The sequence below is a fragment of the Marmota flaviventris genome, chromosome 13 (assembly GCF_047511675.1).
Source record: "Marmota flaviventris isolate mMarFla1 chromosome 13, mMarFla1.hap1, whole genome shotgun sequence".
Taxonomy (NCBI): domain Eukaryota; kingdom Metazoa; phylum Chordata; class Mammalia; order Rodentia; family Sciuridae; genus Marmota; species Marmota flaviventris.
The window spans coordinates 15,272,631-15,344,719 of NC_092510.1; the positions used below are offsets into that span (position 1 = coordinate 15,272,631).

At 40.2% G+C, this 72,089-nt stretch overlaps 1 pseudogene; it reads right to left on the minus strand.

The window, feature by feature from the left end:
• Positions 1-4,519: 4,519 nt before the first annotated feature.
• On the minus strand, positions 4,520-58,175 carry LOC114103678 (astrotactin-2-like; annotated as a pseudogene).
• Between the last annotated feature and the right edge of the window lie 13,914 nt (positions 58,176-72,089).

Genomic DNA, 72,089 nt, shown 5'->3' on the forward strand with positions numbered 1-72,089 from the left:
TACAAACATTCATCAATAACCCAATAATTTGCACATTCTATATACTCAGTTTATTCCAGAGCTTCTTCATTCTCAAAGACAGGAAGGACTTCACAAAGTAATCAATTCCTTCCTGATACAATTTTATCTGAGCCTACTTTATTGTTCTTTCTGAAATGACAGGATGATTACCAAAGCTCTTCATATACCAATGACTGTTAAGTTACTCTCTATTCCAAACCCCTTCTAAAGGATAAATAACTCAAATCTTTCACATGGAGTTATAGCTCAACACATACATTTCTGTTCTCTAAAAAAGCACAATCCAACAGAACTTTCTGCAGTAATAGAAATGTTCTATTTCTATTTTATCAAATAGGGTAGCAATGTGACCATTGAGCATTTAAAATATGGCCTGCGAGACTGTAGGACCAAATTTTTAATCTAAATTTAATTTAATAAATTAAATTTTAAATAAATTTAATTTTAATTAATTTACATTCAAATTTAAATAGAAACATATGGCCAGTGGCTACCATATTGGAAAATGTAGGTCTGGACATTATCTATTTCCTAATCATCTTATTTAATTATAGTATCCCTCAAATGAGAAAACAGCCCAATAAAGACCTAATTGATTCCAAAAACTGGATTATTTGATTTTATACATAGCACCATAGTGGCAATGAGGTCAATGATATGAATTTAACTTCTATGTGGAGCATATTAGCTTTATGAAGAAAGATAACTAAAATATAAGCATTAACCTAGTATAATATAAAGACGCCAAAAATAGTATAGCTCAAGAAAAAAATATTTATCCATGTTCTTGGCTCTTAGAAGTAGTACATCCAAAAGCTTCAGAAGTTCCCCTTATATGCAAAGACCTATTAAGAGTTACATAAAAGAAATAAGTATTTTCAAGCATAGTAAGGATGACTGTAGTTAAAAATAATTGATTCTCTATTTCAAAATAGTTAGAAGAGAGGATTTTGAATGTTCTCACCACAAGAAATGATAAAATGTGTAAAGCAATAGATGTGCTCATTACCTTGATTTTATCATCACACATTGAAATATCACATTTAACTTATAAATATGTACACTTATTATGTTTTGTTTTGTTTTTTGTTTTGTTTTGTTTTGTTAGTACTTGCAATTGAACCCAAGGACACTTTGCCACTGAGTCACACCCCCAGCTCTTTTTATTTTTTTTTATTTTGAGAAAGGGTCTTGTTAAGTTGCTTAAGGCCTTGCTAAATTGCTGAGGCGGGCTTTGAACTTGTAATCTCCTGCCTCAGCCTCCTGAGCCAAGGAGTGTGTTACAGTACTCAGCCAAGGAGTGCATTATAGGGCTCAGAATATTTTTTAAACACCTGCATTTTGAGAATAAATAAATAAATAAATAAAGACAGCATTTTGAGAATAAGGAAAAAGTTGTATTGCTTTACCAGCAAAGGAGGAACACAGGGGACTCCTGTTTCAGAGTCTGTAATTCAACCATCAGGGTTTTTGAAGAGGTGATTCAAAGGCTAAATTCCAGGTGTGATGTGGGTCATAATTCATTGGTTAATTTAGGAGATTTCTTAGATCTTCTGGTGCCATCTCTAAAATATTAATTACTTCATTCCTGTGGTAAATATATGCTCAAATACAGATAAATTGGCCTTGAATGGGAAAGAAAGGTAATCCTGTTTTCACAAGATTAGGAAGGGGGAGGAATTAGGGAGGATCAGGGAGAAAGGACATCTATGCCTGCCTTCGTTGTCTTTCTCATTCAGTGGCCTTGCCACAGCTTATATCATCACATTTGTTAGAGAATACCAAAAGACCTTTGAGGTCAGTGCATACCCATGTCCTAATTCCTTACTATTTCTAAACAAAGAGAAGGGAAGAAAGCATCTGTTAACCCTTCTTTCACATTCCATTTTCTGGGAGAAGTAAGAGTAGTTTAGGGTTCCAGGTATCATAAGTTATCTCTTCAGTGAGGCCCCTACCATCTTCTCATTTTCCCCTTTGACAGGGACAATCTGACACCCAAATAGCAGTAATAAATTCAGGTGACCTCAGTGCCATCTGGAAAGAAGGTCTTCAGGGAGTAGAAAGCAAAAACAGCCTGAGAGGGAGTGAGGTTGATTTAGTTCTCAAAAAGCACCTACCCACAAGTTCACTTCCTCTCAGATCCCCAGTTCCAATCGCCCTTTTGGCAAAGGTTGGTCCAGTAATACTCTTACACAAAGTTTTATTCCCTTCAATAAGAACCTCTATGAATAGATGTACATGAGAGGCACTCAGAACGGGGCTTGTCACATGGCAAGTTCTCAGTGAATGGTGAATATTACTTCTCATTTTCATTTTCTGGTAAAATGTTAGTTCCTCTTGGAACATACTATCCCTGGGAAGAGAGGAGACATCAACAACATAGAAGGTGTCTAAACTCCAGCTATATATTTGTAGAAACATAAACCCAATAATAATAAGATGACTTAAAAGAGCACCCATAGCTTAGATTGTTGTAGATGAGGCAGCTCTGCAGGCACCTGAGTTGTCTGGAAGAATGAATCTCTGCTTTCTTTTCATTAAGATTCCTCATTTGCCTCTTGTGGATCAGATTACTGCAGAAACAAACCTCAGCATGTAGGTTTTCAGGAAAGAGATAGCGGATCTCATCTACACTTATTAACACTCAGCAGTAGGCCCTTTTGACTGTTTGTATTTGACTGATATTCAGTATTCTTTCCTCCTCTGAAACTCCACAGTCTCTACTCTCCTAACAAGTGTCATCCTGGCCTTATACTGTACCTGATCCACATCTCATTTCCTCCAGCCAGGTGGCTCATCTGTGCTAATACCATGGCGTTGAGAATTCAAAATTTCTCCTTGTACCTATTACCCTCCCAGGGAACATGTGGGTGACGGCACAATTGCCATTTAAAAGGAAATTTCAATTATGCCTCAATAAAGCAGTCTAAACACAAATAAATAAAAGGAAATCCCAGTGTTGGAACATCTCCCCCATGACCACAGGGTCCATTCTGCCATCAGAGTGGTCACCCTCTCTTTGGGGCCTTCTCCCATCCATCTTCCACCCTGCAGCTGGAGCAATTTTTCTTAAAGAGCAAGTGGGCTGTTTTACTCTTGTTAAAGTCCTTCAGTGGCTCCAGGTTACTTCAAGATAATGTCAAACTTCTTGTTCAAGAATAGATGCTCTGCTGAGCTCCTAGCTACTCCTCTTGCCATTCCTACTTCAACCCATGTCCTAAATGAAAGTGCTCCAAACCTTCAATGAGTTAGACTTTCTATTTTCTCTCAGCGTGGAGCGAATCCCATCCTTCCCAGCTTTGTCTGGCTTATTCCTCCCCTTCTCCTCGTTCTTTGGGCTTCATTTTCACAGGAAGCATTTCTCAGCATCCCATCATTGGGTCTCATGACCCATCAAGGAGTCCAGAGAACCTCCATTCTTCCCTCTGGTACAGTCTGAAATCACCAGATTGCTTCTCTCTAATAACTACTAGACCCTATGTTCCCTGAGTGCACAGAACTCCTCTGTCTTCAGTTACTTGTCCTATGCCTGGCACATAGTATCTACACAATAAATATCTATTTAGTGAATAAACAGAAGTCCTCCAAACACACTTCATTAGTAGTAAGAAACATCACCCAAGCAGAAAGAGAGACAATAGGAATTTTTAATGCACAGAAAGTCCTGCAGGGACTCTGAGCAGACAGAAAGAAGCAGAGGTCCTGCAAACTCAGGAACGTCCAGAAAAAAAAAAAAAGAGAGAGAGAGAGAGAGAGAGAGAGAGAGAGAGAAGTCCTTAAAGACCCAAGCTTCCTCACTGCAACAATCCTTAGGGTTTCCTTCCTGATGCCGAAGAGGTCAAACTGTCTCTCCATAGGTCTCCTCGAGGGGTCCTGTAAGGGTAAAAGAAATTGAAGTTAAAGCGTAAAAGTTAAAGGGTAAAAGACCGGGTGTTGTAAAGTTTCTAAGCTGCAAGGTCTGAGTTAAATTTCTGTAGCTGTTAAGACAATGCTTGGAACTGCCCAGTAATAAGGGCTCTGTGTGGTCGCACATAGGCATTGCAGGGCCTGGACCAATCAGTTTAAATGTAACCCCCTCCTTAGGAATGACCTATCACTCCAGCCTGACCTGTTCCCGCCAATGAATGAACCAATCATGTTTAGGAGTTGTTATTCAATTTTCCCGCGCCTAATGATGATTTGTTCTGATGTATACAAAGCCCTCGGCCCTCCCCACAAAGTGTACTTAAGCAGTACTCAGCCCCTGCTCGGGGCTCTGGGCTGCTTTCCCTTCTTGAGTGGGCATGGAGCCCCAGCATGCTGGTTCAATAAATTCCCCTTCTGCCAATTGCATGAGTGGTCACTTGGTGGTCTCTTTCTCCGACATTTCGCGGGATCCTTACAGTCCGTGGCAGGAAGGAAGCTGGGCACGGCAGGAAGGAGGAAGAAAAGGAAAGGCCACTTGGTCTCCACCTGAAGGCTCCTGCCACCCGACTGACTTCCATCCATAAAAAAAGTTTTAAAAAGGAGAGATGTTTGATAGAGTCAAATAATATCTTAGAAAAAAAATAAAAGATAGAGAAAATGAATAATTCCATTGGTTACAAAGTTCTCTGTCCACTATCCACAGGAGGAGCAGTTTGCTTTGGCCTTGCTGGCAAGTGTCATCTGCCAGGCCCATCCTCATCTGTCCCCCAGCCCACCCAGGCCCCAGGATCCATCCACAAGAGTACTGCTCCCCCTAGGAGAGTCTCTGTGCTCGTGGAGGGCAGCACCCTCCCTCACTAGCCCTTGGACTCCCCATACGTGTTTCGGGCCATGGACACCATCTTCTCCTCGCAAGTGATTTTGGTGTCCTTGAGGACGCTGTACCTCACCATGCCCGCAGGCCGGACCTCCTCACTTCGGCAGAAAAGGTAGGGCATCGTGTCCATGCGGCTCTGGATGTAGGCGCTTCTCAGGAGGCTGGAGCAGTGGCTGCTCACCCTCTCTAGCCGCCGCAGGATCAGGTGGGCCTTCCTGAAAATTCAAGGAGAGAGCATCGGTTCAGGAAGAAGTCTAGAGCAGGGGCTGTGAGGCTTTTGAAGTGGCAAATAAAGGTCAACAGTCACATGAAGACATCTTACCCTGATGACTTCCTAAGTGTGATATTTTAAACACCTATTAAAAAATTGCCTTACAACATACCCTCCTCAGTTTGCAAGCCTAAAAAATGAAAGTGGTATAACCTTTGAACCGGTGCTTTCAACTCAAGAATATGGGACCCCCTGCCCCCCAGCAATGAGAAGGACACCAGTTTTAGGACTTTAGCCAAAGAGAAATTATTACATTGATGGCAAAACCCCACAATAAATAACTAAACTTTGTCATTTATCATGTGTTGGACACCGAGTCCGTACTTTACATGTGTTTTAAAACTTGTATTTGATCTTCACATCAGTCCTAAACATCTGTTCTCTTTACTCCTATTTAACAGGTGAGGAGAAGTGACTTTATTTGACCAAGGCCAAATATCAAGGGGACAACTGGAGTTGGGTAGTGGAATCTAGGCCTGAATCCATGTGTTCTTTCTCCAACTATTTACTTTATTGCTTCTCTCATTCTCGCGTCACTTTCTTGCAGTCACAAAATTTGGAAATCTTGCCCTCTGTGCTTCTCTCTCATCAGAGGCTAAAGAAATATAAATGTATCCAAATCATAGCTTCTCTGTGCTCCATTTTCCCTATCTCTAAAATATCGATGACAGTCTTACTCTTACAAATTGGCTGGGTGAGATTGCGTAGGAGAAGGGCCCCATGCTTGGGACTCAGCTTCCCTGGGGGCTACCATTATAAAGATGATTATAGATGGATGCCCCAGGATCAAGGACAGACTGAACACTCATCTTAGCAAGAACCATTCTGTACTCTGGTGTCATCATTAGGAACTTTATCTGGAACCTTTTATCATGCACTAGAAAGAGGATCCACAAGATCTCATGGCTGGTGGTCAAAGCAAGGAAGGATCTTTGAGATCACCTGCTCGAGAATTTCTCAACGGTGGCACTGGAAGGCCATTGTGTAGGAGCAATTATGTAGGATATTTAGTAGCGTACTGGGGCCTCAAATGCCAGATAACACCCGCAGTCCCATGCCAGTCAGGAAAATGAAATAGGCTCCAGACATTGCCAAATGTCTTTTGCAGGATGGCATAATCACCCCAGTTGGGGATCATTGACCTCTTCTCATTAAAATATGGGAACTGAGACTTCAAAAGGGAATGGAATGTCCTTTTCCAGGTCACACTACAAGTCAGCTTCACTGTCCAGGTGGGTGCCTCACCTTCTCTGACTTCCAGTATCTTCAAGATGCCCGGGGATCCTGTGAGGCTAAAGGAGAGGCTCTCTCTCCTGCTGCCCTCTGCATGCCCTTCTGGGACCCCAGGAGGGAAGGAGTTTTACGACAACAGACCCCACAAATGGGAGACTGTGTTAGGCACCTATGCGGTGGCTGAAAAAAGCACTGGGCTTATGTGTTATGTTTTGTGGGCACGATTTATGAGGTGCCCTTCAAAAAGTCCTCTTTGTATAGTTCACCACTTGGGTGGAATATTTCCTGAGGTGCCAAGAATTCACCACTTCATAATCACACTCTATCCACATCCCCCCTCCTCTCGGGCAAGCACACCCTGCTCCCCCAGGAGGAGCTGAGGAGTTTGTTTCTCATCTCTCTTTGTTTGAGTTCTTACTCTGTTCTTGGAAATTTTACTGAACATCTCTAAACCTGCCGCTTTGAAAAATGGAGCTCCTGTGAAGTTAAAGGAGACAGTGTAATACCTACTCATTAACTGAGCATGTATTATGCGGTAGAACTTCCATTTGGCAGGATTCGGAAAGACAGATGAGTGGAGACGACAGTATAGGAGACAAGAGTTGTTGACTGGGAAAAAAGTCACAGGAGGCTTCTGAAGACATGGGATTGGGGATACTGAAGAAAACTTCCTAATTGAAGGGGAAGTTGTGCTGAACCTCATAAATGAATAGGAGTTAGATAGAGAAAAAGGTCAAAGACCTAGCAGGCAGCACTGGCAAAGGCATAGAGCTAAGAGACTGCTCAGAAGTTCTGAGACTCTGTGGCTGGGATACAGTGCACAAGCAGGGACCGCATGAAAAATGGCAGGAGGAGGAGCCAGGCTGTTGGTGTTCCCTCACGTGCCAATATTATCTCTGATGTAGCAGGTAGTGAGTGGTGCACCTTTAGGCTCAAGTTCAAATCCCAGCTCAGCCACTTGCCAGCTATGTTATTATGTTGAGTGAACTGCTTCACCACTTGTGCCTCTGTACCTTGCTTTCTTTAAAATGAGAATAATAACTTCCCTTAGGGGTGTGGGTTACATTTTTTCTCCATGTTAGTAAAAAGCTTCTTATGTGTTTTCACATCTATGAAAAGAGAATAGCATAGTACTCACCTCAGAGGGTTATGGAGAGGGTTAGGCAAGTTAACAGATGTAAACTCTTAAAAAATTGTCCCATGGTATACTCAGAAAAGCTTACATGGTAAGCACTAGTAACTATCATCCCCAGAGTCCTCACTACGTAGCCCCCTTGTGTTACTTGGTGCTCTTTGTATACCAGGCATTGGGACAGAGATGAACTGGTTTATGCCTTATGTGTCTGAATAAGGCAGTGGCAGGAGCCTGGGTTGGAAAACAGGTGAGGTACCACTGGAGTATATAAGATGGATACCTAGTTATCAATTCAGGGTATCAGAAAAGTCTTCCAAAATAGTGTAAAGGCTCAGCTAGGTCTTCAATAATGAACAAATGTTACAGATAGATAAAAATGCAGAAGAAATAGATCATTCCAATTTATACCAGAAAGAGCATAAGCCATCAGTTGATAGAAATGGCTGGGGCAGTGAACAGGTAGGAGGCCAGTGAGCTTGGCAGAGATTAAACCATCCAGACCTTTCAATGCTATGCTGAAGGATTTGGATTTTCTCCTTTGGGCAGCAGGGAGCCATGGGCTGGCATTCACAAAAATAATCAACAAGTACAACGTGAGATTGGAAAGGGCATTCTTCCAACATGGTTTACCTCCAAAGGCCCAGCCATTTCCTCAGAAAGAATTTTAGGGGGGCTGGGTTTGTGGCTCAATGGTAGAGCACTTGCCTAGCATGTGTGAGGTACTGGGTTCGATTCTCAGCACCGCATATAAATAAATAAAATAAAGGTCCATCAACATCTAATAAAAAAAGAGAATCTTGGAACACAGCTAGGCAAAGCCTCCTTTCATAAGGATGGGGAAACTGAGGTCTGGAATGAGAAAACTAATTGCCTCAAAGGAACGCCTCAGTTTAATAACAGACAAATCTAGAACCACGGTTTCTGATTGCATAGAGTCAACATGGAGTGTTTAGCTCTGGGGTCCCTAATTCAAATCCTCACTCTCTAACTTAACAGCTAAGTAGAACATGATCAAGTTCTTCAATGCCACTAACCAAGTTCCCACATCATTAAAATGTGTTATTAGCAAGAAAACATGGATAATAGATTAGCTCTAACTAAATGTTAGCCATGATTCAAAGAAGCATTGAGAGTAGGAAAGATACAGACTTTGCAGCCCAGTCTGTCACTTCTTCTCCTTGAGCCTCAGTTTCCTAACTTGTAAAACATAAATAGGGACTGTGAGGCTGTAATAGAACAATTATCAGAGGCATCCACAAGTACTGTAAACCAACATTTGCATTTAGACAAGGAAGACAGGATGATTCAGAAGGGAAAGGTATGAAGAGATGGGCTGGAAATGCTCTAGGGTGGGAGAGGAGGAGGGGTGAGCGAGACCAAAGGCAAGAGTACTGGGCAATAAATCGTAGGGAGTGGAGACGCATAAATCAAAAGCCAGGCATGCTTCAAGCTTTCCCTAGAGGGGAAATCATAGGTCAGACAGAGTGATCACTTTTCTCAAATACCGGAAATGAAGTCTTCCTCATTGGAGTCAGGACTCAGGCCACTGGGATAGGAGGCAAGAGGTGAAGAAGGGACACCATATATGAATTTATCATGTATTAGCAGGCAAGAATGAGACAGTGATGGCTTGTGGAGGAGTAAGGGGTTGGACCCGAGGCCACTTCTCCGGGAATTGTAGAACCTTTGACCCACCATTCTGTTCCCAGCATCATTACCCAATAAGCTGTTGACAGGGTTATCGGACAGAGACCTAACTTCTAAGGGTGCCCTGAAATGGAGAAAAAGAAGAGTGGCAGTACAGGAATGTTCCCATTGGCTGCTTTTCCTCCTCTCTGCCTCCTGGAGTTGAGCTGAAATGTCTCTGTGTGAGCTGACCCTAAGCTTAATGAGAGTCAAGGGCATGACGTGGTTATGAAAATTTGGAACACAACCTCTCTATGTGGAGGGGTAGTCTAAAGGAAGTAATGACTTCATTCATGCTGTTCTGGCCAGGCCACAGCTGGAGAATCCCAGTCTCTTCTGGTAAAACGGACGTTTACAAACTGTAGCTGGATTATGATGCTCAAGGGGGACTCAAAAGCAAGCCCGCTAAGCAGGAATGGAGGAGAAGACTGGACATAGGCAAACGGTTATGTTGTTCTAACAACTGAAGACACATAGGGAAAATCTGAGGGTCAGGGATGACGAGAGCTAGAACTGAGCACACACTAGGTGGGTACCCATGCAATATCATCTAAATCCAACCCTCACAATTCTCATGTGTACACTTTCTTCCTAGTCTTTAGCCGATAAAAGTGAGCCTGTGGCTCATCATGTGACTTGGCCAGAGTGACAGAGTGAAGAATAGGGTCTCAAGTCCCTGCTGCAAGATGTTTCAGTGTTTTTGACAAAACCACCCTAAAATTAACAGACATCAATTTTGGTTCAATATTATCACTTATTGAAAAACTGTTAAAACTAGAATCATCTAAATATAGAATGGATCTTTCAATATGGTGGTGGATTCTCTGTCACTGGAGGTGAGCAAATGAAGCATGTTTTAGAAAGGAGTTTTCTGATAGTGGGAGTTGGAGTATGAGTCTCTTGTGCTGGTGTGTGTGTGTGTGGGCGTGGGGGGAGTGCAGCTGTGGGGAAGGTTGGCACCAAAGCATGGAGTTATTGAGATGAGAGGGTCATAGTTACTGGGATTCCATCCATACTTCAAAGTCATGCTGAAATTTCATCTTCAGGGAATCTTCCAGATCTTCCCAGTCAACGTAACTCATGCTTCCTCCTTTATTGCTGAAGCATTATATTTCTGTTGAGAATCATAATGTATTATCTAGCTGTGTAGTCCTCTTAGGGTACAATGTGTTATACTGAACAGGCAGCTGGTTTGACATCAGAAGACAATTTTTTTGGATTTGGATTTCAACTCTTATAGCTGTGTAATCTCGAGCAATTTATATAACCCACTGATTTTTTTTCCATTGCTTAATCTTCAAAATCTATTGTTCAGGATATGAAATAATACTTAAATGACCGGTCCATAATAGCTGCTTCTTGGACCATGTATGGTACTCTGGTGTCTAGAACCTGATTCCACCAGAAGGAGGATTAATATAGGTGAACTTGAACTGAGGACATTAATTTTCAAAATCCAGCAATTCTCTAGCAGGGGTTGATAAAGGGAATGAAATTGCACAAGAGCTTCATGTGGACCTAAGAAAATAATTAGGCAGGTGGGCAAAAGGCTTATGCAAGTTTGTTGATAATAGTAAAGAAATGGAAAGAAATCCAGTTGAGAATAGAGAACTATACTAATATGTGATATAGTCACATAATTACCTGAATAAAAGGCCCTTCAAAAGACAACACATTTCTATGGGGGAAAACACTTGACCAGTATATTGTTAAGTGCAAACAGGCACATAACAGAACATAGTATATATATATTTAGTATATATATTTGCTAAACACAGTGGAGATCATGGAGATGTCGGTATGGTTATTGATAAAGACATTAGCACTAAGCTCCTATATGTTTAATGTAAATATCCATGCCTATATCTATATCTATACCTGAAAAGGTATTGTACCCTGTTAACAATTTTATCTTTGAAATAGGGTTGGGATTATAAGATTCAGACATCAAACTTTTTTCATTTTGTATAATTCTGTACCATTTATATGCTACAGACTGGGAAAGAATCATTTCGGAGTGTAATAAAATAAATATATTTCCATTTTGAAAACATGAATATACCCATGTATATTCAAAGATGTTCTAATGAATTTATTTAATAAAGCCATGGTTTCATGGCTTCTCAGTGGTTTACAAGGATCATTTCCCCAAATATCCTCAATAAAAAAATTAAGCTTCAGTCATCTCCCTTCTCAAGCCGAAGGATCGGGTACTGCCTGTGGACATAGATCCTCAACATCAGATTTGAAATAGGATTTGTAATGTTACTAGTAAAAACATTTACATTTGAATTCCTCTCCTAATCATTGAAAAATCATGAGGCCTTTTTAAGAATTAATTTCTTGACTGACAGCAAGAATTACTGACTCAAAACCATTTCATTTGGAACTGATATGGACTTCAAGATGATAACCAACCTTGCTATACTATCAGCAAGGAAATGGGTCTTTTTGACACTATTGTTCCAAGTAATAGTGTGTTTTGCTAGTATTTCTCTATTCCAAGATGTAAGAGATGTGATTGCTTTCACAAACCCACCATAAGATCCAACAATCCTACTCCTTGGTGTTTATCCAATAGAACTAAAAGAGCATACTATAGTGATACATGCATACTAATGTTTATAGCAGCACAATTCACAATAGTTAAGTTATAGAACTAGCCTAGGTGTGCCACAATAGATGAGATGAATGGATACAAAAATGTGGCATGCATACACTATGGAGTTTTATTCAGCCATAAAGAAGAATGAAATTATGTCATTTGCTGGTAAGTGGATGGAATGAGAACATCCTGCTAAGTAAATAAGCCAGACTCCAAAATTCAAGGGTCAAATATTTTCTCTTGTATGTGGCAGTTAGAGAAAAATAAGGAATTTTTTAAAAAGAGAACATCATGAAAATACAAGGGAGAATAGCTGAGTAGAGGAAAGGGATTAAGGGGGAGGAAAGAGGATTGGGAAAGGAGAGGAACTGCAGAATGAAACTGACCAAATCATGCTATGTGCAAGTACAAATATATTACAATGTATTCCACTTTTATGTAGAACTATAATGTACCAATTAAAATAATAAATTAATTGAAGTACAACAAAGTAGAGGAAGAGGTTTGGGGGAGAAAAGAGGGACGGGAAGGAGGTAGTGATGAGTATTAAACAGAGCAAATTATGTTAAATACATTTACAAAAATGTCACAGTGAACTCCACAATTATGGAAAATTATAATTTACTAATAAAAATGTACATGAAAATAATAGCCTTTTGAGAAAGAATATAATGAATATGAATCTTCATTATACACAATCCATTCTGATTTCAGAAATGTTAAAATATGCAGAAAAAAATAAAGTCATCTGAGCCTAAATCTGTTCTTTTCCCAATATCTTAAAAATTGGAAGAGAACATTTGGCCTTTGGTGTTTGGGGATTAGCTTGTTTCATTTAGCATGATAGTCTCCAGTTCCATGTTTACTGGCAAATGTCATAATTTCATTCTTATTTATGGCTGAGTATTCTCTCTGATATGTATATGCTAGCACACAATAAGCAGGGTGGGGTAGGGGGCAGAATAAAAATTCTTTGGATTAGATAAAGGGGAATGAAGAGAAGAGAGGGGGAGGGGAATAGCAAAGACAGTAGAATGAATAAGACATAACTTCCACACACCCAGTGAAACAAGAGTGGGATCCTAATTACAAGAAGTTATACTCCATCTATATATAATACATCAAAATGCACTTTACTGCTATGTATATCTAAAAAGAACAAAAAATAAACAAAACACTTTTTTTTTTTAATTGGAAGAGAGTTAACCCAAGATATCTAAGGAAGAGATGAATGCAATCTTAGAAGTCCGTACAGTGATACCCCAAGTTACTTATTTTCACTAAGATTATAGCAATGGATGTGCCAACTCTTTTCAGATGGGAAAAATGCCTTGCCTTGCCATGTTGAGAAGGATTTCAGGCTGAACCATCCCTAGAATAATTTCTGTGATCTGTTAGCAATGTCTGCCATGGAAGCATACCATTCCTACTCTAGATAGATCAGTTTCATTGAAACCAAATCTCTTCAAGTACTTGCTCTTTTCTCCCTACCCTATCATTTGGATCAAACATAAATGAAAATATAAAGAAGACTAAGAGTGGTCAAGGATGCTCTGACCAGAGCAAATTCTGGTCCCTGGCCACCTATGAGCTCAGTTTTTCAAGTCTCCTAATAGGAACCTTATGGCTGGGACAGCTGGGTGTCAGCGGGCCTTCTTTGAGCAGCTGTTTGCAGTAACCTATAGTTGTCATGAGAACTAGGCTCTGGGGAACACTTCCCTGATAGATTTATTAGGCAGAGGTAAGAAATGCCCTTTTGTCACTAAATTTTATGGGGAGGGGGGTATAACCCCAGATCCAGGGAGGAGTTCAAAACATTTTGAGGTTTGGTGATTACATAGTCCAAGAGAATCCTAACAGAGTTCATCCCTTATCCGCTTGCCCCTGGGAAAAGCTCTCCTCTCCCTAGCCAGCTTGGGTCCCTGAGAAACAAGACATACTGGACTGGAGGTGAAAAGACATTCTACACATATTGTATCTATTTTCTGGTCTCCATGACCTTCAGGACTTTCTGGTTCCTTGGCTTCCCAGCTGGAAGGGACTTTGTAGGTAAGCCCTTTTATGTTACAAATGAGGTCCAAAATAGGGATGGAATGTGTCCAAGGTCACACAGCAAGTAGGTGACAAAGCTTCCGGACATGAACCCTAGGATCCTGGCTCCAGGGAAATGTCTTGCTCTCTCTCTCCTTTACACTTTGATGTTCTGTACACTTGGGAACCCTTGAGAGGCAGAGAAAATTTATTTAAATTTCTCCCATCTTGAAAACCTTTACTTGGCTTCAGAGAGAAGAAACAAACTCCTGAAAAGGACTCACAAAAGCCATTATGATTTGACCCTTGCTAAACACTGCAGCCTTGTTTTTCATTTTTCCTTTCCCTCTCACCTTGAACTCTCTGCTCTAGAGATATTTATAGTTCCTGACTAAAGTATTTTATCTTACCCTCTCTCATCTTTGCACTATTTGTTCCTTCCAATGAAAATACCCTCCCCCTTCCACCTGGAGGACTCCTGTTCTTTCTTTGATACTATGCCTCACCCTCTCTTTCTTCACCAGGCATTCTTCCCTGAGCTCCAGGTCTGGATGAGATCATCTAGCTATCCGCATCTAAAACCTTGTCACCCAAGTGTGTTGTCTGGACCAGTCACCTTGGCATCACCTAATAGCTTGTTTGAGATGAAGAATCTCAGGCCCATCCTAGACCACTAAATTCATATGAATTTTAACAAATTCCTCAGGTTTTTCTCTTGCACATGAATATTTTAAAGGAATTGCTCTGAAATATCTTCCCATCCTCCTTTTTATAGCATGCATCTTATGACATGTTCCCTCCAATTAGATGCTGAGCTGTGTACAAGGAATTGTTTGACTTCTTCACTCTTCTATTTCCAGCCCCCAGCACAGCGCCTGGCACATAGCACGTTAAATGAATCAATAAATCAATTATTGAAGTGAGGTCTCTTCAAGTCTTTTAATATTTGCAAGGACACTGCATTGTTAGAATGTCAGAAAACCTTAAAATTCATGGAATTCAGTTGTTTCCAACTGCAATCAATTATAGAACCTTGAGTGGTGGGACAGATGTAGGGATCCTTGGTGTGGGGGTACAGCACACAGAAGGAGAGACCCAGCAGATAGGATTCCAGGTCACCCACTCTAGCTTCTACCACAACCATTCTGTAATTATCTGTCCACTCACTGACAGATCACTTTCATTGTTCAATTATTTAGTAAGAACTTATTTAGCACCAACTTTCAAAAGTGAGTAGAACATCAAGGATCACTGTGCTTAACTTACAATGCAGTGGGAAGAGAGGTAATATGTAAGTAAATACATAAGCAAATATAAGACGCAAAACCTGGTGATTCCAATGAAGAGAATTAAAACATGAGAGTGTAACAAAGGAAATGGGCTACATTTTAAGGAATTCTCTGAGGGGCTGGCCTTCTAAAACCTGTGGTTCTAGGTAAGATTGATCTAGGAAAAATAATTCCACTAATAATAATTTTTTAAAAATTATTGCATCTACTGCATCTCTTCACCCAGATCATCTTAGAGAAAGAAGACTGAAGGCCAGAAAGGCGCAGAGCCCAGGATTGCACAGTGAGTTTAATAGTAGGGCCAGGATAGATTAGGATGCAGTTCTTTTGATTCTTGTTGTCATACCAGTAGGGGATCTTCATGCAATCAATGAGGGATGTTCGTGCAATCTCAGATCCCATTTGGGAGACTAGAAAGACAAGAAAATGAGGAAGCTGGATGACATGGATGGGGGTTGGTGGACAGTGGCTGAAGACGGGCTGAGTGGAGGCAAGCGGGTTATCACAGTCCCATCACTGAATGTGTTGTCCTGCCTCTGTGGGCGGCCAGGAGGCCTTTCTGAAAGATTTATGTTCTGGAGGATCATAAAGAATCCTAGCAGGTTGTAAAGACAGAATCAGGAGTGGAGCTCTGGTTTAGCTTCCACCCAAAGTCCGTGAGCCCTGTGGGAAAGCCCAATAAAGTGGAGCCCTTTTCCCAGTCCAGGGGCAAGATGGCAGCCAAGATGACTCATGAGTGGCTTTCATCTGGTGCTCAGGGCTTCTGCCTGCCAATCTACCTTCTTTTAGCTTTTATCTAAAGAAACTTCCTTTAATGTGAAAGGGAAAAATTTAAGGTTTGGGACCCAACAGAACTGATAAGGCTGACCAAAGAAGAGATCCCTTTTATCCATTGACCATGCTCTCATCTCATCCCTTGAAGGCCTTAAATTCTCGGAAGGCATTGCAAGTGTTACAAGAGCTCAGGGTAAGAGTTTAAGGCAGGAGTGACCTCCATGCCAAACGCTGTGCAATTCTGGATAGTTCACCGAGCCCCATAAGACTTAAACTTCCTTATCCAAAAAAGGAAGAATCTTCTACAGGGGCATTTTGAATTTTTAAAGCCTGGAGTATTTCTGCAAGACATGCAGTTCTCTCCGATGCTCCCAGTGCTGCCCTGGCCAAGAATACTATCCTGTTTCCCAGGGCCTATCATCACAAAGCATTCAGGGCCTCTCTCTTGTCTTAATTTCTCTACTCCTTGCTTCCAACTGCAGTCAGAGGATCTTTCTTCCTTGAAGATCTGATAATATCACCTCCCTGTGAAAAACACTTGAAAAGCTTGTGATTACCCTAGGGAGATAATCCAAGCTCCATAGGAAAGGCAGCAGAACACAACAGACACTAGTATGGCAATATGTAAATCAATGGATGTGTAACTGATGTGATTCTGCAATCTGTATATGGGGTAAAAATGGGAACTCATAGCCCACTTGAATCAAAGTGTGAAATATGATATATCAAGAACTATGTAATGTTTTGAACAGCCAACAATAAAAAATTAAAAATAAAAAAAAATAAAAACAACAACAACAAAAAAAAAAAAAAAAAAAAAAGGGCATTCAGGATCTGGCCCCTACTGACCTCTGCCTTCTTATCTCTTACCACTCCTGCTGTCAGGCACTTTGCTGCAACTGTTCGGAAATTCTTCAGTTCCCTCAAACACAATGCTTACCAAAGGGTAGAAGGAGAAGGAGTTCTTCTGGCTTAGGCCAAAGGATCATAGGTGGTACTCAAGTTGATCACAGATGACATTAAATAACAATGAATCACGTTTGAAAAAGTGGTTGGATTACCTTCTTCTGTCTCTGCCTCTCTTTTCAGAAGAAGAATAGTTCTGGAACTGTGTTTTTAACATTTCTCTTGTTGATCTCCCTTTTATAGGGGAAAATCTCATGCTCTGATGGGATTGAACAACATTTTTGCTTTGTTCAGTTTTTGTTGTTCTACTCTATTGACTGTTTAATTAGTCATTGATTTTCTATTAAGGGCAGATAGTGCTATTTTCACATTACAAGATGATTTGAATATATCCCAATACATTTTCAGTAAGAAGTGAATCTTGCTGCCCCTTTTCCATCTGTAAAGATGACATGCCTATACTGATTATCACCTTTATTTATTTGATAAAGTTCATTGTAAGTCTATGAGAAAAGGGTCCAGCAACACCAATCAGAAACAGGAAGCATCTGCCCCTCTCCTCAGGCTCCTAAACCCATAACCCCAGCTCATCCTCACTCCTCCAGACGAAGTCACCAAACTTTTCATAGTGGGAGTTGTAGTGGTGCTGAACTCAGAACAGCATGGAGGCTGAGACCTCCATCAGCGTGTTGTAGGCCATCTGCTGCTCCTTTCCACTCATGTACCCATTGTACAGATTGTAGATCTTGTCGGCTATCTCTGATAGGAAAGAAGTACAGAAGTGGGGAAAAGTGAGGGCAGAGGCATGGCTCATAACAAGGAGGTCCAAGTTGTGCAGGACTTCACTTGCATGGTCTCTGTGGACACAGACAAATCCTAAATCTGCCCTTTGTATGTCAATGACCAGTTGCATTTGATTTCCTACCTAGTAACCAAAGATAATAATGGCTACTCTGGAGGTGCACTGGAAGAGCTAAGTCAAAAGTGAATGTGGGGCTTGCTGTACTTCACTGGTAGAGTGCTTGCCTAGTATGTATAAGTCCCTGGAGAAATAAAACAAAGTGAATGTAAAACATTCAATACTCAAATGTAAATTATTGATATGATTATTGTGCTCATGATTTAACAGAAAATTCCAAACAAATGCAGAGGTTTCAATAAATTGACTTGGTTCAACTCAGCATCCTCATTCTACCTTCCCTCTGTAATATTTCCAACACATTTCTGTAATCAGGTCTGATAGGCCCCTGTTGCAAAACCTTTTAAAGAAAAATTCTGACTCTTCTGCTTGCCAAGCAGGGACGTTCCCACTCCTGCATCATTTATACTAGCCAGTGCAGTGTGAATTTGTCATGAGTAGAAAGAACAGTTCTTTAGCTTTGAAGGCTCTGATCAAAATGTTGATGGGTTCCCAAACCATTACTAACAATAGTTACCTGTAGGAGAATCTAGAAGACCTTAGGACCAGGAAAAAAGATTCACTTTATATTATTTTTCCCTCTAATTTTTATTCTTGTTTTATAATCTTGTGTATATGTTATTTTAAAGTAATAATAAAAATGTTATTTTAAAATAACAATGATTAAAATAAGAAAATATCCCAAATCTCCTTGCTCTTGAGGTCAATTTCCTCTTGTCTGATAACACATGAAATACTAATTTTCAAGTTTCTTATTAAGTCATGTCTGTCTCTCCATCCAGAATGTAAACTCCAAAAAGGTAGAAATCATGTCTTCACAGCATTACTCACACCAGGGTTTTCAGGAAATATTTGCTCAACTTAAAGTGGGTGACCAGGACCCATGAGTTCCTATTAGTTATTTTTAATTTGCCAGTCTAGATGTAGAAACTGTATCAAAACATTTATATAGTGGATTTGATTGATGGGTTATATTTTTTAGGTCGTTTTTGTCAAACGACCAGGAGCAGCAAAAAAGTTTAATCTTGGGCTGGGGTTGTGGCTCAGCGGTACAGCAGTCACTAGCACATGCAAGGCGCTGGGTTCGATCCTCAGCACCACATAAAAATGAATAAATAAAATAAAGATTAATAAAAAAAGATGCAGTCATTGCCTTTAAAAAAAAAAAGTTTACTCTTTCATGCTAACTTGGACAGATAGGCATGGAGTAGCTCTATGATGAGGATTTGGAGGCCACCATTGAGTCAGAGGCCACAGTGTGCTGTGATCAGTTAATGATGTCTGGCAAGGCACAAAAAGGGTGAAATAGTGTTCTAAATGCCACTTATTTTCCAGCTGTAGCATAGACTTAAGTAGAAGAAAATGATTGGTCTCTAAGAAGGCCAGACTAAGGGGCTCTGGGGCTCTACCTCTCCTTACTACTAGTCAGTTTTTCCACTGACAAAAATATTACTAGTCAATCTCAAGTTTTTCTTTCATACCCGTGATTAATTTAGTTCCATGTTCTTCCTGCTCCCTTAGTTCCTTCAGCTTCTTCTCTCTGTGCTAATATGTGTGTGTGCACACATATGCACACACAGTGCTCGTTAGTGACTATTGGATGGAGAACTTAACAGAGAGGAAATGTGAAACCTACTTGGAAAGTGAGGAGGTGGGTCACCTACCTTCTGCCTTGTTGTCATCCACCAGTGGACAGGCGGTCCTCAGGGTCACTGTGCTCAGCTCAGAGTGCCTCCCCTGTGTATCCACAGCATAGTGAACCTATATCACAGCAAGCAAAGAGAGTACAAGGCTCAGACTTCACAGAAGGCACCAGAAGTTAAAGGAAGGAGCACAAAGTCATGGTACAGGATCAGTGGTACAAAGAACTCAGGGATGCTTACACTACAAGGAAATGATATTTTTTTTTTAAAAAAGAAGGATAATTGTAAAACATTGATTGAGCATTGAATGCCTGCTGGGCACTTGGCATGTAGTCTCCTAATTTGCAATTAAGCAAGCCTAAAAGGCAGAGAATTATTGTGACTCAAATTATATCAAGGAGGATACTGTGTAGCTTTCTGTGTTCTCATAGTCACTGGGGGATGGAATAGGGGTTTAAACTCAAGCAGACTGAGTCTAGGATGTGAGAAGTCAGCCCCAGTGCAGCCCTCTTGGCTCTACACGCACATTCATATGTTCTTTCATTCACTATGAATGAATTAGTTTAGGTGCTAAGGTTATGAAGGTGAACAAGGGAGTTAAATTTCCTACTTGCTGAAGACTAATCAACACATAAACAAAAAAAAAATCAGATAATGATAAATATGATAGAGAACAATACAGAATAATGTGAAAAAGTGGAATGCATATGCATTAGACATGTAATTCATGAAGGCCTTCTAGAAGAGGGAAAGTTAGAGCTGATGACTGAATACTGAGAAAGAATCAGCTTATGGGAGAAAGACCTGGCAGAAGATCATGTCGTGCAGGAAGATCAATAAGTGCAAAGGCCCTGAGGAGAGGAGGAGCCCAGACTGTTGAAGGAATAGATAGCTGGAGTGGATAGAGCAAAGGGAGGGCAGGTGGAAGGTCAGTGGGGACCTTGTATGTCATGAGAGGGAGCTGGGAGCTATTCTAGGTATAAAGTGTGTCCCTATGCTCCTGTAATGTCATCTGATGCCCCATGCTGTGTTGGTGGTAGTGGACATAACCTGTGCAGCCTTAGAAGGGGGAAATGGTAAATGCATACCTGGTGGATTCAGGTCTAATCAAGAGCACAGAAGTTTTTTTAAAGCAGTCTCTGTCTACCTCAAAGGACACTCTGTGACTTTTCATATCTCCAGACTCTGAGTTCTATGGTTTATACAAAGTTTAAGGAGGGAGCAGAGACTTTCCAGAGGAGGTAAGGTTTGGAGGAAAGGAAGTTGGAATAGAAGTATCCTCCATCCAATTGGCCTGTTCTTGTCATGTGATCCTTTGTTGCCAACTTTCAAGGTCAAGGGTAGAGTCAGAGATGTCCAGTGGGTAGAGGACTCCCTATATTAAGCAGAAGACCCTAAACTCCTAGTGTTCCCATGTTTTTGCCTCTTTCTTTAGTACCTCAACTAACTCATGCTATACAATGGGTATATCACTACAATCGCCAAGTTTTAGAATGAGAGAGCACTGATTGTAGATATTAGGCACATAATAACATTGAATTTGTTATATAGAGTAATTAACATGTGCTAAGATTTTAATATGCATTAAGCATTATCTAAATAGTCTTACCTACTTGCTCACAGCCAATTCCCTTAAGAAATCCTTCAAGATGGGCATTATTACTCTCTTTATTTCATACCCGAGTCTCTGAGAGGGAAAGCAGCTTGCCCAGAGTCACACAGTAATTCCTGGACTGGCCATTTAAACCTAGTCTTGACTGACTCCAATGCTCAGGCATCACACCACTGCCAGATACTTGCTTCTGGCCACAGGTCTGTAGCCCTCAGCTTTGTGCAGATATAATTTCTTCAGCTACACTTGCTAAATCCCACTACATGGAGTAGTGCCCCCCTCAAGAAATTTCCTGATCTTATGAAAGCATGCTAAAATAATCATCCTCATTATTTCCATCTTTCAGAAGAAGAGACTGAAAATAAAAGCCAAGCAATTTTTCCAAAGTCATAGATTTAGAAAAAGAACATGTCAAGCCTAAGCTCTGTATTACTCTAAAACTTGCACTTCTCACTTTCTGCCACCATTTCTGCTGTCAATGGTTTTGAGAGCCTGGGCCCATGTAGCTTCAATGCCCCATAACTTCATGCCTCAAAGGTTGTTTTTATAAAAGATTCCATGAATCAAAACTTGAAAAGGAACAGAAGTGTGACAGAGGAAGGAGCCTGGTCTTGGAGATAGTCATACTTGGGTTCATATTCCAGATCTACTCCATTACTCTGTGACCTTGGGGAAGTCACTTCACCTTTCTAAGCTCACTTCACCTCTCTGTACTGGACATCTGTGATAGGCAGACTGGGATGCACCTTGCCAGTTTGGGGTGGATGGATATGAAAAGTGAGCCTTTTCTGAAGTGAGTTATCATTGGTAAGCCATGCAGAAGCATTGGTAATAGGACCAACAAGAAACTCAAAGAGATATGAAAACAGGCAGGTGGCAAAGTGAGGAGGTAAGAAGAGCACTGAGGAACATTGGGAAAGAACTTACCATCCACACACCAACTCATCTAGAAAGCTGCAGAGGCAGGATCGAAACCCTAGCCTGCATGCCCAGGGGTACTCCTCAGTCTGAGTATAGCTATCTCCCTCATTCCATTAGGCATGTGATAGGCAATCAGTAAAGATTCATGTGAACAAATGAACTTGAGTGCACTGCATCTCATTTTTCAACTTGTTTCTCCATCAATCAAACGGGGAACATCTGACAGACAGTGCATGGCTGTCTCAAGGATTACACAAGCAAGGCATAAGGACAAGGTCGTAATGCCCAATTCTTACACTCCTCACTTTCATGGATGATTGTAATGCACCAATTGAAAAAGTAAATAGAAGGAAGGGCAGCAGAGGAAAGGAATCAGGGGGATGGGGAGGGAACGAGGAAGTACTGAGGGTTGAAATTTGCATTTCTGGATATGTCACACATACACTATTATGTGTAATGGCAATGCACTAATAAAAATATAAAAAATAGAGATCACACAATTTGTACAAGAATATATGTTTTTAAAAAAATGTTTCATTAGAATCTGAAGAGAAAGAGATGCATTTCAAGGAACACATGGAAGGTTTGTAGTGAGTGAAATAAACAAATGGAGCCTTCAGGTGGAAGGCTTGAAATAATGTTTAACAGGGCTTTTCCTTTGGCCACTTATGTTTTTGGGGGTGCTTCTGCAATACATTTCCTCCACCAGAGGAACAGGGTCAACTCTCTGCTTCACGGGCAGCCAAATGGCAACCTGCTGGTGCTAGAAGTAGTCTTATGTTTTTTAAGTTATAAAACCTGGGTATAATTCCTGTTTTCTCCCATTACAGGCTGAACATTCTTTGGGAAGTCACTTCACTTTCTCTGAGCCTGAGTCTGCTTACCTGTAAAATAGGTTGAAAGTATTCATATCTCACAAGTTGAGGATCAAAACTCAACGAGAGAGTCATCATCATAATAGGCCTGGTTCATTCTTTGTTCCTTAAAAAGTAGCTTCTAATTTTGTTACTGAAATAATCAAACATGTCAGTGGAAGCCTCAGGATGCAGGAGGCCACAGGCTGCCCTGCTTGGGGTGGGGGGCCAGCCAAAGAGGAAGATGTCAACCTCACAAGCTTGGGTCAAAAGTCACAAGGCCATACGCTTTCTGCCTGTCTCAGCTGTAATTGTAGAACTGCTCCAGACACATCTGAAAGCTGTTAGAGGACCAGGCTGGGCCTGGAGGGGCTCTCTGTGAGGGGGAGAAAGCTGTAGTCCCTGATAATGAAGAAGTGGCTGGGAGAGAGAGATACAGAGGAGGGAGGGAGAGGGAGAGGGAGAGGGAGGGGGAGAGAGGGAGAGAGGGAGAGAGGGAGAGAGGGAGAGAGGGAGAGAGGGAGAGAGGGAGAGGGAGAGGGAGAGGGAGAGAGAGAGAGAGAGAGAGAGAGAGAGAGAGAGAGAGAGATCTTTGTGTTGCCCAGGGCATCAGGAAGGGTGTTGGCTACCTCTGTGAAGCATCCTCTCTGTGAGGCAGTGATAATGTGAACTAACACTCCTGAGTCATCACCTAATTTTGAATCCTCATTTCAGGAGTGGAAAAAGCAAGGCCCAGAAGGGAAGGTGACCTGTACAGAGAGCCAGTGCTAGTAAATTCAAAGGGAAGACACCAGCCTGCCTGGTCCCTCCTCCCGTGTTCCTGAACACACTGCTATCATGCTTCTTGTGCAGCTGGTGACCTAGGTCCACATCTACTTACGGGAAGCTTTTATTATAAAAAAGGTGGCTCAAAGGGTCAAGTTGAATGGATGTTTTAGGAACATGAACCTCAAGGCCCAACCCATTACTATTCTTCACCTAACCTTGTTGCAGAGAAAAGAACACTGGCCTCAGAGGCTGAGAGCCTGAGTGTGAGCCCAAAGTCGGTGGAGTGAGATCTTAAGTACCTAAAGTAATATGGTCTTAAAAAACTGAGAAACATAAAGGAGCAAGCAAATAAACAAAACACTGTGTGGGAAAGCCTTGGAATGGCCTCTCCAATGAATTTTCAGGGTGTCTTCATCCTCATTAGGACTTTGCCATCCCTCTTCGGCCTCACCATCCTCAGGACAAAGTCTATCATTCTCAAGAGAAACTCCTAACTCAGAGCCCGCATTACAGCTCCTGGATGTCCATCCATGCAACATATTCTATCCTTGAGCCCCAAATAATCTCTAGCTACAGGTACAGGCTTGTTTGTCCATCTTTGCTCCCTGCTGTGTCCTTGTAGGTTGCATCCAATAGCCAAGACTCCAGACACAACTCCTACCTCTGCCTTGGCACAGGCTGCACCTGTTGTGTGGGCTGCTCTTTCCCTTCCTCAGATGACTCCTCCACCTTGTCCCTGAAGCATCTTCAGACCTCATCTTCTTCGGGAAGCCTGTTTGGGCCCCTCTGAAGAGCAGCTTAGCCTTTCTCTTTCACAAGCTTCACCGACCATGTGGCTAGGTGAGTGCCCATTTGCTTCTCTCTTGCTCCTCTGAGTCTGTGAGTGTCTACAGGACCAGAAGATGGCTCTGCCCATCTCTAACACCTACACCAGGTGTACCAATGCTAAGCCAATACCAGCCAGAGTGAGTGACAGACTGAACGGATAACACAATTGGTTTGGCAGTTTCATTTCCCTTTTCTGGAAATCAGATTTCTCATCTGTAAAATGAACCCAGGGTGATTACTTTGAAGGGTTATCAGAGGGGAAGGGGAATAGCAGAAAGGCTAAAGGCCTGACTCTGGAATCATATAATTTGGTTTTAAATTTTGCTCCCCCAGTTTTTGGCTGTGTGGAGCTCTGTCTCACTTTACACACCTGTAACTGGGGATAACAATATGACAACCTACCAGGCAGAGTAGTTGTTGGAATGAAAGGAGATGTGGCATAGAAGTGCTCAGCATGATGTCTGGCAATCAGTGAGTCACAGCCATGGGCATTATGATCATGTGCTGCCCTAGACACTGACTTCTCCCTGACTTGGAGCAAGTGGCCCTACTAGAGATCAGGGAGAGTGGGTGGAAAGGGACCGTTGCTGGTCCCATTCAAGACCCCCAGACCTCCTCGCAGCAGGGGTGAGAAAATGAAACCCAGATGTTAATTGGCGTTGAGAGCTTCTCACAGATCTGACAGGGGTTAAGAACAAGGACAGAACCCCAGAGGCCCACGTCAAGCCCAGGTCCCCGAGAGTACAGGAGAATGCGTTTGAAGTCTCCAGGCCAACGCCTGCTCTTCCCCAGCTGCCACATGATTTAGGCTTTCTGGGGAGGCAAAAGTCTCCTCGCTGATTAGAAGGGAAACAGATGTTTCCAGGCCAGAGGCCCTGGTCTTGTAAAATGCTCCTTCCCCCCACACAGCTTTGGCAAACAACTTCCCATTAGCTCACCCCTCCACCTCCACCAACATCACCCCCATCCCTGCTTTCCTAAAGCACAATGCAGTAGTCAGGGGTGGTGGGAGAATTGAGAAGTCCCAGTACCAGCTCTGGGTCTGAGCAGCTGGATGTCCAAGGACATCTAACTAACCGTCCTTCTCTGAGTCTCTGACCCAAGATCACCTCTGAGGAATAGGTTAGTTCTTATAGTCTAGGGGTATTCTCCATTGGAGACTTTGGCAAAGAGTATGGGCTTGCAAACCAGACAGCTCTGGGTTTTAGTCTGGGCTGTACCAGCTACTGCACAAGTAGCAATTTAGCCACCGAGCCTCAGTTTCTGTATCTAAAATAGGAGGACAAAAGTTTAATCCCATGGGAATCAATTTCTACACTTGTATTTAAGCTTCTTGTAAACAAAATTGAGTAGCATCCCTTTTACCTGGTACTACCCACAGTGCCCAGACAGTGTGCATCCAGATTTAAGGGAGCAGGAATATCTACAATCGGCCATTGGTAGGAAAACTGCTAGACACCCTGTACTCCAAAGGCTCAGGTCTCCATTTCAGCTCTACCCAAGTCGTGGAAGGAGTATTCGGATTTTCATGACATAAGAGGCAGGGCCAACTGGGCCTTCAGGGCTTGCCACCCACTCCAAAACCTGATTACCGGAATTAAAATGTTGGTTCCATACCCTATTGTCTTTATAACCCCAGGCAAGTGAATTCACCTCTCGGTTCTTGTCCTTAAAGTGTGCATGATAGTATTACCTATCTCAAAGGGATGCTAGAGGCATAACATACTTAACACGGTGCTGGCATGTGGTAGGTGCTAAGTAAGTGTTAACTATGATTCAATGTGTGTATGGTTAAGTTATTCATCTCTCCTATAATGGATTTAACTCCCCCTAATTTTTTGATATTTCACCTTGAATGGGGAGTGAGCTCATGAGTGCTTTGACAAACTGAAACACAGTGAAAGAGATACTCTGTCACTTCCAAGTCTGGGTCTTACAAAGCAAGGCAACTAGCTTCTACCTCGCTTGCTGAAAATTTCTGGCTCTGAATCCTGAGCCTCCGATAAGAAACCCGGGTACTCTGGGGTTGCTGTGGTGTGAGGAAGCCAAGCCACGTGGAGAGGTCATGTGTAGGAGCTCCAGCAGGTCTGGTGCTGAGGCTCCTGACAGATTAATGCAGGAGACTTCAAATAGTTTCAACCCAAGGAGTTGAGTCACCACAGGTTTGAGTGCTTGCAGCTGAGGCTGCACACTTCAAGGAGCAAATGTAGTCCAACCTGTTGTGTCAAGTTTGAATTTTTGAAACACAGAATCCATAAGGAGAACAAAATTTGTTTGAAGCTGCTAAGTTTTGGGGTCATTTGCTATGTCATCAATAGTAACTGTAACAACTTCCAAGCATCCAGAGCAGGGTCAGCAAACCACAGCTCATGGGCCAAACCTGGCCTGTGGCCTGCTTTTGTAAATAAAGTTTAATGGAAAACAGCCACGCTTCCTTTTTGTTTGTTTTTAATGTATTTTTCTGTGGCTGCTTTCACACTAGAGAGACTGTGACAGAGACCATGAGGTCCACAAAGCCTAACGTACTTATTTTCTGGTCCTCTGGAGGAAATTGTGCAGACCTTGATGTAGGGTTTTGGCAGTATTTGAGGCATTAGCTCTTTCTCACAATATTTCATTTGCTCTCAGGGTTAGAAATCATTTCCATCCTATAGATAGGCTTAAGAGCTCAGGTGACTGGTCCAAGGTCATAGCTCTTCCATGGTCACCTGGTCAGATGTCATAACTGCCTGCTGAAAATCTAGACTCCAGTTTGGGTGCTGACATTGAATGATGAGCAGTGTCCTTGGGCAGGTCCTACTGATCTCTTTTCTCCCTTTGCTGGCCTGGGACATGAGGACACTGGCCAAGGTGACCTATAGTGGCTGCCAGAACTCAGATATCCAGGTTCCTTCATTGGGTGCTGACTACCAGGCAAGATATCTGTTTCCTTTAGTTCAGGAATATCAAAAGGAGCCTTGGGAATGAGTGAGCAAGGGATACTACAGGTTACTGCTCTGATCTACAACTTGTAGATCATTCACCCCCTAGCACCCCAAATTCACCTTCCTACCTGCCAACTTAGGCTGACAACCCATGATTTCTGCCAACATAATATTTAAATTCTTGTGCCCAGCATAGAGATATTGACTCAATTCTAGTTACATTTCTACTCCAAGCAGCCCATCTGAAGAATGATTGGTAGGACAGAGTTGAGGCAGTCTGTGGTTGTCCTCTAAGCACCAGCTTGCCCCAGTGGCATGCCCTTCAACCCCTCCAGGGTCATGAGCTGGCAGGGAAGTGGGGAGCTGGCAGGGAGAGTTCTGGGTGAAAGCCAAATCTGGAGACCAATGTTAGTGCTAAGCTCAGACAGAGGTGACAGCAATCTACAATCAATTCAGTGATCACCGCTTTACTAGCCCTAAACTCACTGCCATTTGCACAACTTCCTAAAATTCACAGTGCCATGAACACTCCAACTCTAAAATAAATCATTACAGTATCGCCATGTAAAATTAAATAGACATAAATTAATTTACAACTCATTCATGTTGAACGTGTTTCTAGTGCCTGATTGAAGAGTGAATGAATATTTATTCCAGCACCTCCCCTGTGTGTGCCTCACCATGAATAAAATATCTCCTGAGCCAGATACTCTACTGAGCAGTGGAGTATAAAAATAAAAGAGTTCTTGCTTTCATGGAACTCCCAGGACTGCAGACGATGGGCAGATGGATAAGAAATGGGATGCAGTAGCACAAACATTTTCAATAAAAATGCACTTGAGGCTCTGTGTTTGCTTTAGATATTTCCCTTCTTCCTTCTTCCAAAGCAGTGGACTAAATCTTGAAATAGGTGCTACCCGGATGGACTCTTCTTAGGTTGCAAACTGGGGTTGTCAGTTCTCTACAGGACTCATTGTTTGCTCTTTTGAAAAAGTGGTGGCAATTCTTGCCCTCCCATCTGGAAATCCTTTGAGAAGTGAATAAGCCAGAGGATTTGGATAGACAAAACCCATGTAAATGGTCTAGTTCATTCATTCACTTTCAAATAACCTAACCCCTTTTAAAGAAAGATTCAGTCTAAAATTTAGGTTGGCTTTAGTAGGAGTCAATATCCTTGACTTTCATTTTCTTCCCCTTCTTGGCTCTCTCCTCCTATGTTTTTTTTTTTTCCAGGGGGGGGGGGCATGGATCAAATAATAACACTTAGTTGGATCAGCCATTGTTCTTAGTTGTAATATGTTCACTGCTTAATTAGGTTGATCCAAAGTAAAGTATGCAGATTAACTTTATGGTCTCCAGATAAAGAATGAACCATGCACAGAATGTCCAATTATCCCCCTCGAACCTGTATTCCTTAGATCTTTGAAGCAAATTGTGGACTTATCCTATATCTTTATTGTATACTGGACACACCTCTGAAAACCAGATAGAATTTTTAAACAACTTCAGTTATAGACACTATTTTGTGCCAAGTGTGGTGGCACAACATTTGTAACCCCAGATATTCAGAAGGCTGAGGCAGAAGTTTTAAAAGTTTGAGGCCAAAGTGGGCAACTTAGCAGAATCCTGTCTCAAAATAAAATTTAAAAGACTGGGTATGTATCTCAGTGTTAGAGTACTTGCCTGGCATGTATTAGGCTCTGATTCAGTACCAGAACTTGTTCTAATTATTGAAAAAAAAAATTGCAGAAAGGCATAATTTAAAAGTATGTTCAATTGCAAGACAGAGAACATGATTTGTGAAGAATATAAAGAGAGTCTAGAGAATGGGAGAAAATGTTGGCCACCTGCACCTCAGATAGAGAATTAATCTCCAGGATATATAAAGAACCCAAAAAACTTAACACTAAAAAAAGAAATGCCCAAATTAATAAACGGGCAAAGGAACAGACACTTCACAAAAGAAATATGATAGGTCAACAAATATATGAAAAATTGTTCAACATCTCTAGCAATTACAGAAATGAAAATTAAAATTACCCTGAGATTTCATCTCACTCTAGTCAGAATGGCAATTATCAAGAATACAAGTAACAGTACATGTTGGCAAAGATGTAGGGGAAAAGGTACACTCATACATTGTTGGTGGGAGTGCAAATTGGTACAACCACTATGGAAAGCCATATGGAGATTCCTCAGAAAACTTGGAATAGAACCACCATTTGACCCAGCTATCCCAGTCCTTGGTATATACCCAAAGGACTTAAAATCAGCATACTATAGTGATGCAGCCACATCAATGTTTATAGCAGCTCAATTCACAATAGCTAAGTTATAGGAACCAAAGTGGTGCCATTCAACAGATGAATGGATAAAGAAAATGTAGTAGATATACATAATGGAATATTACTCAGCCATAAAGAACAATGAAATTATGGCATTTGCCAGTAAATGGATGGAACTGGAGGCTATCATGCTAAGTGATATAAGCCAGTCCCCAAAAAACAAAGGATGAGTGTTCTCTCTGATATGCAATGCTAACACACAATAAGGGGGGAGGGAAGAATAGGAGTTCACTGGATTAGACAAAGGGGAATGAGAAAGGGAGGGGGCAGTAGTAGGAATGAGAAGAGTGAACCAGACATAATTTCCTATGTTCATATATGAATACATGACCAGTGTGACTCCACATCATGTACAACCACAAGACTGGGAAGTTATACTCCATTATGTATGATATGTCAAAATATATTCTACTGTCATGTATAATTAAAAAGACCAAATAAGAAAATGTTAAAAAATAAAATAAAAATAGAACATGATTTGTAGGTTTTGCTTTGTCATTAACTGGCCGTGTGGCTTTGATCAGATTATTTGGCCTTTCTGTACCTATCTGTTGATAACCCCACAGGGATGCTGTGACAACCAAATAGTCATTTTGGATATAAGTGTTTTGGGGGCAACTACTCATCCAGTGACAGTGCTGGCAGCTTTTGTTTGTCTTCTATTCTCTTTATAATTACCTAAGAGGTGTGTGGGATTAAATCCATTTTACAAGGAGATGAGTGGAAATTTGAATTTACTTTTTCAAGGCTTAAAGATAGTAGTAGTAGTTCTTCAGGACTCAGCATAGGTCCACTCACTCCAAGTCCAGTGTTATTTCCAAATCAACAGAATTATCATTATTTTTCAGGTATATCTGTAGAACATCAGAGTTTTATTTACAAGTACAGAACCCTAGGAAGTTCCAATAGGAGTCCTTTTAGCAGATACAGTGGAAATAGTTTATAGAACAGTACATTAAAGAAATCAATCAGCAGAATTATTATGCAGTCATTGGTCCCAACTAAGTCTTATGTCTCAGTTCAGAGGAGGTTAGAGTTTATTAGGAGGATGAACTACATGTCCCCAACTTTTGATAAGAAAGAGACCTCACCATAGAAGCAATATCACTTTTCTTCCCAACACTGATATCGTTCCTCCTCCATGTCTGATCCTAATGCCCCTTTTCTTTGATGGTGCCTTTGGACATCACATTTTGTCAGAGCCAAGCCCAAAGAAGGAGAGGCCAAGCAGAGACCACTGTCTTGGATTTGCCCTTGGATATTAAGCTAGGGAACACTATAGACAGGGTAGTTCTTACAGATTTTAAGCTGAGCTCAGTCCCCACCTCAGAGTCAAGCTCTGCTTTCCCACTGGTAGAGAGGTAGAAGTAAGGGGAATGAAAAAGTCCTGTACTTCGAGTCTGAAGGACTAAGTCTGCAAACCTTGTCTGTGTCCTGTTTCAATCATCTCTGAGAGCCTTAGTTTCTATATCTATAAAATGGACTCAACAATATTTGTTTCACAAGGCTGAGGTAAGAGTGAAATAACATGGGTAACACCTAGATAGAGCTTGGTACAGTAAATGTTATCTTGATGATCTTGCTTATTTATGATGCTCAAGTGGGATAAGTGGTAACAGTGCTGTTTGAAGATCAAATCAAGCCAAATCATTTAAAGGTAATGGTCCTGGAGGGTGTTGGAAGCAATAAAAGCATTATGTTTTATGAGATTTGATTAGAGTTCCAGCTGAGCCACTGGATGTGTAGGCAAGTTACACCATGTCTACAAGCCCGAGCTTCCTTGTCAGTTCCAAACCGACAACCATACCTACTTTCAATTGTAGTAAGTATGGAGACAAGAAAGTGCAACACCAGATGAGCTACGATCTTGACCCTGGGCTGCCTGACTCTAAAGCCCTAGTTTGGGCTGTGATCAACACTGTGGCTTTATGTAAATCCTTCCCTCATGTATCTCGCTTTCTTTTCCTATTTAACAACAGGTCACCAGATGTCCTCACTGGTGAATTCTACCAAATGTAAACACCAAGTAGCACCAATCCTCCACAAACTCTTTCAAAAAATAATAGGGGGGAAACAGAAAACTAATTCAATGAGGCAGAATTTCCTTGATACTAAAGCCAGACAAAGACATCACGAGAAAACTACAGTCCAGTATCCCTTATAAATATAGACACAAAAGAAAATGCCAACTAAATTGAACAGTTATAGAATGGACTATGCCCCATAATCAAGTAGCATTTATTCCATGAAAGTGAGATTGGTTCTTTATATGAAAATAAACCCATGTACTCCATAATACTAATTAAATAAAGGATAAAAATTGCATGGTCACTTCAATAAATACACAAAAATACTTCAAGAAAACCAACACCCTTTTATAATAAAAGTACTCAACCATGAATAGAAAGGAACTTCCCCAATACAATAGAAAACATCTATGAAAAACTCACAACTAACATCAAACTTAACAGTAAAAGACAGAAATTTCCCCCTTAAGATCAGTAAGACAAGGATGTTAACTTTCACCATTTTCATTTAATATTGCACTGAAGGTTTTAGACAGGGCAATTAAGCAAGAAGAATAAATAAAAGACATCCAAATATGAAGGAATGAGGTAAAACAATCTCTATTTGCAAACACATGACTTTTGTATAAAAAATGAAAAGGGAACCCCCCAAATTACAGATATTAAAAAAAATTTAGTAAGGTTGCAGGTTATATATAAAAATCAACTGTATTTCTACATAGAAACAATGAACAATAAAAAATGAAATTAGGAAATCATTCCATTTATAGTACCACCAAAAATAAATATAAATAAAACACTTAGAATATAGTCAACAAAAGAAAAACAAGACATGTACACTGAGAACTATTGAACACGTTTGAAATAAATTAAAGAAAGCTATTTAATGAAGATATCCTGTGCTTATGGACTAGAAGACATACTATTGCTCAAATGTAAATACTACCAAACTTATCTATAGATTTAACAAAAACCCTGTCAAAAATTTCCAGTGATTTTTTTTTTAGTGTGTGTATAAGTTGAAAAGCTATTCCTAAAATTCTTATTGGAATGCAAGGTATACAGAATTTCCAAATAATCTTGAAAAAAGAGGACTCACACACCCCATTTTCAAAACTCACTGCAGATCTATGGTAATCAAGATTTTCTGATATTTGTATAAGGATTGATATAGGCTAATGGAAAAAAATTGGGAGTACAAACAATAACTCCAGTATATTTATATTCAATTGCTTTTTTAACCAGGGTGCCAAGACAATTAGATGGGAGAAATATTTCCAATAAATGGATTCATATGGACAGCCATATGCAAAAAAGTGGATCCCTATTGCATACCTTATACAAAAATTAACTCAAAATGAACCAATGACCTATAAAAGTTAAAACTATATTATTCTTAGAAGAAGACAGAGAAAATGTAACCCTAGATCAGGCAATGGTTTTCTTAGATACAACATCAAAAGCACAAGCAACCAAAAACATAGGCAAATTGAGTTCATCAAAATTAAAAATGTTTGTGTTTCAAAGAACACAGTAAGGAAAGTTAAATCAATTCATAGAATAAAAGAAATTATTTGCAAATCTTATATCTGATAAGGGTCTAATATCCATAATATGTAAAGAAGCATTATACTCTAATATTATAAAATTAATAAAAAACTTAAAAATGGGCAAAATATTTTCATAGACATTTCCTAATAGAAGGCACTCAAGCGTCCAGTAACTACATGAAAATGTGTTCACTGTGATTAGTCATTAGGAAAATGCAAATAAAAACCACAACTAGATGTGAGTCCATTCACACTAAGATGGCTGTAATCAAAAAGATATAAAATTAAAAGTGTTAGAAAGGATATGGAGAAATTGAAATTCTATGTATTGATGGTGGGAATCCAAAATGGTGCCATACCGGGAAACAGTTTGGCAGTTCTTGTCAAAGCTAAACATGGAGTCACCATATTACCCAACAGTTTTTCTAGGTACATACCAAAGAGAATTGGAAACACATACCCATGGAAAAACTTGCATTCATATTTTCCTATCAGCATTTTTCATAACATTCAAAAAAGTAGAAAATGTCCCAAATATCCATCAACTGATAAACAGAAAAGCAAAAGGTGGTACATCCATATAATTGAATATTATTCAGCCATAAAAAGAAATGAAGTTTTTATTCAAGCTACAATTTCACTGAACCTTAAAAACATTATGTTAAATAAAAGAAAGCAGGCACAAAAGGCTTTTATATTGTATGATTCTATTTATGTGAAATGTCCACAGTAGGCAAATTCCTATAGATAAGAATTAGATTAGAGTTCTCAGGGGCTAGAAGGAAGGGGTAATGGGAATGACTTTTAATGTTCTACAGAGTTGCTTTTTCTGGTGATGAAATGTTCTGGAATTGGTTGTGATGATTGTGCAACTTTATGAATATCTGAAAAACAAAATCCACTGACTTGTATACTTTGCAAAGGTGAATTTCATAGTATGTGAATTCAATCTCAAAAAAAAAAAACTGTTTAAAAATAAACAAAAATCAATGGAGAAATTGAGGGTATTGCTCACCAGTAGAGCATGTGCTTAGCAAGGGCAAAGCTCTTTCAATCCCCAGCATCTGTAAGCACGTGAGCATACACACACACACTCACACACACACACACACACACACACACACACACACACAGTGAAAGACTGGAGTCAGTCAGAAGGAGCCTGCCTGGATAATGGTGGCTTTGGCAGGGGTTTGGAAGCTGGTTCTATGTTTAGCTTTCTGATTTCTGAGTTTGAGCAAGCACGTCCGTCCCACCCCATGCCATATTTCTTCCTGTAAGTAGAAAGCATTACTTAAAGAGAAGACAGGAAACCTTCAGTAAAACCTTAAGGGGAGAGTGCAGCTTTGGTTTATTTGTAAAGGTAGGAGTCTTAGAACTGCAATGGAACTATTGCAGTCCCTTAGTATAGTACAGCCCTTAGGGGTAGGGACTTACAAGAAAGTTCTATGTTTAAATAACATCTCTGTTGCTTAAAGGCTGCCAGACACTGGGCAAGTACTTCACCTCCACCAGCCTTAGTGTTCTTGCCAAGGAGATAAGCACAGTCCCACCTGACTCACAGGGTTGTTTGAAGGGGGTCTTCCAAAGTAAGATACACTTATCCCAATTCTTGACAAATGGTAGCAGCTGCTCAGTATGTAGCAAGAACTACTATTCTTTTATGTTTTTATTAGTGCATTATAATTATATATAATAGAATTAATATCCTTAATGATTTCATCTGCATTTTCTATCTCTGGTACACAGAAGCAAACAACTATTTTCAATCTAGTAGGGCTTCACTTTGAACCTTAGACATGCTCGTAACTAACAACATTCATTTTTTTCTCCATCTGGAAAATTCCCTCCCCAGTTTCTTCCCTTATCTCCTTCAAAGCTATTTTGAGGCACAAGGTTTCCTTTTAAAATTTCAACCCTATTCCACATGCTATACTTCTAACACCATTTATCTAGCTCTGTTTTCAAAATATATATGCTTTTCTGTATATTTATTTATTTGGTAAATCATTAGTTTTATATCCCCACTTGAACTTGCAAATATTTCTGTGTGTGTGTTTGCCTTTGTATACACAAATATTATCACTTCCAGTACAGTATTCAATAAATTACATGAGGTAGGATAGTCTAAGTTATGATATCTGGTAGCTTAGATGTATTAAGTACATTTTTGACTTATGATACTGATATTTTCAACTTTTGATGGTTTTTTAGGACAGAATGCCAATATAATTAAACAAGTTATCAATCTATCAATCTATCTATCTATCTATCTATCTATCTATGCATCTATCCATTCATCTATGCACTTAGATTGTGGCCTTTCCTACATTAAAAACTATCCATGGATTTCTCAGCTCCTAGGATATAATTTCTTTCCCTTTCAGCTAGGCCATGTGATTCTTCCTATCCATGAAATGTCTTCTCCATCCCTCTCTTCCATGAGGACCCCATAGGCCAATGCATTTGAGCAGGGATAGTGCCAAGATGAAGGAGCTTCCACCTGTGTGGTCCTTAAGTGACTGGTAGAAAAATTTCCTATCTGTACTGAATATGCTGAATGAGAATTAAGTCTCTGCTATATTATGCACTAATATTTTGGTGTTGTTAACTTTGGCCTATCCTGACTTATACATGATTCATTCATTCGTGGATGATAACAGGGAAAAACTGATTCAAGAACTGTAGATCATGCAGGCGTGCATTTTGCACACATTTTAGTTCAGGCATCTTGTTAGGAACTTTACATGAACTGCCTCTGGTCCTCCCTTTGTCCTACTAAATAATAGTTATTATCACCATTTTATAATTGAAGAAACTAAATCTGTGGTTTGGCATGATTTGCCCAAGCTCATCCATCCACTAATTAGCAAGCTAGGGTTTGAACTCCAATCTGTCTGATTCTAAAGACTACTTTCTTTCTGCTACAATAGGATGCCCTCGTGGGACATTTTCAAGTACTACACCTCAGATGTATCACCTTTGGACTAATCAACTGCTTATAATGTCCTTAAAAGGCCTAACTAGCTTCAACACAGTCCCATAAGGTAGGTTTTATTATTGTCTTCTTTTTACAGATGAAGAAATGGGAGGTCGGAGAGGTTAAGTAATTTGCCTCTGTGTTCTGTCTAGAAAATGGCAGAGCTAGATTCAGTCCTAGGCAACCTCGTTTCTAAGCCAGATTTTTTTTTTAAGCCAGGTTTCTTAATCCTTGGCCCTTCCACATTTCATTTCTTCAGGAATTCCTGTCTTAATTCATGCTGTTTGATAATAATTATGTATCCTTTTTGAAAAGGACAGAGAAAGGACAGTTTCTTCCATGAGAGGGGTGGGTGTTGGAAAATGGCCAGAAATATACTTTGGTATAAACAATGGCTAGAATAAAAGTTCAATGTGCTCTAAATTTACTACTGATTCCCAGACTATTTGAGCCAATTCCTTTTAGGAGTGCAGTAGGTTTGGCTATAATACAGGGACAATAGGATAATATTCTCTCCTTTAGGTTAAAGGATAGTTCTATCTTTTCACATCATAATGGTTGTACACCTCGAGGTCTGGTGATAATATGTATCAGGTTGGGTGAGTGTGGTAGACATGTATGTGAGGTGCTGACAGAATACATGATGATGCTTCTAGTTTTATACAGATTTTTATGAGGATTATATTTTTGCTATCAACTAATTGTGAGATATAGATATAATAATATTGTCTCTCTTAGACTGATTTCCCTCAATTGTAATGTAAGGATACTGATGTTATTTGCCTCCTGTAGTTATTGTGAAGTATTGATAAAAACTTAGCACACTAGTACTAGCATATGGATTCAAATTGTTAGTTATGATTGCCTTCATTGGGAAATTGTGTGTCCATTAATACACCAATGAGCCTATCTCTGAGGTGCATCTGTGTAAATGTTGGAGTGATGCAAGGTGGGGTGGGTGTGAGAAGTTACATGTTCATCGTTCAGGGCAAGATTGGATACTTTTTCCAAGATTCAGCCTTGGAAGGCTGGGAAAAGCAGGATTCAGAGAAAGAAGACAAGAAGGAATTTTAATTTTCAAACTCAATGACTTAGGAAGTCTGCTCCATCTGCCTGTGGAAGTGGCCATTTGTTTACCCCAGAGTATTCTAGAAATCGACCTATACCCAAGGGTCATTGCTAACAGTTGCTATAAAAGCAGATGTTGTCTAGCAACCCTATGCACTGATAGACAAAAAGGGAGAAGGAATTTGAAGGAAATAGAAAAACCAGAGGCTGCCTATCAAGGAGTGCCCAGTTTCTATCTCTATCATATGTCCATGTATGTATACATCTAAATATATGTCCAATAAATTGGGAGATACGTGTGTGTGTGTGTGTGTGTGTGTGTGTGTGTGTGTGTGTGAAAGAGAGAGAGAGAGAGAGAGAGAGAGAGAGAGAGAGAGAATGATGATAAATCATCCTTGCCAATCATTGGCTATAGGTTTCTAATTTACTTCTTACAATCATAAGTAGTAGGCCATATTATCTATATTTCTCTATATTTATAGATAAAGAAAGAGAGAGATTAAATAAGCCCATGAATCACACAAATGCTTGGTTCCAGGGCAGGTTCAATTCCAGACCTATCTGAAACCAAATTTGTGGTTTTGGGCTATGTAATTCCTATGCTAAACCCAAAGGCAGTTACAACCCTGCCAGCATAGGTAAGCCACATTCACATGAACAAACAGTGACTAAAACAGGATAGGAAGTTAGACAGTGTTAAGACTACTCAGAAAAAGCATACAGGGTTGGCAAAGCCTTTCCCTAGGTGAAATCTGGGAGTTGTTGCCCTCAATGATCTAGAAAGGTCAAAGCAACACCGTGTGAAGTTGGGCAATGCAAATCGTTGATGTAAAGATGGACTATTTGGTCCAGGCTGCCAATGAAACATTAAAGATGATGAAGCCCAATGGGTTCTGAAATCTCGGTAGGATTCTCAATGGAGGTGGAACATGCAGGGGGATGGAAGCAGCTGAGGGAAGCTTCGTCTGTCATCCCTGGGTTCTAAAAGAAAATTCAAAGCACTCTTACAGCTGAGGAATTGTTAGCTCCAGGATACGGTCTGTCAAGTTGCGCATTCAACCCCTTCATTTAACTAAGGCTCAGAGAGGCAATCAGTTTGTCCTAGATCACACAGTGAGCTCAAAGCAAATGCAAGATGGGATGCTTTATGGTAAGGACTGACAGCAGTGCAAAGAGAGGGGTGGGTGGACATCTGCCTGAGATGCAGCAGAATGTAGGATTCAACACCAGGTCTGCTTCATCTACCACCAGGGCCCTGTGCTCTTCCCCATGCTATTACCTCTTTGTTTTAGCCAGCAGGTTTGATTGCTGCTTTGAACTCAGGCAACCCTTCACAGCCTTCATCTAATATCTCAGAGCCCCAGTCACCATCTGGCTTCCTTTTCCCTGTGAAGATTAGCCTCTTTGGTAGACTGGACACATCAGCCTTAAAAAACCTTGAGTTGCCAGAATGGAGGCAAAGGCTGGCCAGGCACGGTTGGGGCATCCGGCCCTGATAAGACCTTGCCACGGCTGGACAAGCTCTCAGGGACGTAAGGCTTTGCGTAAGCAGGAGATTAGAAGAATACATTATTAAAATATTTATTTTCTTACAGGTATTGATATAAAAAGGGGGGAAAGTTTCCCAGGAGAAAGATAAGACCCTGTTGGCCTTTCTGTGCCTTGGTTTTGAATACATGGTTGTTAGAGGAATTAAATTGGTACTAATAGCAAACAAGAATGATATAAACTGAGAGTGTCAGGTGAAGCAGCTACAATTTCAACTTGGTAACATGTGCAACCAGGGATGGTGGTGGAAATTAAAGAACCAGCAATCAAATAAACACTCTTTGCTCTGCAGATCAGACTAATACACATTCAGGACATTGTTTGTGTTTTTAGAGGAAAAGGAGGAGCAGAATGAAATAGATGAGGGGGACAGAGTTGCCTGCAAATGTACCATCAACTTTAATTTCTTTTAGGGGAAAAAAAGAGTTATGAAGCAAACATGACTAAGTATTGCCATGCATTAATCCTGCACGGTGGCTCATGGTGGATTATCATGCTTTCCCCATATTTTCTGCTTTTCATTTTAGTTTTCATGATTAAAACAAACAAACACATCCTTGACACCTATCAATTTACACTTTGCAGAGCTTATTGCACAAATAACCTTGAAAGCAAGACAAAGCAAGGTTTATTGCCCACATTTTGCATTCAGAGAATTTGATGCTTGAGGGGAGGGTGGCATGGGGGCTTTTAAATCAAGGACACAACAAGTAGTGGGAGAGTGATAGAGCTGGCACTTAATCAGTCACTGGTCTAGGGCTCCTTGTGCTGCATTCACCTTGACTTTGAAGACAAAACTTCCCCTCTTGCAAGAAAAAAATCTCTGTGAGATTTGCAATGGTCCAAGGACTAAGATGGCACCAAAGCACTTCTGATCTCCAGCTTCTTGGCCACCCACCTTCACATTCACTGCCCAACAATGATCTTTGATGTCATTGGCTCAGCAAATGTTTCCTGAAGTCTGGATATGGGGTTGGAACTTGGAGGCAACTGGCTTTAAAATTCGTGCCAGCCCATTCTCTGTGTGACCCTCCTCACCTATTTCTTTTTCATAAGCCTAGTTACTGTACCTTGTAGGGCTTTCTACCTTCCTCAGGAAGAACCTGAAGGAGAAGGTGAGGAGTGCAGTGCAGCTGTTAGGCATTCGGGGCATTGGCATTAAAAGGACCCAGATATGGACTCTGTTCTGTACTTCAGCCCTCTGAGTTTTCCTCATCTGTATAATGATGTAACAAGACTCTGAGGACAATAGCTTTTGTTTTCAGTTTTCTTTCCCTTACCCTTTCTTCTAAAAGCATGGTATCTGTGTATCCACTGGAGAATCTTTTTTCCAATTCTCAATATGGTTTGGGTGGGACTGTTCATCCCATGTCCCTACCTTTCCCCACAGGAGTGGTGACATCATCCCAACAAGGCCACTGAAGATCTTCCCGACTTGTTTCCCACAGTTCTGTCCTATCTCTTGTCCATTCCCAGTATATGAGCTAGAATGATCCACCTCAAGAGTAAATCTCAGCAGCTGGCTCTGAGATTAACAGCTCTTAACAGCTTTCTTTACCCTCAAGTTCATACTCCTTAAATAGCTTGGCCAAAAGTCTCTTTATGATTTGAGCTTTACCAACTTCTTTAGTCTCATCATCCAGATTGGTTCCCTTGCACCATGATACACTGAGCATGGTTTGTATACCCGCCAGGTTGCCTTGCTCTTCAATTACTTAGCATATATGACTTCCTCTCCCTGGAAAACCATTTCCCTCCTCTCCGTAGCCTCCTCTTACTGATCCTAATCATCCTTTCTAATTCAATTAAAATGTCATGTCATTCTTTGGGGCAGCTCTCACTAGGCAGAGAGGCATTCCCTCGTGTTTCATTGGGAGCTCCTCTGAGCTCTCATATCACTGACCACATTTTATTGTGAGTTCTGTGGAAACAGGAACAACGTCTTGTTCGTCTCTGGGTTCCAAGAATGTAGTACAGAACCTCACAGAGAAGTGGTCATTCAAAAACTAATGAAATAAACAAGAACCAATGCTAATAGGGAGGACGTCACATGTGAATATACCTCAGAATAAGCGTGCACTGATAATAGAGAAAGGCGGAAGGATGTCACTCCTAGCTGTGAGAAAACTTCCTTTTTCTCCCAAGCACTTTGTCCATTTATATTATAGGTCTATATGATATTATAAAGTCAGTTCATGAATTTAAATTGGACTGTGGAATAGAGGTTTTTGCACACATCTGTCTTCTTTCTGAAGAAGTGAAAACTTTTGAGGCAAACACTGTCCCATTTTTCTGTCCCTTTTAGGATGTAGCAGGAGGTAATATAGTGCAGAGGTTCAGAGCATGGGCTCTGAGGTCAGGAAAGATCTGCTTTCAAATATTAGTTTTGTCACTTACTTCCTTAGTGACTTTGGCCAATTTATTGAACAACTGTGAGCCTTTATTTCCTTACCTCTAAACCAAGAAAAAAAAATGTGCCTACCTCATACTTCTAGTTATGATTAGATGTAACATATACAGTCATTTATTTATACATTATTTGTTATGAAATAAATATTGCATGAGAGTCTTCTGTATGTGTGTAGTTAAGAAGACATAGATAAACAAAACAGATTCCATTTTTACTCTATGAATTTTCAAGTCTAACAGGGGACATACAGTAAAACGTGTAAATATGTGTTGCAAAGTTTTACCATCACAACAAAAGAAAGGGATAAAGTACATAATTCAGATTATGAGTTCTGGGAATTCCATTCTGAGAAATCAACAAATTGGCAGAGAGCTGCCAAAGCCCTGTGGTGACTGAGAGCTCATGCTCTGGTACCTAGGAGGTTCATCAAATGGTAATGTGGCCTCTGGATCACTCAATGATTAGGCACGTGGGCTCTGAAGCTAGCCTGAGTTCAAATCCTGGCTCTGTGACTGATCTGTGGCATGACCCTTGGCAATTTTTTTTTTTTTTTTTTTTTTTTTTACTTTTCAGGGCTTTGATTTTCTCAGTTGTAAAATAAGGATATGGAATACTGTCCTCATTGAGAGGACTTGATAATTTATGGGAAGCAGTTAGGATGGTATCTGACATGTTGAAAGTACTTTTTAAGTAGTAGCTACTCATATCACTGATTCTTTTATTTGAACTCCAGTGTTTACATGGGTATTTCAGGTTAAGAACTAGAGAAGAATAATGGGAAATTAGGGGAAGATGTTCAATAAAGAGGCAGGGACTCCGTTTGCCCCTCCTCTCTGTAAATGGTGCAATCCTTGCCTAAAGAAGCAGCATATTTCATCATGCCAATGGTGTTCCAGAGTGACCTCTAAGGGTGTCCTCTTGGCTTCCCACTGGCTAGAGATTTGGACAAGGGTGTCATGATTCCTGGAGGACAGTCATGACTCCAAGAAAACATATTATTCAGAACTTAACAAAATTAAAGCAAAAACAAAGAAAAAAGTCTCAGGGGGCTATACTCCTGAATTTTTAAAAAGGGATGTTTTTGTGGATTTAAGATCCATCAAGAAGCCAGCAGAAGAGCTGTTTATTTATCCTGTAGTTTTTGAGTATCTCCCTGCTCCTGTGCTCTGCCTCTTCTCCCTGCTACAGGACATAGACGTGATCCAGAAAGATCTATTTATTGGTACTCAGTTACTACACACTTTGGAGGAGAGACTTCTGGGGACAGGCCTGTGATAAGGGTGAAAGGAGTTGGATACAGCTGTGGGAGTCTGATATGTAGCTCACCCACCCACAGCCTCTCCACAAGCAAAGCAGCTCCTTTGGTTGTTTGAATCTGTGAATGTTTCCCAGAAAGAAATAGTAACTTCTCCTTTTTCTGGCAAAGGTGCCTGATGAAACTCCCTGAAAACTGGGCCTCTCCCTCCCCTTCAGGCTGGCCTCACACATGCTAATGCAAATCAGTCCTGACCCAGCCAAGGGTCTGTGGGAAGGCTGTCAGGAGCTTTAGAACAAACACGCAAAGAATGTTATTTCATTTCTGGCATCCTGGGGAAAGAGGGACAGGGAGAGGGAAGCTGGGCAGTGAAGGGGGTGGAGAGAGACAGGGAATTAATGTGAATGTGTACTGCAAGAAGGGTGAAGAAAACAGAAAGGGCAAGAGGAAGTTTGCAGGAATAAAGGGCCTACTAGGTGCCAGAAATGAACACGTGGAAAATTTAAATTTGACATGGACATTTTGAATTAGAATTCATTATTCTCACTTTTAGATGTAGGATAAAGGTTGGCCTCCAAAGTTGACAATTTTTTCAAAGGTCCCTCACCTACAAATTGGTAGAAGCAGGATTGGAACCCAGACTTTTTAATTTCAAATCGTGTGTGAGCTGTGTCTTCTTCCTGAGGCTACCTTATTAGTAGTTGTCCTTTGATAGATTCCCAAAATATACTTGGAGCACAACAACCCTGTATCCTATGACTCTGATCATTTGTCTGTTCTTCTCCATCCTCTGCCACTGTTCTAATTCCAGATCATCTCTTATGGACCTGCTTTAATATGGGCCTAACTCATCTCCCTACCCTAGTCTCTCCTACTCTAAGTCATATGCCCCCTAGATCTTTCTAAAATGCAAATGTGGTCTTCTTACTGGTGCTCAATACCCATCAAGGATTCCTTAGCTTGCATTACAAAGTCTTATAAATCCTTCTTCTCTAACCATAATACACTGTATATCTCAACTATTCTGTCACCCATGTTTTCTTTCAATTTATCACCTCCTTGCTTTCATTTCAAACACTCCTTCTACCTGTGATAAAAAATAACTTCCCTAATTTTAAATGTTCAATGGTGACCTCTTCAAGAGTCAGCTCAAAGGCTCTTATCCAAGGGGTACCAGCTGTTAGAGATCACATCTTCCTCAAAACTCTCAAGCCTTCATTATGGGGCAAATTACTTTCTAATTCAAGGAGAATTAACTGCTTGCAAGTTTGTCCCTCACATTGGGCAAAGCCCTCTCCATCTGAGTCATAAGACTTCAAATTCCAACTTGACCAGTGCCTAAGAGAGAAATGCATAAAATTACGCAGGTGTGGGCCCTATAGCCAATTTGTGATATAATTATAGTTCTGTCATTTACTATTAAGTGACCTTGGCAAGTCATATTTAGACTTTCTGTCTTAATTTCCTTAGTTACAAAATGTGAAATCATATTACCCACCATTGTGGATATATTGTTAAGAGTACTATATTGTTAAGGTTCAAACAGTCAGTGGACTTTAAGATGTTAGCACAGTGCTGACATGTAATGTATAAACAGTCCACGGTGACAGTGATTGGCAGGCAGAGAGCACACCATTACTATGTTCTTGGCTAATAGCTGCAGTTGTTTACATGAAAGACTGACTCTGTCCATTCATCTTGTAATGCCTATTATTATTAATCTTTGGTGCTCACTGAATAAAAAACCCACTAAGAGCCAAGGTATATGCTAGAAATTTACAGGTACTTAACTCATGGTTTTCTGAAACTTGTCTATAATTTGGATCACTGGCAATATTAGTTCACTATGAGCTATATTAAAGATGGGTTCAAAGAACAGTAGAACCCATTTGTTATGTCAGATGTTTTGGAAAATTGATCCTTTCCCACATTGGTCACATCTCTTGTCCAAAGGACTCCTGGGAGATGTTCAACGAGAACAGAGAAGTGAGAGCAAGTACACAGAGGGTAGAGCATTAGACAAGCAAAAGTCTCCTGGTCATCCCAGATGAAGACCTATCAAAGAAAAATCTTATATATGTAATTGATATTATGCTGGAGACCCAGTTCCTTGGAACTTTGCATGTACCACCTGGCATTTGTTTCACACCAAAATTCTTTCATAGGAGTAGCAATATCCCTACTTTACATATATAGAAATTATGACCCAGGGAAAATAAGTATCTTGTGCAGTCAGAAAGTCTGAGATTTAAATGAACCTAGGATAGTGTGATTCAAAACCCCATGTTCTTAACCTCTCAGATACTCAAGAGGATAAGGGGTGCATGTACACTAGGATCTAGCACAAGAGAGCAACAGGTGCATTATAGTGAACTTAAGAGCCCTGGTGCAGCCCAGCTCTGCCCCTGGATGTCTGAGTGACCTGGGTGGGGATGCTGGTCTCTGCCCTGGGCTTCAATTTCTCCAAAAAGATAGCTTTAAAGTCAGTGATGCTGTGGTCACAAGTGCTGGAAGTCCCCTCAAAGTTTGGCTGGTTCACATCTGGAATTTGAGCCAGGAAATCCACTGAACAGATGAGGTCACTGAAGCTAAGAGAGAGTATATAGCCATAATCTGAATGAAATTCTTTCACCTGGCTTCAGACAATTAATTGCCTCACCAATTGCCAGAGATGTGGTCTTTCTCCTTGCCTCCATCACTTCTTGAGATGCACAGCCTCTGAATTCTGAAAAGGTCCTTTGATATGGCTCTTTTCAGTTCCTCTTTAACAAATGGAGAAACTGAGACCTCCCAAATAGAAATCACTTGCCCAAAGACCAACAGCTATTCAGGACTAGTGGCAGATGACCCTGGGTCTTTCATCTCCCATCATCTCGGCAAGCACTTTTGAAAGACAGCCTGGAGGGCTCCCAATGAATTTCATGTTACTTTCAGTAAACTTTGTGCTGATTCTTGGCACAAAGAGAAGAAATGAAGAGGGTAGGGTAGGAATGTAAATAAAGAGAAGCATTGGGATTTCATCTGATACATAATTATAGTATCTGTGGTAGTAGCCCTGGCTGCTTCAGCAGTGTGCTACCCAGGCTGTACCTGGAAAGGGATGTGGTCCATACCCCTTGGGCTTTAGGAATGGTATCTTTGGGCCAGTGGCCTGAATTCCTTTTCTGAGATGTGGGAATCTAGAGACTAGGAAACAAGAGCAGATGAAAGTTGAAGATCAACAGCTACCAAAAAAAAAAAAAAAAAAAAACAGCACTTGAGTCTACTCTTTTGGAGAAGTAGGTACACTCAAGATCAGAATTCAACTCTTTGCATAATACTGGGAGGGCTGGAGGCAAAGACAAAGTTTGGAATTTAGGGTAACCACTTAGTTTTTGGTGGCAGAACTGAAAATTTGTTTTGCATGTTTGTTCCAACCCATCTAGGCACAGGTCTTTATGTAAAAGATCTCTTTCCCACAACTTCCACCTGCTGACTCCTGTCACTTCAACATCCCTAATTCTTACCATAATATAGTGTGGTAATTTCCTACTTAGACATTGGCCATGAATTGGCTGGGTGCAAATATTGGCTTCTCCACCTATTAGCTTCACGACTTTGGTCAAGTTATCTAACCTCTCTGTTCCTTGGTAGACTTTAACTGTTGGATGATAGTAATAGCAACTGCCTGAGATTATTGTTTGGGGGACCAAATTATGTAAGATTTATGAGACAGAAAAAAAGAGAGGAGGAGGAAGAAGAAGAGGAGAAAGATGTTATAGTTTAGATATGAAGTATTTTTTAAAAGAACATGTGTGAGACAATGAAAGATTTGCAGGGGTGAAAGGATTAGGTTATGAGAGGTATGCCTCATCAATGGATTAGTCCACTGATATGGATTAACCGGAAAGTAACTGTAGTCAGGTAGTGTATGGCTAGAGGAAGTAGTCACTGAGGGTGTGTTTTTTCAATTTATATTTTGTCCCTGATGAATGAAGATCTTTCTATGGTTCCTGGTACCATGTCCTGAGCTGCTTCTTCTGCCATGCCCTTCCACCATGATGTTCTGCTCCACCTTGGGCCCAGAGCTATGGGCCCAAGTTGACGGTAGACTAAACCTCTTAAGCTGGGGGCCAAAATAAACTTTTCCTTCTCAACATTTTTCCTCTCAGGTCTTTTGGTCACAATAATGAAAAATTTGAATAAAGCAGACATTGGTATTGAGAAGTGGTCTTGTTATTGTGTCTAACCTGACTATGTCGTTCTGAAGCTTTTGAAGGTGGTTTGCAGGAAAGGATGAATTTTGGGAAGTTTAGAGATGCAAGCTGGAAAAGCTTTAGCATGTTGTAAGTGGAGCTTAATGGGTGATTCTCGTGGAAGTTCAGAAGGCCAGAATGCTGATAGGACTATGGGTGATAAAGTCTAGGCTCATGAGGTTTCAGAGGAGGAAGACTATTGCAAATTGGACTAGCATGTTATTTTCTGGTAAGAAGTAGACTATATTTTCCCAAGTCTTGATACTTTTTGTGAGACTGAATTTAAAGATGATGTACTAGGTCATCTGGTGGAGGAAAGTTTAAGGCAGCACAGCATTCAGGCAGTGGTATGGATATTGTAGCAACTTTTCACCAAGTTTACTGTGAAAACAAGAAGCAGAGAAGAGAGTGTAAAAATATGAAAAACTTACAAAATTTTGCCAAGAAAGTAAAAATAAAACTGGGAACAAGAATGATGTGACTGCTGAAGAGATTATAACAACTAAAGAGCTGCTAAGTACTTTACAAAGAGACAATAGGACAGATGGTTTGAGAGCATCTCAGGAATTGGCAAGATCACACCCATCTCAGACTCAAGGGTGTAAAAGAAAAAATTCCTTTGAAAGATACCCTTGTAATGCCCTACTGCACAGGGGGGCCTAGGAAATTGTTTCACTGTGCTTAGTTGCCCAGACATTCAGATGTTGCAGTAGCTATGGTCCCAGAAGGCTTGGCTACTGCTCAAGATGGTAGCAGACATTAACATCAACCATATGGTGCTGGTTCTGCAGAATTGAAGGATGCTGGAGTTAGGGGTAATGAAGACTTCTACCAAGATTTCACAGGAAGTCCTGGGAAACCAGGCAAAGTATAGCAGGGTTGAAGTACTTGCAGTCTTCACCTGAGAGTGTGATGCATGAAGATATGAGAAGGAGAATGTAGCTACAGAGGAGGTCCCTGAGATGAAAAGATGCCAGTAATGTGAGATGTCTGCTAAGGAAAGCTGTAGAAATAGGGCAAAAATAAGCAGAAAAAGGATATGGAACCACCATTTGACCCAGCTATTCCTCTCCTTAGACTATACCCAAAGGACTTAAAAACAGCATACTATAGGGACACAGCCACATCAATGTGTATAGTGGTACAATTCACAATAGCTAAACTGTGGAGCCAACCTAGATGTCCTTCAGTGGATGAATGGATAAAAAAAATGTGGCATATAAACACAATGGAATTTTACTCAGCATTAAAAAGAACAAAATCATGGCATTTGCAGGTGAATGGATGGCATTGAAGAAGATAATGCTAAGTGAAGTCAGCTAATACCCAAAAAACCAAATGCCAAATGTTTTCTCTGATATAATGATGTTGACTCATAGTGGGGTATGGAGGGGGAGCATGAGAGGAATAGATGAATTCTAGATAGGGAATAGGGATGGGGTGGGGAGAAAGGGGGCAGGGATTAGCAAGGATGGTAGAATGTGTTGGACATCATTATACAAAGTACATGTATGAAGACTTGAATTGAGTGACAATATACTTTATATAAAAACAGAGATACAAAAATTGTGGTATATATGTGAATTAAGAATTTTAATGGAAAAACAACAACAACAACAAAGTACATGTATAAAGGCATAAATTGGTATGAACATACTTTATATACAGAGAGATGAAAAATTGTGCCCCTTATGTGTAATAAGAATTGTAATGCTTTCCACTGCTGTTGTGTAGTTAAAAAATATAAATAAATAAATAAATAAATAAATAAATAAAAGAAAACAATTATTCAGAGTAGGAAAAAAAATTAGCAAAAAGAAAGACCTGTGGGTTGCAATCAGCAAAGCCATGGGGGCAGAGTTATACAAGCCCTTTGGATAAAACATCAAATCATTGAACAAACATTTATTGTATTTATTGGATTCTTAACTGGTATCTCTGCACTCTATTAGGCATCAGGGATAGAGGAAGAGCAAGAAAGATATAGATCTTGCTCTATGTTCTTTCAGTGAGAAAACTAAACAATAAATAAGTAAACAGATACTAAATAATTGCAACTTTGGTAAGCACCTTAGCTTTGACTGTCTGTATGAGGCAACTTGGATCTATGGTAGAGAAAATTTTCAAGGAAGTTCTTTTTAGAAGATGATATCTAATCACAGACTTGAGGGAAAACACGAAATCAATAATGGGGAGAGCCAATGGAAGACCCTCAGAGAAAGGAAACCATAGGGAAGAAGAGACTGGCATATTCTAGCAAGAGTGCCTGGTGAATGATGAGTAAAGGGGTCAGAGTGAGAGATGAAGACCTAACTTGTTCTCCCACCAGAATGCTAAGAACATGATGTTGTCAACATTCCAGGTATGATTGCTAAGGTAAAATATATACTCGCAAATAGTAATCACAGTGGTTATTCCTCCTCTTGCCATTTGCAAAACACTCACAATAAGCCAGGCAGTGTTTTGGTCTTTTGCTATGTTTCAGCTCATTGTATGTTTACAACCCATGAAATAGGAACTATTATAATGCCATCTTACATATGAAAAAATGAAAACACAGAGAGGTGACAAAACTTGCCCAAGGCTACACAGAGGGAAAGAACAACAGCCAAGGGAAAAAAAAAAAAGGAATACCTGTGGCCAATTGCAAAGTCCTAATTTAAAAGTGTGTGAGTATGTTCATGTATGTGTGATGGTGGTGGTAGTACTGGGAGTGTAGATTCGAAGGATTTATTCTTCTTATTATTGCTATTCTTCAATAAACATGGAGTGACTCTGATAATCCTTTACAGGTGCTCAAATCCTGATGAAAATGTCCAAGCATTTTCTCATCTATGATATAGTTTAATCTTTGCAACAACCTTGGGAGGTATAATTATTTGTGTCCATTTTATGGATAAGACTACTTATTTCCATTTTACAAATAAGAAAGAAACATGAGGCAAGAAGTTCCTTCTCCCAGTACCTATAAGCTATAATCTGGGCCTGCTTGTCCCCATGTCTGGTCCTCTTCTGTGGTAAACAGTGTTGCCTGCAGTTAAAAAGCCCTCTTCAACTCCAAACCTCAGCAGGTCCTTCTAACAACTCCACATGTGTGGGGGGCAGACGTGGACAGCACGTGAGTAGAGGGGAGGATGGACATCAGAGTCAGCTTGGGCATGACTCTCAACTCTATCTCCTTTGCATGTGACTTTGGGCAAACAAATTACTCCCTTAAGTCCCGGGTGTTCCCATCTGTGATATGGGAAATGATGAGAATTGGCTACCATTATTGTAGGGTTTGGGTGAGGATTAAATGAGACAGTACATGTATTTTGCATGGTTTCTGGTATAAAATAAATTATCAACAAAGTATTACAATACTATTTTCCAGAAAAATAAGGTGGCACACTTAGAACCAGGATCTTGGTTTGAACTCTCCATCCTTACCTTTGGAAACACAAGTCTTAGCACTGACTGACGTCAACCTTTCCTAACACATATGTGAACATTAAGACCAGAGGAGAGGAAAGAAGTGGCCCAAGGTATGGCTGAGAGTAGTCTGACACCTGACCTCAGCTTCATTGTTTGTTTTGTTTTGTTGCAATGCCCTGCCTTTTCCAGGGCCTTGGTTTTCCACTATTCCTCTAACCCCACTCACCCCTGCTAAGGAGTTTTCCTCTAAAGACTCTGTTCCCACCATGGATGTTGGCACTTGGCTGCAGTACCCAGGCTCCCTTGGCACTCCTTTCATAGGATGAAGCCAGGGTGGGCTTGGTGCAAGCCTCTGGATGTGTGGGAATGCGTCCCCCACCCCAGGAATCAGGCCTGGCTGCTGCTGGTATGTTTGCTGAGGACCCTTTGGCAGCTATCCATGATTCAAGACAGGCAAGCCAGCCAAGACAAGACAGAGGCTAATTACCTTGGGTAATAGGAAATTGGACAGCAGCTACACGAAGGGTGTCTAAGCCTCTAGCCAGGCAAGGACAGGGACCACAGATGCCCAGACTGGCCTCAGTCACTGGCACTGAATAGAAACTCCTGTTCAGGGTCATCCCTGGATTTCAACACCCCAGGGGAAACAGGGGCTGGCTACACTCGCAGACCTTCTGGGTACCCACCCCCTCTCTCTGCTGTTCTTGTTTGTTTTCATTCAAAGCAAAACAAATGAAACAAACAAGGAAATTCAATTTAAATAGGGCACAGGTGCTGATGTTTCTGTTTTGTTACACCAGGGTGAGCTTAGGACAGAAAATCAGACTTGACTTTCACTCTTCCAATTGGTCTCACCCTGAGGCACTGTGTGAAATTACATGGATGAAGGGGCTGCAAAAGCAATTTGCCTTTCTAGATGGGTGGAGAGAGGGAATGGGGCTGGATGGGGGGGCGGATTGGAAGACAGAGAGAACATAATTCAAGTGTGAAATGGAACAGAGACTGAGACGTACATACAGAAGCAGAAACTAAGAGGATAACACATAGGAAAAAAGGAGTAAGGGCTGGGGTTGTAGTTCCATGGTAGAGTGATTGCCTAGCTTGTGAGAGGCACTGAGTTCGATCCTCAGGACCACATAAAAATAAATAAAATAAAGGCATTATGTGTGTGTGTGTGTGTGTGTGTGTGTGTGTGTATTTTTTTCTTTGTTTGAACCAAAAAGGGCATGTGAGGCAGTGGAATGACTATTTTTATATTTATAAATTTTTATATATAAATTATTTGTAAATATATTAAGAAAAAAGAAAAAAGGAGAATGTCAGACAAAGATAGGAATCTGTAAGGAAATACTTTTCTGAACAGGTTTTAAAAGATACAGAGATACAGAGAAACAGAGAGGCACAGGAGGGGCAAAACAAAAGTTAGAGAGCTAAAGAAACTGAAAAGACAGGAGCCCAGGAGGAGGATAAAGAGAGACAGAATGAGAGTAAATCCCATGGTAAAAGTATGCAGAACTCTCAAGCTGTGGGGGATCTGGTGCATCTTCATTTTAAACATGCTGAATTGGCACAGCAAATACAATGATAGGAATGTCTAGCCCAAAGTTCCAGAGGCAGAAATGATGGCAACAGGATGTGAACCCAGGCTCCCTGGTGGAGAGCCAGGGGCTCCAGTCTCCTGACACCTGAATCTCTTTGGAAGCCTCCATGGGGGGACTGAAATCAGGCTGTGTTCAACTAAGTTCTTTTTGAGCCTTCTCTCATCTGAATCCACTCTCTCTTCTTTCTTCCCAAAGGATTCTGGATGGTCATTCCTTTTGGGGCTAGTGGGATTTCAAATTGCTTCATAGGGACAAGTTCCTCCAGGGTTGTTCTTGGAAGAAAAAGACATTGATAACCAAGGACTGAGTCAAGAAGAATAAAATGAGAAGAAAAATTGTTAACATTCCTGCAGGCTTCCTCTGTGCCAGGCATTCTGGTAAAGCCTGTTCTTATAGTTTGTCAACTCAATCCTCTTCTCCGTAATTCTATGAAATAGAAGAGATTACCAATCTTCTTTTCCAAAGAAAGAAACTATCATGTGGAACAGTGTAAAAATGACTTGCCGGGGGTCAAGTTAGGAGTATGTACAGGACAGAATCAGGATCTACACCCAGCCCAGTCTGTCCCTCAAGTCTGTGCTCATTCCACTGCCTCACATGGCCTTTTTGGCTCAAACAGAAGAAAACAAATTTTGGTAAGGACACTAGCAAGAAGAAAAGGAGAAACCCCAAGAAAGAACACTGGGAACTATCATAAAACACAAGACCACGTTGGTCAGACATCATAGGAGGAGGGCTGCCAGTGGGATGAGAGAACATTCCAAATAATCCTCTGGCTCCTGGTCAGAGTGGCCCAGATCCCAGGGCCATTTACAAAATCAATCTCAAAAATAAATAAATGAATATATAAATAAATAAAATAAAGAAGTGTTCAGAGATAGGGAGGACAAGTTCATGACAAGCACATTTCCAGGACAGAGGAAGAACTTTCCCTACTTCAAGAGGTAAGTAGGAAAAGTGCCAGGCAGTGAGGAGAAGAAGGGCACAGGAGTGTGTTCATCATATATGGAGGATGGCAACTGATATGGCATCTCTTGTGTTAACTGCTTTTCTGCAGATCCATAAAATATTCCATTGCTCTATTTTGGTAAGGAAACTAACAAGAAGAAAAGGAGAAACCCCAAGAAAGAACACTAGGAACTATCTTAAAACACAAGACCACGTTGGTCAGACATCATAGGAGGATGATGTCTGACCATTACGCATTATCCAACACAAGTCCCCTACAATGCCACCCAGAGACATGGTTACTCCTTCTGATGGGGCTCTGACCCTTTCTGCTAACTGCTCTCTCTCCCATCACTTGAAGAATGGATAGGGAGGAAGTTGAAATTAACAATCACCAAGGGTAACAACAACAACAGGGGTAACAGCTGATGTTTCTTACACTCCTACCGGGAGCTCATCACCAAGCAGAAAGCCTTTGTACATGATCTCACCGGGGCCTCCTAGAGTCCCAGTGAGCCAGACACCATTTCATCTACTTCCCACAGGAGGAAGTGGAGATTCAGAAGGTTGAGCACCGCATTCAGTAACTTGATATCACACACCTGATAAAGGGGGAAGCATGGATTTCAACTTAGGTCTGTCTGCCTCTGGTCATCACCCTTAATGAGGGACAGAGGAACCAGATGACAACCACCAAGAAATTCTGAAAATGCTATTTTCTTCATGGGATCAGAACTTTTATATTTGGAGAGGACCTTATGCCTCTTAATCTAGTCATAGTGGCAGGGCTTACTGGTCAGGATGTAAAGTCTGAATTCAGTTCCACCAATCATTATGAGAACTGCAGTCATTCTTTGAGGCCTGAGGTACATTCTACCCTCACTGTGAAGTCTAGATGCTTCACAAAAGAGTTCTGACAGCACAGTACAGGGATTCCTGTCATAGGATTCACTGCTCCCAAGTGATTTAAGAGAAATCTTGAATCTCAATGCCTCTGAGACACTCGGTGGCAGAGCCAGGGTCAGAAGGTCCAATTCCCAGCTTACAGTGATGTTCTTGAGTTTGGTGCACTAATCTGTTGGACGTTAGCAAAAAGCCTGAATATGTCAAGCACTCAAAAGGGCACCATGGTTTTTGGAAAAGTCACAGTATTTTCATAAAAAGCAAGCATAAGTGGGAGATTCAATGTGCTTTAGAGGTGAGAGAGGTTCAGAGATTGTGGAGAAGCTAATATTTATTGAGCATATACCTAGGATACTGTGCTAACCCCAATGTTTAATTAATGTTTAATTATCATTTTAAAAAAAAGACTCCATAAACTAGGTTTTATTATTTCTGTTTTACAAAGGCAGAGCTTAGGTCATATAACTAAAAGGACTAAAGTCAGACTTGAATACAATGTTTATGGCCTTTTACACTATCACTAGGTTCTAAGTTATCTAAGAATATGACCTCTGGCTAAGTTAACATTCATACCTAAAGTCCATAATGCAGTGCCAAGACATAAGAGACCCTCAGAAAATGTCTGTTAAATAAGTAAATGAGGTATGATGAGTAAATAAAAATGTCAACAAAACAGTTGGTAAATGAAATGAAGAAATCTAAGTGTGGATAAATGGACACATGGGATGGATAGAGAAGGGAAAGAGGGAGGAAAGATGTGAGGGAGAGATAAATGGAAGATGGCAGAATGTTGGGTTGATGGATAGGTGAATGTGTGAGTGAATGAATCACTGAGTGATGAAATAAAATAATAAATGAATAAGTTGGATAATTGATGAACAAGGCTTAGCTTCTTAACAAATGTAGCTTTCTAGGCTACTAAGGGAGGTGGCCTATGGATCCATAATTAGGGTATATGAAGAGAGTCAGTCTCTAGAAAGCCATACAGATGTAGCAATACTCATCAAGGTAGGAAATGGTTGAAAAATAAGCCTCTTTTATTTTCTGAAATTAACAAATGAATCTGAGAATGACTTCATCTGCAAAGGTTTAAATGCAGTGACTTACGCATTGTACCATGGAGATATAATGGTACAGATACTTCTGTGTGTGTGTGTGTGTGTGTGTGTGTGTGTACATATGTCTCGGATATATAATGTTTCTAAAGGGAAACAGCATGAAAGACAGAAAAGAGCAGTAGGCAGGGGTTTCATCCAGCTCTCCTTGATAACTTGCTCTGTGATCTTGATTTCCCTCTGGGCTGCAGATTCTCTGTCAGTAGGATGAATAGTTTTGAATTTCTGCTTTCTTTTCCTGGGCTCTTGAGCACATTGATTTTTTGACTACCAGTAACAATACTTCCCAAATGGACACTTCTAAGCCTCAGAACCTCAACGTACACACACAGGTTGTCTAATAAAACATTTGGCTGACCTGAAGAGAATAAGTGCTACCTTCCCTCCCAGGCTTGAAATCATCCTGCCATCACTCCCCACATACCCATCACGTCTTACTTGTAGAGACCATTGGGCTCCAGGCACTTGATGATGACCAATTAGATACTGACTTCAGGGACCTCTCCATGGCTTCGACCAGCTGCTACACAAGATGTGCCCAGGCCAGAGAGTAAGTCATCAGCAAAACTCAGGAATTCTCCTGGAGGGAGACAAAAACAGATGAGCTCCCCAGCTCAGGCCTTGATGAGCCAACATTCATGCCCTGCTATCCAAACCCATTGAAAGTCTGCATACTATTTTCAGGATGATTAGTGGGAAGAAAAAAAAAAAAACAAGATATGAAAATGTTACTAATTACTATCTAGCCCTGATGACTCTTCATTCAAATTTATGCCTGAATTTTTATGCCTATAAAGTGGGAATGCTAATACCTACCTTTATAAGATTTTTTTCTTAGAAAATTATAAATTATAAAATTTTTATAAGATTTTTTATAAAGCTTGTATTAAGCTTAAAATGAAGTAAATTAATATAATGAAATAAAATAAAAATACACAAAAAGAAAAAAGGGGATTATGCTTCCTTTCTGCTAGAGTAACTATTTTGGCCTTGTCGCTGTCATTAATCATTAACTTCTTCCTAACTCCTTAGACAAAGTCTTTCTTTTTTTGGGATTGCATTTTTCTTATTTGCATAGCAAAGAGGTTGGACTAATGAAAAAAGAGATTTTATGTCATGTAGCTACTCTTATACACTGTTACAGCCTTCATGGAGAGTCATGCTGTGATGGACAGAGATGTAGACAGTCAAGGGCAAAGAGTCCTATGAGTGATTAGCAATAAAGGTCATGAGTATAGGAAAGGACAGTGGAAGAAGTATTATATCTATTTGATCCTCAAACTCCATGATTTCTAAATGTCAATTTAGCCATTGGATTTTAGGGAGCAATTGAAATTTACTAAAAAGAGAACTCTGAAAAGAAGAGTACAAAGCAAAGAAGAGTGGGAAGAATTACTGAACTTCTAGAATCTTAGCATTTAGTTTTAGCTCTGATAAGAATTTGTTACACACACACACACACACATATATAAACACATATGTATGTATACAGCATATATATTTTTTGCTGTATAGCTTTGGGCAACAAAATTCTCATTTTTGTGACTTAGTTTTCTCTTTTGTAAGATTAAGGTGCTAGAATCATTTTATGAGCCTTGAAAAAAATAAAATAAAATAACATGGTTAATTTATAAAGGCAAAATTAAGATAGAAGGGCAAATCCCATAGTACTGGTGATACATAGCAAAGATTTAGAGATAACTCAACACTTATAGTTAAAAAATATAGTTATAGTTCAATGATGCAATGGGGTATTTTTGGCCATTAAAAATAATTTATGAAAGAACATGAAGTTATATAGAGAGATACTCATGGCATATTGTTAAGTTAAAAAACAGGTTATAATATTTCAGAATAATCCATTTTGTTGAAATTTTACCTATATATGAGTTTTAAAACAGAAGAAAGAAAATGTTGCAAATGCTTAATAGTTGCTCTGTCTGGAGGATGAGATAACAGGCACTTTTTAAATCTTATTTTTTGCTCTATCTCTACTTTTTTTTTTTTTTTTTGACTTAGACCAAAAATATTTTATTCTTTTTTTTTTAATTTTTTATTGTTGGTTGTTCAAAACATTACATAGTTCTTGATATATCATATTTCACACTTTGATTCAAGTGGGTTATGAACTCCCATTTTTACCCCGTATACAGATTGCAGAATCACATCAGTTACACATCCATTGATTTACATATTGCCATACTAGTGTCTGTTGTATTCTGCTGCCTTTCCTATCCTCTACTATCCCCCCTCCCCTCCCCTCCCCTCCCCTCCCCTCTTCTCTCTCTACCCTCTCTACTGTCATTCATTTCTCCCCCTTGTATTATTTTTCCCTTTCCCCTCACTTCCTCTTGTATGTAATTTTGTATAACCCTGAGGGTCTGCTTCCATTTCCATGCAATTTCCCTTCTCTCTCCCTTTCCTTCCCACCTCTCATCCCTGTTTAATGTTAATCTTCTCATGCTCTTCGTCCCTACTCTGTTCTTAGTTACTCTCCTTATATCAAAGAAGACATTTGGCATTTGTTTTTTAGGGATTGTCTAGCTTCACTTAGCATAAATTAACTTCAATAAACATATGTTGCTTTTCTAACAAGAAAAATATATCAATAAAAATTACTTAAAAATAGATAACATGAATGAACCAGACGAAATGGCCTCTAAGTTCCCTTCCAATTCTAAAATGGGATGATTTAGAAGCAAAGTTGGCATGTGAGGTATTTTACAGTTCACAATATGAAATAAAATGGGGCCTTCCAACTCTGATTTCTTTGTTCCTCATCATGCCTTCTGTGGAGTTCCTTGGGCTTTGTATTTTCGTACATTTCTAGTAATAATGCCGGTTCAATTATGTCCTCCCCGTTGGGGATTATAAACAAGCCAATGAAATGGAACTGTTATGGAACCACAATGTTGGTTAAGAACTTGAAAAGATTAGAACTCAGAAAAGACACGTGGGCGTTCTTCATCAAGAAACTGGTTGAGCAAAATATACCTACAATTCCTATTGCTCTTTCAAAGAAAAGTTTCATTCTTTAAAAAGTGCAGTAAAAACATAAAACGAAAACATTTTATTCTTCATCTAAAAGGTGAGTCTTTTAATATTTGTTTGGTTGAATTGTTTGGATTGTCCTGGGATTCAGTCAAACTAACTCTTCTATAACATTTGTCCCTATAGTCTAATATAGCAGATGTGATGGGTAGCTTTTTGCAAAGGATATGTACAGTTCAATGACTTGGCACCAGGATACTGTATTCAATGTCTTAATCAGAATTATGTCAGCATTATGCATTTTCAGCTGCAACTGTAAGACAGACATGGGCTGAAATCTACTGCTACTATATGTTGAAAGCCGGTAAGCCTCTCAAAGTCTTGGTTTTCCATGACAAGAAGTTAATATCTCTTTTATGTGTTTTAAGTTTAGAAAGTAAAGCCAAGAATCTAGAAAGAAATAAAGATTTCTAGAACCAGAGGTTTTTTTCAGTAAAGTGAAGAGGTAAACAAAACATATTTGTCATGACTTTTGGCATCCCTCATTTCATCTGCAAGCTTCTTATGGTCAGTTTCTTCCATGGTTACAATCATAAACCAACAACATCTCCATTCCAATAGATACCAAAGCAGAGCAATGTATGTGATAAAAAAACAATTTGAAAAGAGGGGAAAACATTGAATTATTCATTGAAAGGAGTGAGGGTCTTGTTTCATTCAGTTTCCCAGGATTTCAAGTCTGGCTGATTATATTTGTTTTCTTTGAGCTTGGTTCCACGTCTGTCTGCTTTTCAATTTATTTCCAGATAGCCATTGAAAGAGTTGGCTCTTCATGAGGGAATTCAGTATGCTTGTGGCCAGGATTAATTAACTGCCTTAAAGCCAAAAGATGGCTGACGTTCATTTTCAAATGGGCATAGCTTTCTAGATATTTCCATGAATTTCAGAATAATTTGGACCATGGACAAAACTCCCATAAACATGATCAGGTCAGTGAGAAAGTTCTAAACAGTTTTAATGTTCATAGGTTTAATTCAAGTGGAAAATCTGGACAACTTGAAGTGTAACTATTCCTATCAAGGGTACTATAGGTGTATATAAGTGTCCAGTTCTAGTTGGGACTAGATCTGTATAAAGATCTCAAGGAAAGGAACCTGCATTTAGTACAAACTTTTCTTTTTTTCCATTTAATCCTAACAACAACCAAACAAGTTACATGTTCTTATCCCCAAAGTAAAGATCAAGAATATAAATGAGGATGGGATAATGCTGATATTTGAACCCCTATTCTAACTCCAAAGCCTTATCTTTTCTTTTATACCATGCTGCCTCCTACAGAAAGTTTCAAAATGAGGGTGTTAAAAAGTGAGCTTCCTCAAAGCTATTCAATTTTCAATTGAATATACACCACTCTTAGTTCTATTGGCCTGAAGAATGAGACCATAAAACAAATGGTCCCTAACCTTCTATAGCTTGTAATCCAACAACAGGAAGGATTGTTAAATACATGAACAGACTCATACAATAAATTGTAAGATTGCTTTTCTTGGCACTCTTTCAGAAGATTTAAATGCAATGCAGATGCAGACAGGTGAATGCAGTGACCCCTCAGTCCCCTTCCTCATCTCTGTGGAGGGAATACTAAAAAGGTCTGTGAGCATCTCTATGTACAAATGCAAATCAGTGAGATTCAACCACAGTATGGTGGTTCTACAATGTACCATTCTCTACATATGGCTACAGTTCAGTCTTATAAGTAGTAATATAGGGCAGTAGCTAAGAACATGCACTCAGAATTCACACTGCCTAGGACTTAATCCTGGTACAATCCCACTTAGTGCTTGATTTGGACAAGTTCTTTAACCTTGTACATCTATTTTCTTATATGCTAAAATTAATGGCATATAATATAATTTTGTGAATATCATATAAAATATTGAATATAAACTATTAGCAAAATGCCTATAACACAGTAAGGGCTCAAAAATACTGTCATTATTGTTTTTGTTGTTATTCTTGTCATGGTAACAGAGATAAAGACTTAGACATTTTTTAATCCACACTTCGCCATTCATAGATGATAAAACTGAAGGTCAGAGAAAGAAAGTGGCACGACCATGGCCATACCCAGAGTGGGGGGTAGATATGGAATAAAAACTTGGTGTCTTCACTCCTATGGTCTAGGATCATTTATATCAGCCTGCTTGTGAGATATTTGGAGAATTAAAGGGCTTTCAAAGCTGCCAGGGGAGCCATTTCTCCTCAATTTCTGACCACTTTTTTCAGCATGAATGATATATATTTACTGGGCATTGACTATACAACAGGTACCATGTTAGGTCCATGGTTCCTTTCTGCCATCTTCTTAAATCTGGAATTCCTGAGAAAGATACAAATCTGGGAAGAAACCGAGGGATTCAGTATGTTTTCAATATATAATATATTCTAATAGCAGTTTACCAATTAGAATATATATAACCCCAAAGGTAAGGATGAACACTAATGATAGAGGGGACTAGAGTGCATCTCCTCTATTAACCTCCAACCAGATCAACTCTGACTTGATCTAGGTCATATGCTAATGGTCTGTGTTTTATTTAGTTTTAAAAGACTGTTTATAGAAACCTGTTTTAAAAGTTTTATGGCTAAATAGAGAAGAATGAAATTATGTCATCTGCAGGAAAATGGATGGATCTTGAGAACATTATGTTAAGCAAAATCAGCCAAATTCAGAAAGTCAAGGGTCATGTTTTCTCTCATGTATGAAAGATAAAGAGAAAAAAAAATGGGAGAAAAGGTGTAGGAGAAATCATGAAAATAGAAAGAACATAAAAGTAGAGTAGAGGAAAGGGACCAGGGAGGAGAGATGAAGGAAGGGAAAGGGGAGATACTGAGGAATGATACTGATCAAATTATATTGTTATATTGTGTGTATGTACGAATATGTAACAATGAACTCCCACTACAGCATGTAACTATAATGCAACAATAAAATATGAAAAAAATTAAGGCTAAGCTAAAAATGTTTGAATTCTAAAACTGTGCCACATCCCATTGTTGAAAAAGGGGATCAGGAATACTGCACCCTAATATAAGGATTTACAGCCACTCAGCGGCCAGAGTCCAGAGCCAAATCCAGCTCTCTTGCAACTGAGCTTCATGAGCCTTTCATTAGGCTACTCTGCCTGGGATGCTTCCTGGGTACAATGACATGTTCCAATTGGAGAACCCTTCATGAACCCAGGATGCTGCCCCCCTCTTCACCCAAGCCTTACCAGGTCTCTAACAATCTTTTTTCTGTTTTCCATTCCTTGAAAACAGGGAGTTGGAAGTCGCTGTTCAGGAATGTGCCTGTTCCCCATTACAGCTCTTCTGGGGCTGTAACCTGAGTAGGCTGGGATCAGACCCCCACACATTTCTTTATCCCCTCAGACTCCAGCCCTACTCTCATTATGTTCCACAGAAGAGGTTAATTGTGATTCTGTTGCATCTTCAGAAAGAAGCAACAAAGCACAGAGCAATTTTCCTAAAGGCCTCACCCTCCTCCTCAACTCTCCCTCTCCTTTCAGCACTTCCACAACCCTCTCTCTCCTTGTTTTCCCTCTTTTTCTCCCCTCACCTTCTTCCTTCTGATTGGGTTGAGGTCATAGTCAAAGCTGGCCACAAGAACAAATTGAAAACAGGTTGGGAGAAAAGCAGTAAGGAAATTCCAAAATGGAAGGGGGTATGCAGTGAGTTATTTAGCTCAGGTAGGGAGAAGGGTTCCAACTCAGGACTCTGTATTCTTCAGAAAACACCAAGGGAACTTAGTGGCTTCTCTGGGGCTGGGCTCTCTGTAACTTGCACATACTCCAAATAGGTATTTACTATGCACCAGTAACTGCATAAACAATAACTGGGCATGACACCCAAGGAGAAGCAGGGCTCTCTGTGCACTTCCCCATCTTTCCTTCACTTGGGCAAATTTAGACATTCAGAGATTAAGGGCCTCACACCTAACATTTGCAATTATTACTTTCCTTCCAAAGCATAATGTTACTTAAATTAAAAAAAAAAAAAACAGTATATAATGATGCTCACCTTTAAGGTACAGATGTATGAGTTAGTGGAAAGACAGTTGGTTTGCGGGAAAGACAAGGCCTGGTTTTAAAGCCAGGCCCACCACTCATCAACTATGTATTTTATCTAGGGATGAGTGATTAAATGTGCAGAGTACTTCTTCATCTGAAAAGGACATGGTCATATCTATTTCAGAGAACCAGGTAAGGAATCAATAAGATGACATATATAGTATATCCTGTCCATAGACGGCTTACAAATGTCATTGCACCCCTGGTCCCTTCTACTTTACTTCCATCAAATCTCATCAATCTGTCTAGAGGCTACATTTTTATTTATCAAATTCATTTGCTTTTAGACACTTTATATAACATCTAACTCCCAAGAAACTTCCATTTTTTTTGCAAAGGGAAGCAATTTTGGAAGAAAAGAAAAAAGGAGAGAGAATATAGAAATGTTTACTTGTTTCTTACTATGTGGTATGGACAATGCTTGACATTTTTACCTACATTAAAAACAATCTATCTGGATTAAAGTTAAATACAACCAAATGGATCAGGTTAATTGTGCTTTTACAGTAGAGGAAATAAGGGTAAAAGAAGGTTTTAAATATCTTGCTTATAAAGATCCGCCTAGGAATGAAAAAAGCTAGAACCAGAACTTTGGGATACAAAGTTGGGCTTTTCCTACTACATGTTTGACTCCAGACTGTGAGATGTTTAAGGTGGAAATTGTGTTTTGATCACACCTGAGTTACCAGAACCTTGCACAAAGCTGGCCATGCAGCTGTTTATAGAGTTCTGTAAAATTGAACTTAAATATTTGAATCCTGGATCCACTCCCAACCCCTCAACACCAATACTGGGCATTTGAAGTCTCTCTTGGGAGAGCCAGGCTGTTTCCTGCATGAAATGTTAGCAGTAAATGGGATTCTCGTGGCACTGGGAAGAAGAAATTGGCACAAAAACAAGAATTTAAAAAAAAAAGAAAGAAAAACAGGCAAAATGGGAATATCTACTAAAAATACCCATGTGCCAGGTATTGTACTAAGGGACTTCTGGTTCATCTTCAAGTCCACACTCCAATGGATACCATTGGTTTGACTTGCTGAAATGCCCCGATTCTTTCTGCCAACAACATGCCAGTTTTAGAATGGGTCATTAATTCTCCTCAATCTCAGTCTACATCATTTAGGTGGCAAAGACCTCTTACATCCTTCTGAAATTGCCATGTGATGGTCAGAGATCCTATGACAGATGCAAAAAAGAAAGTGATGCACACTTGATCAATTAGGCTAACTCCTGGGACAGAGACTGAGTCATCATGACATCATTTGAATCCGTGGAGCCAGTCATGTCTGAAGCTTGATCTATCCTTGGATATTTTAGATACACAGGTCAGTGTTTTTCCTTTTCTGCAAAAGTAGTTTCCATTTGATTCTGCTACTTGCACCCAGGAGTTCTACCAGACACAAATGATTTTTCTTTTTATGATTGACATTTTGTAAATGAAAAAAATCAAGTGTTCACAGATCTAAAGTCATTTTCTCAAGGTCTTACTTCATATAGCAACACTAAAATTCAAATCTAGATCTGTCAGACTCTAAAAATCTAAGCCTTCATTATGATAAAAATATAGGATATTTGCACCTATGGTTCCAGTGTCTGGAGGGCTCACTTCTTCTTCATACTAGATCCTTGCTTATATGCCCCTTCTTCAGAAAGTACTTATCGTATTCACCCTATCTAAAGGAACATCCATTGTCAAACTACGCCCCCTTTCCCTACTTTATTTCTTTTCACAAAATGTACTGCTATGTCTCATCTACTGATGAATTGCTGTGTTGTCTGCATCCTCTACTATAAGCCTTATGAGAAAGCAATTTTGTTCACTTATAAAATAGGGCCTATACACATCAGGTTCTCCATAAGTATCTGTCTAGTGAGTGACTATCTATTGCATGTTGTAAACTGAGTTAATGGCTGGGAGCACAAAGATAAAGAAGAACATTTTAGTTTGAGCTCTCTCAAAAGCAGAATCAATGACTTGGGTGCAAATAATTTATATGGAAGGTGATCCTAGGAAGCAGGCATGGGGGAAAGTGAAGAATGAGACAAAGAACAGGAAAAGTCAATAAAAAGATGCACCATTTTTGTAAGCAATGAGAGCTTCATTTTGCAAGGATGGTTTTTTTTTAAAATTAGCTGGATGTGTCCCAGAATGTTTTGCTGGAAATCAGGGAGATGAAGTGCTTATCCACCAAATTCAGATCCCCATTAGTTGATCCCCTACCCAGAGTGCTAATTTCCACATACACTGTAGCTGGGCTTGCTAAGGGATCTTTCTGTGGGACAAAAATTGCAAGTAAGCATTTGTGATCACTGGCAGCATAAGGTGACCCCTCAGTGTACACAGAATTGCAGTTGAAATGGACATGGACCAAAAGGATGTGGCATAACTCCACAGGCATCTGCTACGATGACCAGATGCCTCCCTTTGAGGAATTTGCAGAAGGAACAACTGCTATGTCTTCCTCACTGAGGTCTAGGACAAACTTGTTAGCCTCGCTGTTGAAATAGTTCACAAGAAGTTACTAGACACCCACTAGGTGCCAGGGAAAGGATTGCAATAGTGGACACAGCTCTCAGCCACACAAACAAAGCCCTTTCCCTGTGGTGTTCACAGCTTAGCAAGGAAGAGGGAATTGCAAGGGTTGCTTTTGCATGAGACCTACCAAGAAGTCCTGCAACTTATTATTAATACAGAATTTAATAACATTAGCTCCAGCATTAATATGCATTTGGCTAATAGAGCTTTCCTTTTCTACAGTTGGATTAATTTTTAGGGCCATAAAAGCCCTCGTCATCCCCACAGTAAAGAGGACAAATGATGCTAATGCATTTGGCTGGAGCGGGTATTGCTAGCATGTGTGAGGAGAGTTGATTTGGGGACTGGACTGAGGAGGAGGAGAGAGGTGGAAGGAAAGCCAGGCTCCCTCCGGTCTTCTATCACTCTTTCATGGACAACAGGGCATGGTTGCTGCCTTAGAAGCACTTATCCATAGAGGATTTCCTTTCCTTTCTTTCCTTTTAAAATCACATTTCCAAATGGTATACTATTGTGAAGTGGAAAGAATCAACTCTACACAATGTGATTCTCATCAGATTCTCAGTTCCTCAAACACTTCCAGCTTTCTCTGAGCTGAACACTTCATTCAACATCTCCTTCTCTGCGCAAAAAGGCAAAAACCATGAAGTTGCTGATGGTGGTTCCTAAGAGTCCTTTGTCCACAAATGTGATTAAATGGCACAATCTGGTTTAGAGCTATTATTCCCATTTTGTGAAGAAGAGATGCTTAGAGAGGAAGCAAGTTGCCCAATCACACAGCAACTCGATAGTGAATCGAGGACTTGAACAAAGGGTGAACCTGTGTGCTCTGGTTTTTTCTTTCCACCAAAATCACATAATCTTTTCCTTGATTTTCTAAAGTGAGGATGGCAGTATCTACTCGACAAAGGGCTTATAAAGGGGAATTAAATTAAGTCTGCAAAAATACTTCATAATCTGCAAAGCATAATGCATATATAAGGGAAATAGTTCACAGTTCAAAATAGTACACGTGGTTCAAAGTAAGAAGATAAAATGTCAAATGAATACCTCTGGAGTATGTGTGTGTGTCGATAGTCAGGCTGAAGAACAAACCATGACAGACAAAGTGTGCTAATGACAACATTTACCCACCTGGAAACCCATCCTCCCATGATACAGAGGAATTCCAATGCCAGCAAGTTAACTCACTTCTCAGCTGGAGAAACGAATTGGGTAATGGGGATGCTCTTATGAGGAATTTATGGCTAATTTGCTGAGATTGAAGCTAATAAAATTCTTCTCTTCCAGTTTTCTGAAAAGATGGATTCCTCCCTTCCTTCAACTCAGCCAGAGTTGCTTAGCACCTCACTAAATTGCTGAGGCTGTCTTTGAACTCACAATCTTAGAAACTCTGCACACTACCCCATCTAATGCAAATCCATACCACCTCCTCAGCTATACCTCTTCATACAATTCTTCTATCACTAGTGACAGCTTGCAATGATCAAATTTGTCAGTTTATTTACCTCTTTTCATTTTACTACTAAAATATTAGTTCTGTGAATTCAGAAGGCTTGTCCACTTTGTTCATGATCTGCCCAGTATTGAGAGGAGTGTGGGGAACACAGTAATTATTCATTAAACATCCACCAAATTGGGCTGGGATTGTAGCTCAGTGGTAGAGTGCTTTCCTAGCATGCATGAGGCACCAATTTCGATCCTCAGCACCACATAAAAAAAAGTAAATAAAATAAAGATATTGTGTCCATCTACAACTAAAAAAAATAATAATTTTTAAATCCACTGAATGAACTGAGGGATGATGCTGGAAATAACAAATGACTTGGCCAAAACTTTTTGTAAAACATGTTGAGAAAACACATGCTCATTTAATTTTTGGCTCATACCTATTATCTTTCAAAAATCTTTTCTTTGCTACTCTTTGCCTCCATCCAGCAAAATTTAGGGTCCTTCAAGTGGGTTGCCAGAGTTTTACACTCCTCTCTCTACCATAATTCTTAACTCATTGTCCTGTAATTACCTGTTGGCCATCTTTCCATGCAACCATGAACCTGGAGGATCTATGAAAAAGAACCTAGCCTGTCCTATTCAACATCTGAGCTCTAGTTCCTAGACTTATGCAGAATGAGTGAGTCAGTAAGCAAGCATGGCTTCCTTCCAGCTGGAAGAAAACCCATGGGGTGGGAGGTGGGGATGCTAGGGTTTCCTTGTGCATCAATCTTTGAGTAATTCCATGAGGCCCCTGGATCTTAAGTGAAAGGACACTGATTAAACACTCAAGGGATTGACCTGCTTTCCTATAGGAATCAGTACAAATCAGTCCATCTCCTTCTGCCAAACCGAATGACTACCATTGTGTGTTTATTAGGTTTTCTCTCAACCTTTACTTGATTTGGCCCCAGTGTTCAGTATTTTCCTCTGTATTTCTCTAGCAATTTGCTTCTTCATTTTCAGTGTCCCTGGGCTCTTTGTTTAGATGCAGATCCCGGCACCCTAGGAAATTCCCTTAATTGATATTTTTGCTTTTTTTAGGGGTGGGCACTGGGGATTGAACTCAGGGGTACTCGATCACTAAGCCACATCCCCAGCCCTATTTTGTATTTTATTTAGAGACAGGGTCTCACTGAGTTGCTTAGCATCTCACTGAGTTGCTTAGCACCTCACTAAATTGCTGAGGCTGGTTTTGAACTCACAATCTTCCTGCCTCAGCATCCAGAGCCATTAGGATTACAGACATGCACCACCGCACCTGGCCATATTATTGCTTCTTGCTGTCTGCTCAACTCTCAGATTTCTACCTAGCCAAACCTCTGCTACACCCCTCAGCCATCCACGCTGGCTACCCGTTAACCCTCTGACTCCTCTCAATTTGCAACAAGAAATGCCTTTATCTTTCTGCAGCCCTCTCCTTCTGTACAGTGTTGCACAAAAAGAAGAAAGGGCAGCAGAATACAACAGACACCAGTATGGCAGTATGTAAAAAAGTGGATGTGTAACTGATGTCAATCTGCATTATGTATATGGGTAAAAATGGGAGTTCATAATCTGCTTGAATCAAATGTATGGAATATGATATGTCAAGAGCTTTGTAATGTTTTGAACAACTAATAATAAATAAATAAATAAATAAATAAATAAATATTAAATTAAAAAAAAGAAGAAAGTAAAAATTCTCACTTCACACAAGGGGAAACTGAAGCTCAAGAAAGAAATGCATCTACCTGAGGAGGCACTGGGACCAAATCAGGCATTTCCTAACTCCTGACCTTGGGTTTTAGCCACTATGCCATGTGTTCTTGTCTCCTCATTTAAACTGTGTGCTGACCCATGACTAGTACACCTTTAAAGTCACCCCTGTAGTGCCAAACCAGGAACCTGGCCATACTGAGACATATGCAAGTTTGCCAAGTTAGATAAATTTACTAAGACACTAACATCAAATTCCTTTGGAGAAGAAAAGGCAACATTGTGTTCTGCCTGGGTTTGAATCCTGATTTTGCTAAACCATTGTAAGCAACTATTAGACTTTAAGAGTGCCTTAATGTTGCTAATCCTCATTTTCAATGTCTGTAATATGGATGTGAAAGGACCTATCTCAATGAAATCACATTGAAGATTTATTTAGTGTGTGCAAGGAATTTAGCACAGTATGTTGTACATGGTAAATACCAAGTATGAAAGGCAACTCTATTGTTTTTAATGCTGTTATGAAAAATACCAATTCATGAAATACTTCATGTGTGGTAAGAAGAAAGGGAAAACTCCACAAACCAGGAAAGTGAGTTATTCTTGTGTATTTAGCACTTCTTGTCCTTTTCCAATCAGAACTGCACAAACTGTATGCCCAGAATTTTGAAATCTGCCAAGTGTCCAAAGCTTCCCTACCTTCTCTAAATATAAGCCTCAAAGCCTGTAGTGAGTAGATCACTCAGATACCTTCCATATAAAGGAGTCTCTGTTGTTTTTCTTCTTCTCCTCTAGAGTAGGAGAAGAACCAACTTTCAAACACAAATCTGATCACCACCCTCCAAAGACAGCCTCTGCAGACTCCCAGGGGTATTGAATAAGATCCTGAGCCCATTCTATTCTCTGAGCTTGCTTCCTCCTCACATACACACGTGTGCATGCACACACGAACGTACTCTCTCCTCCCAGGTTCAATCAGCCTCCAGAAGGGAAGAGGAAAGACCTGGTCAAAGATGAGTCAGGCTTTCTGGTCGTGTGAGCAGCACCATTTCACTGGGCTGAGGTGAATCACTGAGAAGGAGGTTGGACCTGGAAGGTGACAGAGAGAGAGATTTTCGTGTGTGTGTGTGTGTGTGTGTGTGTGTGTGAGAGAGAGAGAGAGAGCGAGAGAGAGAGAGAGAGAGAGAGAGAGACAGAGACAGAGAGAGAGACAGAGAAAGGAGAATGTGAGTGAAAGAGGGAAGAGAGAGGCAGAGCAAGAAATCAAACCACAGAAGAGTCCATAGTTGAGAAGAGAGGGTCAGGTACTCAAAGAAATGGAGATAGAAACAGACAGGAGAGACAGAGGCAGTGTGTGTGTGTGTGTGTGTGTGTGTGTGTGTGTGTGCGTGCGTGCGCGTGCGTGCACACGCATACCCGTCAAGGTTCTCAGGTAGAGATAAAAACAGAGAGAAATGGGGACAGAAAGAGGCCAAGGCAGAAAGGAAGAAACCAAGGGAGGGAGGGAGAGAGGAGGGAGGGAGAAAGGAGGGAGGGAGAGAGGCGGGAGGGAGGCCAGGAAGAAGAACCAGAGGAGCCTATGCTGGAGATGGATGGCCCTGAGCCATTTGACCAGGGCAACATGCATGAGTGACCTCTCACCCTGACTCTCCCTGGGTCAAATGATCTGGAGGGAAAGGAGGGAAAGTTAGGGGGTGACCACCATTTTCATCCAATTCCTCTTATCCATCCCTCCTACCCACATAGATTTTTTTTTCACTCTCTATTAAAATGACCCTTACCTATCCATTTATATTAAAATTTTCCTTTAAATAGAAAAGAGGAACAAAGTTCTCTCTTCAATCCACAATGAAATCTATAAAAGAGTTTTTAAGCTTGGAAAACTTGGCTGGTCAGTTTTTCCTACTGTTTAATACCTGCCTTGGGTTACACTGAATGAGTAAACATGTTTTATTAGCTTCTATTTCATACCTAGCCCTGTGGTAGGTTTACAGCTTTACATACTACACACACACACACACACACACACACACACACACACACACAATTTAATGTTATATACACATAAATACACATACAAAAGCGTATTTGTAAAAGTGTATTTGTGTGTGAACATAAGTTATCCCTTGAATTTGAACAGCTCCTTTAGCTCTGGGAAGCACTCTCTTTCCTCACTTGATCCTCATGACAACCCTGAGGTCACAGGTAGGATTACCACTCTCAGGTCACAGGTACCTATAATTAAGGCCAAGACTCCAGGGTCCAGACGTCTTCAAGGTCTTCAAGGAGTCACAACTTCTATCACATCTCCTACAGTCTCTACAATCACACAGATTGATTTCCTGAGTGAAGGTAGTACAGTGCCCACTTTTTGGAACCCAAGGCCAAGGGGAGCCTGAGGCATCATCCTTTTCTGGGCTTCTTTTTATAGACTGTGAAACGGAAGTTCAGAGAGTCACTATTAGCCTGTATGGTACTTCTGTGCAAATCATAAAAATGAAAAAGAAAAGTAGTACCCCTTTGTTAACAATGCTTCACATTGACACATAAGAAAAATTTTCTGAAAATTTTATTTGCTAGAACAAAAACACTTGATGAATGATTAATATGTGTCTCTGATATATACAATTAGAAGTTTTCAGATGCAAGAGCATTGTGAATTACAACACCTGTGAAAGTGTACCTGACCTTCCTGGGAGAAGACTCAGCCAAGGTCAGGACAGAAAGAATAGCAAGAAAGAGAGAGCAGAGAAGGCATCATGAAGAGGTCCTTACCTGGATTTCTGAGATCTAAGAAGACAAAACATTTTGCGTGAAGAATTGAGAGAATAATCACTAATTATTTATTAAGATCTTATACTTTCTGACACTTATAGTAACCCTGTCAAGAATGGGATATATCTATAATTACTGCTTGTATCTCTGTCTTGTCTTCTCAATTAATAATAATAACAGTAATAATAGTACATGTAATTTAGCATTCAGTTTTAGGTACTATGCCTAGTTTCATGTATTTTGCCTCACTTCAGCTTCACAACAACTCTTAGGCCCAGTTTAACTATTTACCCAAATTCACAGATGATATACATCAAGATCCAGAGAGGTATATAACTTGCCAAATGTTATAAGGCAAAAGGCAGAGCCAAGATATGAGTTTTATGAGAAAAGAGTGGAGGTTAGATATACTTTCACATACTAAACAAGTGATGGAAATGCATTACATTCTCAATAAATGCTAGATCCTAGAACATCAAAGGAAATTCACTGTACAAGTGGAACATCAATATCCAGAAAGGGGAAATTATTTGCCTAAAGTCATATCATGTGAAACACCAACCAAGAATAAGAACAGATCTCTGACTTCATATTCCACATGCTTTCCAGTATACAATAGCCTATTTATTCCTTTAATCACATTAAAATTGTTGATGAATAGAACCACCTAGACATATATCCATGGACTCTGCTCTTGAACAACTTCCCCCTGGCACCCAGCTTGCCTCCTTGTTTCCACTAGATTACCAATGGATATACATGGATATGGATACTCACCACATTTATTTTTTAAAACAACCATAAGTCTGCCACCACAGGCAAAGCACTATCTTTGGAGTCCAACAGAACTGGGCTTCTTGCCTTTTATGTCCTCTTTGGTAAAACAGGAATAAAAAGTAATCCCAGTTTGATGGGATTCAATGTGATGTAACATGTCTAGCCAAGTGCTTTCTCTTGATGCATAAAATATGTTCCTCAAACAATGAGAAGTGGCTCTGGGTCAGGGGCACTCATGTTGGTCTAGTGTAGGTGTAGGTGAAACTTATGTTCATCAACTCCTCACCATGGTCTGTAAGACTCGGGAAATCTAGGAACTTACTACCACTCCAGCAACAGCTTCTTCTGCTCTTATTTTCTGATGACATGTCAATGACTGTGCCTGCTTGATGTTCCTTAAGCATACCCTGGGGCCTTTGTTACTGCCATGTCCTCAGCCTGGGGAAGTCTTCACCCAGCTAAACACATGGCTCAATTTTTCAAATCATTCAGGTCTCTTTTCAACCTTTACCTTCTCAGAAAAGGATTGTCTAATCTTCTTAACTAAGAAGGCATCCCCCAAATTCTGTCTCATACCCTGGTTCAACTATCTTTTAGGTACATATTACTATTTGACATCATATTGCTCATACATTATTTTAACATCATCCCTACCCTCAATGGAACATTCACTTCATGATAGCAGCTTGTTACTGCCCTATCCTAGGTTTCTAGAATAGTGTTTAATTCATAGTAGGTATTCAGTAAGTGGTTATTGAATGATTAATGTGTAGCTCATCATGAAATCCTAAGAGGCTGATTCTGTTTCACACTTTTAAAATGAATAAACCGAGGCTCAGGTTGCTGCAGAATCATCTCTAAAACCCTTCAGCTAGTAGGTGACCAAAGGGAGATCTACAATGAGAGCTTCCAATCTCAGATCTAAAGCCCTTTCTACTCCGTCAGCGTGTATTGCCTGTTATTACACCCACATCTAAGTCTACACTGGGAAATGGGAAGCCACAGGAGTTGGAGGTGTGGGGAGTGATTTCTCTGTTTTCCCCACCCAGGCACAGAACTTGCAAAATCCTGGTGGACAAACAAAAGCCA